Raw genomic sequence first — 71,807 nt, forward strand, 5'->3', positions numbered from 1 at the left:
CTGTGGCTACCGTAAGGTCACTACAAAAAGTTCTTGCGAAAAGCAATACGCGCCAGGAGGGCGTCACTACGGGTCCCTGACGTGGGCACGACAGCATAGCTGTGGGCTCTACAGCACAGCAGCAGGATTTCTATCGTGATAAAACGGGTCATGGACGCGGGACAACGCCTGCAGCGGCGTCCGAAGCATCAGACATCGGCCGCGCCTCGCGTGACACGGCGGTGTTCACCGTGTGCCGCTGGGCTCCACTTTGTGCGCGAAATGGGATCGTCGGGTCAAACAAAACGCCCGTGATTTTCAGCGGCCATGTTAGCCACGCATCGCTCGAAGCTCGGAGTTTCCGTGCAGAGAATGACAGGCGATAGCTTAGCTCAGACCTGAAGAGGTCTGATTGAGGCTGAAGTTGGCTGAGGAGGAAAGCAGGCTGACCTGCTGCAAAGTGCGCTTGAACAGTGTCCGGAACAGACGCAAAGGCTGAGGGTACGGAAGGGAGGAGCGCAGCCCCCAGTCTGTCGGGTGTTCAAGCGAGGCGCCGTCACCACGAGAGCTGTGGCTGGGTGCTCTGGGAGCTGGTGGTCTGGGAATCGAATGAATCCATCTGTGAAAAAGGCTTCATGAAGAAAAGCAACATTGACTGGCAAAAATTAAAACAAACGGGCACGGGAAGACGCGAAGGGTCAGAAAAAGAAGAGAGGGAGAAAAGGGAGAGAAAATATAGACCCGTCTCTTTGTCTTTATTCATCGTCTGTCGCTGTCCGTGTCGGTGTTTTCGTCTCTGTCCCCGTCCTTTATCAAGAGCATCACAAGCTGAAACACGAGCATATAACGGTATCTGGGTCCAGCAAACACGCGTCAGCAAACAACCCACCTCTCGGCAAGTTGAAGTACAAGTGAGCTTGCCCGTCCGCTACAGTGGTAATTTTGACACGACCGGTCTTATAGCGTCACTGACGTCATAAAGACGTTTCATGACGTTTTGACAAAAGTCGCTAAGTGCATTTACAAAGAGCATCATACATATAGCTAAGGTTACCGTTAGCCTTTTTTCTCGCAGAATAAGCAGGAAAAAGGAAATATGGGTGTATTGATATACGAGCTACATGCCTTTGTCGTCAATCATCTTTATCGAAGGAAGTTTCGATAAAAGCATGTAGCTAAAACATCAAGGCATTAGTCCCTGTTTTTCCTCGGTTATTCTACAAGGAATAACGCTAGCAATGTTCCTTTATCTAGATGACAGATTGAAGAAAATTTGCATAATATAGCGGAATGTTTTTTGCCCAGAGCAGTCTTCTACGCTTAAAAGGAAACCAATAGTTACAAGAAAGCTGATTGTCATGTATATATATATATATATATATATATATATATATATATATTTGTGTGTGTGTGTGTGTGTGTGTGTGTGTGTGTGTGTGTGTGTGTGTGTGTGTGTGTGTGTGTGTGTGTGTGTGTGTGTGTGTGTGTGTGTGTGTGTGTGTGTGTGTGTGTGTGTGTGTGTGTGTGTGTGTGTGTGTGTGTGTGTGTGTGTGTGTGTGTGTGTGTGTGTGTGTGTGTGTGTGTGTGTGTGTGTGTGTGTGTGTGTGTGTGTGTGTGTGTGTGTGTGTGTGTGTGTGTGTGTGTGTGTGTGTGTGTGTGTGTGTGGTGTGTCTCATCTAAGACTTCAAACCTTCTTGTTTCTGAGCTCGACGCTCGTGAGTTTGTGTAGACACAAAGGCGTGTCCACGCACGACACGACCGACACGCCCGACACGCAACACACGCCGCCCGTGTGAAAGCCGGGAACTAGAAGAAAGACGGACTTGTTCTGAGCCGTCTTGTTCTGAGTGCGCGCTCCTGCGTGTCAGATCGCCTTTCTGCCCATGTGCATTGAGAGGCTCAGGGGTTCGTTGAATGACCCGAGTGAGCGTGGAAATGGGGCTCAACTCTTCCACCTCCACCCCTCACCATCTTCGAAGAATAAAAGATGACACCTCTGGCTGTCTGTGGTTTCTATAATCCAGTGTTTTTTAAAGCTCTGGAAACTTTTATAGATGTCTCCTCGGACGAAACCGTACGTGTTCCCCGGCAACGCCGCCACTGAGTCTTGCCTTGCGGAAATCTATTCCAGAAACACGCTGGCGGATTAAGGGATCAGGGAGTCATGGCGTCCGTCTGTCCGGCTGCAGCGCGGGGTCAACGGTCGGTCACGTCCGCGTGGGAGGAGTGGGGGGGGGGGGAGGGCTCTGTGCCGGACCGGTCCCCCTGATCCATGACCCTGCAGGATAGAGCGCTTCCTCACTTTCACAATCGAATGAAAGATGGCTGGGATCAGAGATTCTGGGAATATGGGCAGACAGTGTCTTGAAATGTATGCTCAACGACGCATACTCCAGAACTCATATACGAGAACTCCAGCCCCAACGCCACTGAATCAAATCGTTCGAACCGCCGGCAAACCGATTACCGGTTTATAAATCGCAAGTACCCAGCTTCATTTTTTCGTGTTAATTTTGTCCAGCACAGAGTGGCTGGTGAATATGGCGTGCAGCAGCGTCCGCTCGGCGGCGATCGTCCGATCGGAGAGGGGGCAGCACCTCACCGCGGGCGGCTCGCAGTGCCCTAAGAAACTCGGCGGGATACAGATCCACGCGCACCGGCCTTTCACATGGAAATCAGCTGCGCTCGCCTTCCAGCATCCGGACCGGCCCGGGTCGACTTGAAGCGGGCCGTGGGACGTGGCGTCGGCACCGGGCTCGCTCGGAGAGGCTCTCCCCACGCCGGGCTCGCCCCGGGGCACTCCCACCGAGCGGTCGCGAGAGGCCTCATTGCGAAGAGCGGGGCGGGCGGACTAGTCTCGGGCGGGGGTGCCGTTTGTTACGGGGCCCGACAGCTCAATAGCGGTTCGGCCGGCCGCTAAACGGGATTAATGTTTGGCGTCCGAGGGGCAAGCACGGGCGCCGTGGGACGTTCTGTGAACGCACAAAACACCAGTGTCCCGATGAGCGACCTGCGAGCGGCGCGTGGGTCTGCCGTATGTACGAGCATTCAACGTGCTTCACCGACTTGGAGCCGCTGCTTCCAGGGTGCGCCAGTGGTAGCCCATCCGGCGTGTCCGCTGTGTGGTTTCGGTGTCGGCGCAGGTGTATACAACGCCCTGAGTTGTGAGCTTCCCACCGGACGCCGCACAAAAACGCTGGCAAATCTCCGGATGGGCCGGCCACGCACGCAACCGTGAGGACAGCCAGTGCCGGGGAATCGGCGCCTGGACCAGGAGCTCCTCGCCTCGCTCCTCGATGTCTACCTCTTCGTTCCCCAGCAGTGAGAGCAGCCAGCGCCGGGGGGTCGCCGCCTGGACCAGGAGCGATGTCTGGCTCTTCGCGCCCCAGCAGTGAGAGCAGCCAGCGCCGGGGGGTCGGCGTCTGGACCAGGAGCTCCTCGCCTCGCTCCTCGATGTCTGACTCCTCGCGCCCCAGCAGTGAGAGCAGCCAGCGCCAGGTGGTCGGCGCCTGGACCAGGAGCTCCTCGCCTCGCTCCTCGATGTCTGGCTCCTTGCGCCCCAGCAATGAGAGCAGCCAGCGCCCGGGGGTCGCCGTCTGGAGCAGGAGCGATGTCTGGCTCTTCGCGCCCCAGCAGTGAGAGCAGCCAGCGCCAGGGGATCGGCGTCTGGACCAGGTGCTCCTCGCCTCGCTCCTCGATGTCTGGCTCCTCGCGCCCCAGCAGTGGCCGGCTGCAGGCGGCAAGACTGTATCTCCGTAATCCACCACCAACCATCCAGCCGGGCCAGCTCAAGTTGGCGCGACCACCAGACGGCTGCGACCAGTCATTCTCAGATCCCAGTCACCCGCACCGTGGACACGGCATTGGTAAACTGCTTGGCACCGAAGCGTCGTTTGCTCTGACACATCTGATTTCGTGCAGCCGCGTGAGGGTCAGAGGGGGGAGGTCAGCTGGAAGGTCAGAGCTGGGGCTGTCATGCACTACGTACCGGGCTCGGCGCCGGTACCAGGGCGTCCGCCTCTCGCGGGCACCAGCTGAGCTCTCTGCCAGCGAAGGCCCCGGCGACAGCAAACTACGACAGGGCACCGTCCGTGTCCCTCCTGTTTACGCAGCTTTTTCGTCACGGTTTTGGCACGGGAAGACGAGCGGCCCGCCTCCGACAGCGGCGTGTCTGGCAACAAACATCCGCCGCCAGGGGCGGCCGGCGGGCGGCCGCGGGCCACCGCGAGCCTTACCTCGCCGACGCCGCCCGCTAGCTCACCAGCCGCGGCGTTCAGGTACACCGAGCGAGCGCGTGTGGGTTCACACGAGCCGGCGCGGCGGCGGGGGTGAGTCCGCCGCCCGCGGACCGGGGGGGGGGGGAGCGACGCACGGCTAGTGCGGCTCTGGCCCTGTACGTGTCACGAGACGCCGCTCGCGGCACAGCCACGGACAACACGCGAACAAAGACTGGGCTGCTCTTCGAACCTGGGACCGCTGCCTGGCGTGAAGGACAGGACGGAACTGGAGACAAAGGGGATTCAATCAACAGTGTGCATCATTGAATACATGAATAGTGGCCATGCCATGAGTTAACACAGCGGTGTTTTTTCTCAAATGTATGCAAACATTATAACTGAGCTTGGTCATGAGCACCTGGCTGGTGAAGAATGTGATGCAGGAGAGGGCTATGCATCTACGGCCAATCTCCACAGCTCAACCAGATCTCTGGGTGAAACCTATTGCAGGTGTCTTTCCGTGAGTCCGGTCCTCTTCTAACGTCTTGCGCAGTGAAATGCAACGCGGGGCATGTGGGAAAGGTGTTATAGGAATATATCCAAAGTTCTAAAGCTTCAAAGGCTTCCAAAGGAGCTTTGCAATAATAACACATTTTTTCTAAAAAACTGGTCATTGCCAACCTCGCTTTAAAGTGGGTGCGCCAGCAATGCTAACTGCTCACCGTGCCACATGTTTTTTTTAAGAATTGACCCATGTTTAGCTTACTTTTGTATTCCCTATAGTATCCTAACCGATTCACTCAGTCCATCAGCCATCTCCCTTAGTGCTCACCGGACAGCATTGATTCATATTGTAAATGTCAGCTTCATTTGCTACCAAGCAGGGCGAATAGGCCAATTCTCACCTACAAAGTCCAGCACACTCCAGCACACATAATCCGAATCCGCGTTCTCTCTGTTTATAGCCGTGGCTCTTCTGCCAGCCCGTTTGCGTTGCCTTCAGGAAAAGGTCCTGATGTTCATGATAGATGTGTCATAAGCGTTTTTCGTAGTCTGGAATTTCGGAAGGCAAGACATCTCATGTAATGGTCGGTGTCTCAGGCAACATTCGTAAATTACGAAAAATATACCACATACAAATATACGCATTAATACGCTGGTTCAAAAAATTTCCACGAAGTTGCAAACGTTTTTCGTGCGTGCTATCATCTCACCATTTGCTTGACGGATGTAAATCAATTTTAGATGGATATGTCGTAATCGTTTAGAGTCGTCCAGCATTTAAGGCCAAACAAACCTTGGTGTGTCATAAAACGCATGCACTTCATGATCATAATCATATGTATGATTTGTAGGCATTTTATGGATCTCCAGACGAGCATTGGACGACGTTTCAGGACAACCCTGACCAAACCGAGTATATCTTCTGTTGTGTAGCCATTTATGATTATTGTCGATTGAAGAACAATCATTATATATTGCTCATTGTGTTTTCAGCTTACAGGACCGCGTAAGCTGCACTAACTCGTCGTGCGTCGGCCACAAGATTCTCAGCCGTTCTAAACGCACGCTGCATTCAGAATATGTCCTCAGGAAAGTGCCAGCACGACCGAACAGTTACCGACAACGATCGCAGCCAACAAAGACGACCAGAAAGCCATGAGTCTGCTGGGGGTATGCCGTGAAAAAGTCATCGCTTCAGGGACGCGTGTTTTCATTAGGCGTGCGTTTGGAGCAGAGCAGGACAGTGCAGCACCATGCGCTGCAATTGCCACGCAGCGTGTGCAGTCTGCTTATCTAAGCGTCACGATTCAGCACCCTGTGTCAGCAAGCAGACTGAGACAAACGGTAGAGTCCGTTGGTCACACACTCACCAGCATTTTGAAGAATATTGTTGTCCTTCCAGTATTATATTTGAGTGACACCTGTATCTAGCTACAGAATACATATGAGTGCTTTTCGAAATGAATGCTTGTAATCCTCGTTTTCAAACTTTATTCATAATTTTGTCCTATATTTTTCGTTTCATCCGAGCAGTTTACAACTGTTTGAGACTACATTTCCTCCCAGTTGGACGCATAGTTCTGTCTGCACCTGTCTGAGGAACCTTCTGAGTCATCCAAAGCTTTGACACGGTCTCACGGTATATCCGTGGAGACCCGCTCGCCTCCCGCAAACTGGCATCGGCCGGGGTATGCGATTCGCCGCCTCCGGCACTCAAACCCAGATACCTGTCATGTGCTGGGGTCGGCCGTCTGGACTGGCCGAGCATGACTGTGTCTATACATTTATGTCGTCATATGTTTAGGCTTCCGTTGGTTTCCAACGGAGACATAAATACATGGGCTAATTTACACTCCAATGATGAAGTACTGAATCTCGAACTTGAAACGACTGAGAACCACACGATCGACGCATGACGAGATTCAGTTATAGTCGAACAATTGCATCCTAACAATCGAAAGCTTAACGCAGGACGTGGATCATTTAATTCAAATGAACATGAAACACGGAACAGCAAGATCAAGCGGTCGATGCGCGGTTTAGTTAGCTGGTATTTGAAACGTGTATGCTCTTGTTGCGTTTCATGCCTAAAAATGATTTGTAGCTGATGGGTTAAAGAGCGCAATAATGGCGACAACAGAAATGCCGACAGCCTCGACGATATTTAAAATAACGACATAAATGTTCAGCGGAATTGCAGTATGGAAATCTTAGGAAGGTTACACGTAACATGAAAACATTACATGAAACGCCCACCTCTATTCTAAAATGCCGTGTCTTGCCAAAAACTTACAACAGATGTACGTAAATTCAAGAAAGGTACGTCCTGCATTCAAAATCGGATCAATCCGGTCACATTGGAAAAGAGGAAGTGAATGTCTGGTGAACAGGTGAGACAGGCGAAGTATACGTTCGGACTACCTTCTAAGCGCGCAAGTTGATGTAAAGCATTGATAAGTGCTCCTTCCAGATGCACTATCATTTTCGTCTGCCCGTTGGAAATCACTCAGTGTTGTTAGCCCCGGCGCCAACTTCGCGCTGTCTGAGGAGACTGCAATGCCGGGACACGATGCTTTTGCTTTTAGCATTTGCGAGCGTGCAAGTTTAGAGCTTTGTTGCTTTTTTATTAATCGATTTTGACTGAATAATGAACATTTGTAGACAAACTTACAACCAAACCCTTACGGCTGCCAGCAACCGGGCTAGGGCGGGGGCCGCCGATGGCCGGCAGCAACCGGCGGGGGCTACCGATGGCCGGCAGCAACAGGGTAAGGGCCGCCGATGGTCGGCAGCAACAGGGTAAGGGCCGCCGATGGCCGGCAGCAACAGGGTAAGGGCCGCCGATGGTCGGCAGCAACAGGGTAAGGGTCGCCGCTGGCCGGCAGCAACAGGGTAAGGGTCGCCGATGGCCGGCAGCAACAGGGTAAGGGCCGCCGCTGGCCGGCAGCAACAGGGTAAGGGTCGTCGCTGGCCGGCAGCAACAGGGTAAGGGTCGCCGATGGCCGGCAGCAACAGGGTAAGGGCCGCCGATGGTCGGCGGCAACAGGGTAAGGGTCGCCGCTGGCCGGCAGCAACAGGGTAAGGGCCGCCGATGGCCGGCAGCAACAGGGTAAGGGCCGCCGATGGCCGGCAGCAGCAGGGTAAGGGTCGCCGCTGGCCGGCAACAACAGGATGGGGGGCCGCCGACGACGGCCGGGAGTAAGGCTCTGGAACGAAAGATCCGAAAGAGCTTTCATTCTGTGATTACTTTCCTTCGTGGTAAAAACCGTCTTTCGTGGATTTTTAGGACATGCCTGGAAACGTGAGCAATGAATTTGATCTTGAAATATTTGCCAACCTGAGCCCGGGCCAGACTTCTGCACGTTTACTGTGGAAGCGGGTGCTTCCACAAAGACGCAAAAGTCTTCCCCACCCGTGGAATATTGCATCGCCGGTGAAAATATGGCAAGGCGCATAATTAATTTAAGAAACTGGGTGGCATGTTTGCAGAATAGTATGACCGAGTCGAAAACACAGAATTGTGCATTAGTATGGTTGAGTCGAGAACACAGCTTGTGCACTGGCATGGGTGAGTCGAGAGCACAGTTTCGTACACTGGTATGACTGAGTCCAGACCACAAACTTGTGTCCTAGAAGGAAACAGCAGCGGGTATATAATGTAGCATAGCAATTAAGGCCGAAGACATTTATTTACATCCAATTCTTGCATCGATTGGTTATGGATTTAGAGCGGACAAAGTCATCATCCCCCCCCCCCGCCCACCCCCCACCCACCACTGCACTGGGTTTCCGGCCTTGACTCCCGAGTAAAAGCTACCTGAATGCATCCTGAGCCTGCACCTACCTTCCCACCCACCCTTTGAAATCGTCCTGCGCATACATGGTCTGTATGTCGGGGAAATGAGCAAGCATCCATTGTATGTGGATAACAACATCAACATCTACACTTCTAACCGCAGAGTTTCCCAGTTCCTGTTCAATCAGCCATGTTCCTGCGCGCTAAATCTCCATTGGCGTCAATCAGTTGATTCTATTTGCTGCCCATGTTTGGAATTAGGTTTGTTGTGCAGTGCATATCCGTGGCGCCACAGGCTGCTATCTCAGTGGGCAGCGGTTGGACCGTAAGCCATTGAAGTCCCGGGCGCAGGTCTGAGCGGCGATGTGACGTCACGTCAGTATCAGACACACAGGACGACTGCGGCGCAGCAGACATCACGGGACCGGGCTACGCGCGCGCTTTAGTGGCAGCCGGGCACGACGACTGTTTCAGGCTGGACACCATCCATTTATTGCAAAAATCATTTGCTCAACTTAAAACGCGACGCCAAAAAATGTTGTGATGCTTCAATGTAAAAGCTAAGACATACCCAAGAACTGCACGGAAAGAGCAGCTGTGCTGGATTTGCAATTTACCAGCATGGTGACAATGTCGAAACAGAAAATGGCAAGCCCTGTTTTGGCGACGTAAGATGATTGAAGACGCAAATATACCAAACAATTATCTTGGATGATGATTAAGATGCTGAAAGTGAAGTAATGCTTAAAGGATACATTATCTCAGTATAAAGGGTGATGTCTTCACACTCTTGCGTCACAAACACTCACCATTTGGAGTCAGATGTCTGAAGATTTGATGCGATGGAAAAGCTCAGGTAACAAAATCCTGACAGCAAACAAGCATGTCATGTTTCCGCGCATCCAGTGTTAAAATTGTTGTGGGTCACAAGTCTTCTAAGATAAAACGGGGCTGAGAACCATCGCGATTGCAGTCATTCTCACCTGATCCAATGCGCATGCGCGACCGGCATACGGGATTCATAGCCTTTTCTGATGGAGATCACGAGTTGGTAACGTGACACGAATCATAAGGTACGTGTGCTACTTCTAGTCAATTTGGGAGGTCACTATGTCCTAGCCATCGTGCACGAGGTGGGCTGCGTATCAACGCTGCCACTGGAACTAGTGGGAAAACAGTGTCACGGCACGGCTAGACTGGCAGCCCGACCTGTTCCTCGCGCCGAGCGTTGCTGCCAGTGAAAAGGCATTAGACACCCCACCCCACTTCACCCCCTTAATGATCGTGACGCTGAGTCACAGGCCTTCAGGAGGCGCATTGTTCGTCGTCGGCCGTAAAAACAAAGCGGCGTAGCCAACCGGTCGGCGCCCCTGCCGACCACAGCATGACTAGCGGGAGGGCACCGCTGCCGACCACAGCATGACTAGCGGGACGGTACCGCTGCCGACCACAGCATGACTAGCGGGACGGCACCGCTGCCTTCCACGGCATGACTAGCGGGACGGTGCCGCTGCCGTCTACGGCATGACTAGCGGGACGGTACCGCTGCCTTCCACGGCATGACTAGCGGGACGGTGCCACTGCCTTCCACGGCATGACTAGTGGGACGGCACCGCTGCCGTCCACAGCATGACCAGCGGGACGGCACCGCTGCCGTCCACGGCATGACTAGCGGGACGGTACCGCTGCCGACCACAGCATGACTAGCGGGACGGCACCGCTGCCTTCCACGGCATGACTAGCGGGACGGTACCGCTGCCTTCCACGGCATGACTAGCGGGAGGGTGCCGCTGCCGACCACAGCATGACTAGCGGGAGGATACCGCTGCCGACTACAGCATGACTAGCGGGACGGTACCGCTGCCTTCCACGGCATGACTAGCGGGACGGTACCGCTGCCTTCCACGGCATGACTAGCGGGAGGGTGCCGCTGCCGACCACAGCATGACTAGCGGGAGGATACCGCTGCCGACTACAGCATGACTAGCGGGACGGTACCGCTGCCTTCCACGGCATGACTAGCGGGACGGTACCGCTGCCGTCCACGCGTGTAGGAACAGGGGGAGGGGACAGGGGGCCTTGCCCCCCTGCTCTGCTCTGCTCTGCTCCACTGCTCCGGACTGCTCCGCCCCATCTTTCGGATTTAGGCTGCGTTTAGCTTATTTTTGCATCACATTAAACATACATGCCGATTTACCTAGTTCACGAGCCATCTTCTTCAACATGCGCCATCTTTTTCGTTTTTTTTGTATTGGCCATCGCTCGGTGTCACAGCCACAGGCCGACGCCGCGCGGCCCATGGAGACTACAACGCCGGACGTCGAGGCCGTTATTGCTATGGCTTGCGAGCACGCATGTTCAAAACCATATTGCATAGTCTTTATCAGTAATCAATTCTGACTGAATCTTGAACACTTTAAGACGAACATGGATTAGCCTTGTTAATACAAATGAAAACTGCATCCCATGTTAACAGGCAAGCTATATCAGGAGATTTTTTGGGGGGGGGTCACCATAAGGGGGGCTTTTGTCAACCCCGTTCTTCCCCGTAGCAAGACTCTGGCTGCGCCCCTGCCTACACACAAAAGCAGATCAGGTCGTCCACGTTGTATGATGGGCAATTAAATGTTCGTTGGGCCGATTCATACCTACGGCAGGCAGTTTCTCGGAGTTTTTTTTCTCTAGTGTGAGGGAAAATGATTTGGAAAACGATACCGTTGCAGGTGTTCAACACGTTTTTTTCGCACCAGTTAGTAGCAATGCTGATCCTGAAATATGCGACAAAGCAGCCATACGATCAGTTGGCAGTCATGCGGGAGACAGACGGGAGACAGCCGGTGACCGGCAGTGACCTTGTGTGGCAGTGACAGTGACGGCAGCTTGGCATTGACAGCCGACGGCGGACGGGAGCGGGGCTCAAATAAGGAAAACATGACAAAAGGGCCTTCATTCTGTGGCTCGGCTGTTTAAGGGGAACCTTCAGTTTTAGTTTCAAGCTTCCGAATTTGTGTCCGCATAAAATGGTGCGACAAGCCTTAACTCCTGTAAAGTAGCCAGCGCAATGAAGGCGCATGAAAAATCTGTCGCACTGTGAGCCATCTATTCACGTTCAAAATTCCTACCAGCCTACGTCCAGGCCGTATTTTGTCATCTACCCTCTGAAGGCAGATGCCTCCTCAATGACCCAAAATACCTATCCGCTCGTGGAATTTCGCGACCCCAGGAAAGACATTGTTGAAATGGAAGAATAATCTTGGGAAGTTGGATAGCCTTATTTGCCGAATGGCATAGATGAGTCGAATGGGCCAGATTGCGCACCAGTGATAAATAGCTCTAGGGGCAAATCTAGCATATCAGCCATGCCCTTTAAACAAAGAGCGATAACGACCTTCATCTCCATCCCCCCCCCCCCCCCCCGTCGTCCACGGCATGACTAGCGGGACAGTACCGTTGCCGTCCACGGCATGACTAGCGGGGCGGTACCGCTGCCGTCCACGGCATGACTAGCGAGACGGTACCGCTGCCGTCCACGGCATGACTAGCGGGACGGTACCGCTGCCGTCCACGGCATGACTAGCGGGACGGTACCGCTGCCTTCCACGGCATGACTAGCGAGACGGTACCGCTGCCGTCCACGGCATGACGTCTCGAGCCGTCTTGCGGTGGTGTCGAGCGGCAGGCTCTGCCTCCTCTGGCTCTGGTAGACACCGCCCGGGTATGTGCTGATGATAATGCGGATAATTATTTGATTTGCTGGACTCGCAATCTACCGCAGCGTGAGGAATAGTACAATCACCCCATCGCGTTCCCACCTGGCGCGCAAGAGCACAGGTTCATTACATTAGCAATGGCATGCACGACAGTTGAATGCGGATGTCATGCCATGTACCGCCACCACTGGCTGGATCGTTTTTCGTCGTTTCTTATGCTTAATCTATCAAGTCGGGTCAAATGAGGACAGATCACGCCCTCACCATAGCTCTACACGCAGCTCTGTCAGTTGAGTCGCCATCATTATACTTCCTATGTGTGATCGATCGCCATGAACTTTTCACGGAAGTATGCTCTATGGAACTAGGAGATCCAGATTAGCTAATTTGCAACTTGTGCCACTTTGAGCGTTTCTCAGTGCCCAAGACGGCGGTCGGCGCGATCTTGAAGCTTGGTCCATTTTCAAGTGATTCTTTCTCGACGACCTGGAGGGTCGTGTGATACTGTTTAAAAGGCGTTTTGGATGGCACAGAACCCATTTTGGTAGTTATTTTTCATGTAAAGAGTCAAATTCAAGGTGAAATCTCCGGTAGACGACAAAAATTAATCACGAAGAACGAAAATCACCTCTATTGATCGATATATGCCATTCGTTGTCTTCTGCTTGGTGTAAGGATGCCACTCACAGAAGCGGTATACATAAACATGTGCTACATACACGACGCATGTAGTATAGAAAATACTTTTCACTTGGTTGTGTACGTAGGTATGGCCGAGTTGCCATCCTTATACCAGAAGTCAAAACACCTGCTGGAATGAATCCTTTTCGGGCTTAAAGCCTGTCTCTTCACCCCATTTGAGAAAACAAGCTCTAAGGATTTAGTTTTTAGAGTTAAGCTATCTTCTATATGCCAAAACATAAGCAGAAAACCTCATATAGGCATTGTTGAATTACATTATAAACAACAGGAATATGAAGACATTGTTGCTGTGAGCCAATCCTATCTTTCCGACAACGGGTTTTTCGCTAGTCCATAAGAGCCATGTCTGTCACCATCTTCCCGCACCAAAACTGCAATTGTCAAACAAAACACGACTGGTGCCATGATTGCTGACGGTGTGCCTACTGAGCTATTTTCGTATATCCCAGAACAGATACCTATCATACCCACACTTTTATCCATACATCCACTTTTTGACGTGATGGATCAGGCATCCTGGGCTCACACGCGAGCGCAACGTGCGCAGACCTCCATGAGGCACAATACGAGGTTAAGAAAACCTGAGCCTGTCGACGCACAAACAAGTTCGGGTGGACAAGGACGTCTATCTCCCAATTTGCCGCCCGCCGCCAAACGCTCCGACTTCCTGGCAGTGCCCGCTGCGTAACGGCACGCACACCTCACCCGCGCACGCACGTCTGGTTCCAAGATCCAGCGCATTTTGAACAAGAGCTTAAGGTCGTAGGAGCTACTATTCTGATGTCAACTGCCATATTTTACGCGTATTAACCCAGCCGTGTGTAGAGTCGCGACACAAATCATTGGGTTTTTCTTATTCCCACACTTACGGCTTGCTTAAAACTTCAATAGGCCTTTATTCTTCGAAAGAGCATTTGTTTTAAATTGACGTCATAAGACGTGATATCGTGGCATTACTGCCTCCGAAAAAAATGATACCGGACGCAAAATTCGTACGGTTGAAAATTCCGTGCGACATCATGGAAGGTCGACCGCTCCACATCTAAGCCCCTTGCAACGCCTGCTCCTGCTCCGCCCGAGTGTCTCCGGCCCTGTCTCCTGCAAGCCTCTGCCCCTATACAGCCTCAGCACCACCAAGAGGAGGAGGGGGCAAGGCCGATAGAATGCGCGCGGGGACCGGGCCGTCGGACTGTTTCCGCACGGAAGAAGGGAAGGCACGCGGGGAAGGCACGGACGGTGGAATGCGCTGGGCGGTCGGGCTGGCGTAGCGTTTCGTCCCCTCGGTAGCCAAGGAGTTGAGGGCTCGGCCATGGCTGCGGGGAGGAGAAAGAGCCTTTTCAACACGCTCCTGCGTCTCTTTGGACTGCTTGCAGTGGCCCAGAATAGCTCCAGTTGGTGTAGTCAAGTAACGAAGTTTTTCGACCTCTGCCTTCGACCTAGCTAGGAAAGTAAAATGAACTTGGTTGCTACTCGCGCAACTTTGCGCATTTCTCTCAAGTTGAGATGGCGGCCGCCGCCATATTGAATGATGCTTAAGTTTCGAAGTTTTATCTCGAGGACCTGGGGGAGTCACGTGACACCGTTTTAAGGAGTTTTCAATGGGAGTGGCCTTAGTTCTGCACTTACCTTTGAAGGAAATGTTTCACGTCTAAATATATTTAAGCACGCATCACATATGAAGAAGCAAGCTCACTTATAACCATTGGTGTACTTTTTAAGTGGAAAAGACTGCTCTAAACCACACAATTCTCTGTTTAGTAAATATGCTCCTCAATTGCAATACCAAATCCTGCGTCATGATCGGATTACGTCATAGGACCTTTCACAACATTGATTAGGAACAAATTGACGGCCGTTGTATCTGGAAATCGCACCCAAGAACGCTAGATATGAGCGCCTCGACAATTGTATTTTTCTTGGCCTTGGTCATCGCATGGCTTATGGCATGGCAAGATTTGAATGACGTTATTATCACGTCATGAATGACAACGTGACTTTGAAATACTCTCCTCGATATACCTTTCCCATCTTCGCGGGCGTATAGCCCAGAATTTAGAGGGGCTTAGGTCTTAGGAAGGGTAGGATTGTGAATGGCATCTAAAGGTCTTCAAGATGGCTATCTCAGCTCAAAACCCCATAAAATGTGGGACACATCCTTAAATGTATAAGGTCGAAGTTAGGGTAAAATCGAAATTCAAGGTTTAAGCTTGATCACAAATCACCAAAATTGTCTCTGTTGGACGATGTATGCCGTGTGTTGTTTTCCCGTACTCATTGCAAAGGCAGAACACGCGGTAGCTGCATGTGTTAACACATAACAGCCATCATAATACGAACAAGCGTTATTTGCAGGGCACATGAATTATAGACGGTAATGCGTGCACAGACATACACTATCGGATGTACTACAGTGTCGTTTAGAAACTCGCCGCCACAAAGTGACACGCTATGAGGCACAACTCGGCCAGAACGCGATGTCTTAGGCCACAAATTCTGCTCATGTAGCTATGCGTCGAGGACCAGAAATAATGAAACAAGAATGTCTTCGCGGATTCATATTGCGATTCACCAAAAATTGCTGAATTCCCATCGTAGTGAGCGATTTGAAGCGACCTGTCTGCTGCCTAAAAAATAGCGTGAGCCGAAAAACTATCTGAACCCAGCTGCGTGAGTCTAGCTGCGTTTCGACTTACACTGTTTTCCAGTGTAAAAACAGTGTAAAGCCGTTAATAAGCACCGTGAAATGACGTTTAAGTAACTGTTGGAGAACACCTGGGGAAAGAGTGATAGCGCTTACGCTCAGTGGAGGATTGATCTGATCCTGCTGACGCTCAATACCATGTCCCTGGTTTCCACCGTTTCTCTGTTATTTCCTTGCACCACCCCTCCACCAAAGAGCCTGCTCATACCTTCCGAGTCGAGAACTCTCGGGCTGACTCCAGCAGGTAGTCGCTCAGCTCCTGGTATCACGGGTTGGCGTTAAAGGGAGTACACCAACCTTTTCATACTTTGCATTTGTTAGATCAGATGTGTAAGGTTTCGTTGGCAAAACCGGTGTTTTCGGAAGCCTGAAAAGCTCAGCTTTGATTTAAAGTAGCCGCTCCCGCGGGAGAAATCTCTCTGTACTCGCCGCTCACCACTATGAAAGTAATGCATTGCATTTGGTTTGCCTTTCCCATCCTGTGTATTTTGTAATGTGTGCAGCATACTAATTTGCCAAAATGCTGGTGTAATAAATGCTGTGAAACCTTGAAACACTGTTTTAACAAGCGCTAGGACGGGGGTCAATTTGACCCCCCCCCCCCACGAAGATTTTTTCCAGAATGGGTTCCGAACGGCGCGGCATAGCCGGACCAAATTTTGCATAGCTATAGACAATGGAATAACGGACCGTTTGGTATCAGCAATTAAAATGTACCTTGTAACGTCGCTGACCTACGGCACGTCAGTCAGGCAGTGGATTCAGTGAAGTCAGTTTCTAGGGAATCATGCAATCTGTTGCAACAAGGGAGTGTTAGACAGAGCTATATATCTCTCATATACTTTCTTAAGCAACACAGCAATTGAATAAACGAAGTCCATTGACCCAGGGTCAGGCATGAAGGCCAGACCAGGGTCAAAACCAATCTTTTGTATTATTCTAGGGTTTTCTGAAAGGGTAGTTTTTGGTTCTCATTTGGAGTTCATTGATGACAGGAACCGTATTATACATCTTCCATGGGCTTCATAAATGTCAGAATAGGTCACTGGCCTAAAATGACCCAGGAGGAGCATTTTATCTTTAGGAACACAGGAATTTGGTGTCTCCAGCTCTCTTAGTTTCTGAGATCTCAGGGGGTAAAATTGACCCTTCTTCCCCCCCCCCCCAAGCAAGGGCTATCCAGCCGGCCACCTGGGCGCGTGTTAAAGAACAAAATATTCAAACATGAGGCTGTTATCCTGCGAATCCAACAGAACAAAGTTAAAGGTTAAAAAGGTTAGGTAAAATGCTCGAAAAATGAAACGAAGACCATCATGCCCTTTCAAAATCAACCGGTACAAAGACGGTGATTTTTGTGGAGGCCTTTAATCATTACGGGGACAATTGTCAACGCTTTATCCCCCCCCCCCCCCTACACACACACACTGCCAAATAACCGGTTGTGCCCCTGCGCCCAGCCTGTCTTGTGAGCCGCGCGCCTGATGATGACAAGTTTCAGGCACATCTTACTTACCTCGTGCCGTTCCTGTCTGACAGCAGCAGTCGCCGCACGCCTCCCGCGATGTGTTCGGTCACGTCACGGACACCACGCACAGTGTTCGGAGGGACGTGGCTCGGGGCGCGGAGACACCCGTGCGCTGCCGCCCGAGCCCGGCGCGGGCAGCCCGCTGTCCACCGGCCGAGCCGTGTCGTGCTTCTCCTCAGCGAACCGTCTTTGCGGCTCCGACTCCCCTAACCAGCCGTCTATTGATTCATGCTCGCTCACCCTTCTCCTCCCGCGCGGCAAATCAGATGAGCGGGCGGCGAGGAGGCTCGTCGGGGTGGCAGGCGCTCCCGGACCCCACCCTGCTCTGGAGAGAACCGCTTCCGTCGGTAGCGGCGGGGAGATGTGCCGACTGCCGGGGGTGATGTCTGACTACGGATGCAGCGGTGGGGCGTCTCTCCCAGCCGCGCCGCCCGTTTGTTTGGAGTTTCCGTGGTTGGGACCAGGATGGATGCCAGTTGGGTTTGAATGGCATTGTCTTGACAGCTGCCGACATTAACCAAACGCGGCTGTTGTTATTGACAGAGCGTTCGAGAGGAAGAGAGCAGGAAAGAAGCAGGGAAGCAGAGATGGGGAGTCAGTGAGGAGAGAAAGAGGCAGGGAGCCGGCAATCCCTGAAGGTGAAAGGCAACTAAACCTGGCCTGATATGTCTGTACACAACTCAATTCAGCTGAATGCGACACCGCATGTGGGCCATTACACAGCTGAATGGGACCGGATGCAGAATGGAGATGGCGCGCAGCGTTCACCGCTGGCGGCGACACCGACTCGCGGCTGACCGGCACGGGTTTGAGCGATCGCACTGCACACTGGCCGGCAGCCCCGGCACGGCTGCGTCATGCTATGGCAGAGCTCCGGCACGGCTGCGTCATGCTATGGCAGCCCCGGCACGGATGCGTCATGCTATGGCGGAGCTCCGGCACGGCCGTGTCATGCTATGGCACAGCTCCGGCACGGCTGCGTCATGCTATGGCAGCCTCGGCACGGCTGCGTCATGCTATGGCAGAGCTCCGGCACGGCTGCGCCATGCTATGGCAGAGCTCCGGCACGGCCGCGTCATGCTATGGCACAGCTCCGGCACGGCTGCGTCATGCTATGGCAGCCCCGGCACGGCCGCGTCATGCTATGGCAGAGCTCCGGCACGGCTGCGCCATGCTACGGCAGCCCCGGCGCGGCCGCGTCATGCTATGGCAGAGCTCCGGCACGGCTGCGTCATGTTATGGCAGAGCCCCGGCACGGCTGTGTCATGCTATGGCAGCCCCGGCACGGCCGCGTCATGCTATGGCAGAGCTCCGGCACGGCTGCGTCATGCTATGGCAGCCCTGGCACGGCCGCGTCATGCTATGGCAGAGCTCTGGCACGGCTGCGTCATGCTATGGCAGCCCCGGCACGGCCGCGTCATGCTATGGCAGAGCTCCGGCACGGCTGCGTCATGCTATGGCAGCCCCGGCACGGCTGCGTCATGCTGTGACAGCCCCGGCACAGCTGCGTCATGTCGTCTTCTCACACACTCACGAGGACCACGAACCAAGAGTGGGCATGAGTGTGTGTGTGTGTGGGGGGGGGGGGGTCACGGGCCAGGAGCGTCAATGCGTTGCCCATCACATTTGTTGTGGGCGGGAGGTGAAGACAACATATTGAAAAATGGATATTTTTGACGGTTGTAATGTCGTTGGAGACGTTCCGGAAATTGGGGCCTAGGACAGGACAGGGACAGGGAAGGGGAAGTGTCATAACAATTATTGGATGGGAGCGAAGTATTCGAAAGAGGCATAAAGCGCTATCCATGTCGGTGGCTTTGCCAAGGACTGAACCCAGCAAAAGATTCTCTTAAGGAAAGTTCTCCTGCAATTATTATAAGGTTTTCATCCTATATGACGTCGTGATCTCCGGCAACAGGGATATGGGCTAAAATACTACCGCAATGTAAGTATCGCTGACCTTGTCTCAACCCCAGTCAGGTCCGTCCTACAACCTAGACAGCATCAAAATCATCGCAGGGTGAGGGGAGAACGCCTGGGGGCACACACACGCACACACACGCACACACACACACACACACACACACACATATATATATATATATATATATATATATATATATATATATATATATATAATAATCACATACCAGTGGCGGATCCAGAGGGGAAGAAAGCACAGGGCTGAGGCTCCCTTAATATATATATATATATATATATATATATATATATATATATATATATATATATATCTATCTATCTATCTATCTATCTATCTATCTATCTATCTATCTATCTATCTATCTATATCTATATCTATATCTATATCTATATCTATATCTATATCTATCTATCTATCTATATCTATATCTATATCTATATCTATATATATATATATATATATATATATATCACGCTAGAAGCGGATCCAGAATGGGAAGGAGCACAGGGCTGAGGCCTCCTTGTGCTCCGACGAGACCCATAGGTTCCGAAAAGGCCAGCCGGCAGAACAAACACATTTTTGTTCATACAAAACGCGGTAAAATTGGCCGTCTTTGGGTCTTAATGCAGCCAAAAACAAAAGCAAGCGAAAGCGAAGGATCCACGGACACATGGGCGTAGGAACAGGGGAGGCCAGGGGGGCCTTGCCCCCCCCCCACACTTTTTAAGGCGGGGGGCCAGCAATGTTGGCTGCCCCTCACACTTTTCAGATTAAGGTTGCATTTGGCTTACTTTTGCACTGCATTAAATATGCGCGCCGATTTAACTAGTTCACCAGCGATCTCCTTTACGTTGCGTCATCTTTTTCATTTGGTCACTGGCCATCACTTAGCGCTACGGCCGCAAGGCCGGCGCCGCACGGGCTGCGGCCTGCAACGCCGGGCGTCGAGGCTGTTATTGCTATGACTTGCGAGAACGCATGTTCAACACCATATTACGTAGTTTTCTTATCAGTGATCAGCTCTGACAGGATCTTGAGCATTGTAAGATAAACATGGGCTAGCCATGTTAATACAAATTATGAACCCCATTTCTTCTGCAATCTACAGTCAGAGAGAACTCAATATTTCTGAAGAACACAGAAAAAAACATGGAACTGGAGTCTATGTGAAAACTATCGGACTGCCTGCGGCGATCAGGGATGTTGTTGCGTCAATGAGGGTCCCTGTGCTGATCCGGGGCTAACTGCGCGGATCAGAAGGCCTCCCGTGTCAGGGATGGGAACAATGTGATATAATATATCCTTCTAATGATCTCCGGATCGACCAGGAGATCCCGACCCGTGCCACCAGAATGATAGCCAGAAGACACTTCGCGATGGCACAGAATAACCCTTTAGCCCTTAACTGGAAACGGAAATGTACCCCTAGTGTTCTACTCAAGAGGCCCCTTGTCCGGAAGGGAATAAGGGGTCTCATTATTGTTGAGTAGATTGGGGCTCTCATTATTGTTGAAAAGCACGGGTCGAAACGAATTTTAAAAACGAGCAAGGTTATGCCACGCTTGCCTGAGAACGTTCATTTCTTTCAGAACGCATAATTGAAACAAATTACATCAAAAGGCTTGAACATGCCCGCCCGCAGCCTCGAGAGCAAGGACAAGGGTGGTCTGGGTTGCAACTTCCGTAAAGCTGATAAGTTTCGGCCATCGCAAGAGCCACCAGACGGCGGGCGCCGCGTTAATTTGTCTTCTAGACGCATAGATAGCTGCGGAAACACGAAAAATAGGGATTTTACCCTCACTCTTCCAGTTCAACCACCAAATTCCGGCCTCACTTCGCGGTGGTTTAGGGGCTAATCCGTTCTTTTCATCAACCTAAAAATTGCACGCGTGAAATATGCCCTCAGAGTGCCTTCCAAACACAAAATCTGATGTCATGAAGCGTCCAAGGATACTTTCTCAGAAGCGTCGTCATTTTCGTCTACCCGTTGGCCACAACATAATATTAGCAGCTAGACCGACGCCGCGCGTCCTACGGAGACTGCAACGTCTGGGGGCAAGGTTTGTGTTTCTAAAATTTTCGAGTGCGCATGCTCCAAATTACACCACATAACTTGTATAACTAGTTGATTAAAGTCTTTAAAGGTAATCATTTCAGAAGCGTCATCATTTTCGTCCATCGGTGGGCCACGGCTAACTGTTGGCTACTGGGCTGACGCTCCGCGGAGACTACTACTACTAACTACTACTAACTACTAACTACTAACTATAGGGACTATGAGACTATGGAGACTACTACCAACTATGGAGACTGCAACGCCTGGTGCCGAGGTTTTTGTTGCTAAGATTTGCGAGCGAGCATGTTAAGAAACACGTTATATAAATTGCATCACTAATCGATTCTGACTGAATGGTGAACATTTTCAGGCAACACATGGCTTGGCCATGTTAATACGCATTGTTGACCATTTGATTTGCAATCAAATTTTCGTCTTCAAATTTGGATCAAACATATCGATCTACAACATACATTCGCAATGTCTTCAATATCTGTAGAACCCAGATAAAAAGTTGACAAAGCTTCTGAATTTTATCGGTTTAGAAAGAGTCAGCTAACCATTGTAAATTAAGAGCGCCGGTGATTTCTTCCATGCAGTCGTTCAACGCCTGATTTCTGCAGCTTATTGACTTCAAAACGCAAACAGAATTGAACTCAAGGTAGCTCCCGGTTTCTGTTCTGGTTACAAGGTAAAAATAACAATAAAAGGAAGAAAGCCGTGTCACTTGTTAACAATCCAGCCATATCCGGGGATTTGGGGGATCGCCATAATATGGGCTTTTATCAACCCATTGCTCCCTCTTGGCAAGGCTCTGGCTACGTCCCTGCCTACACACAAAAGCAGATCAAGTTGCGTACGTTGCATGATGGGCAATGAAGTGTCCGTTGGGCCAATCCATACCTAAGGCAGACAGCTTCCCGGAGGCTATTTTTCTGCGATGGTGTGGTATAAGGGAAGATAATTCGAGAAAAATACTGCTGCAGGTGCCCAACACATGTTTGATACACCATGTAGAAATAACGCTGATCCATAAGCATGCAACAAAGTAGACACACGATTAGCTCGCAGTCAGTCACGCGGGAGACACCCAGGCCAGGACAGTGACCAACGACGGCGGACAGGAGCAGGGCCCAGATAAGGAACATATGACAGATGGGCCTTATTATGTGACTTGATTCTTAAAAGAGAATCTCCAGTTTTATGGATTTTATTGTTTCTCGCAGTTTCAAGCTCCCGAATTATTTCCGCCTAAAATGCTGCGACAACTTATTTCTTGAAAAGCAGCCAGCGAAATGAAGGCGCATGAAAAACCTAGCGCACTGTGAGCCATCGATCCACTTCCAAAATTCTCACCAGCCTATATCCATGCCGTATTTTGGCATCTACAGTGTGGAGGGAAATGCTTCATTAATGACCCAAAATACCTACCCGCTCGTGGAATTTCGTCTCCCCAGTAAATACAATGTTAAACTGGAGGAATAATCTAGGGAAGGTGAGTAGCCTTATTTGCCAAATGACGGATGGGTCGAATAGGCAAGATTGTGTATCAGTGATAAACAGCTCTAGATGGATAACTAGCATAGCAGCCATGCCATTTGAATAAATGGCGATGACGATCTCCTCCCCCCCCCCCCCCCCCTCCGCCTGGTCATCTGGCTCGCTTTCCAGAAAAAGGTCCTGAAGTACACCCTGAGCTTGCCGCCCCCCCCCCCCCCTCCACCTTTGAAATGTTCCTACGCCTATGCACGGGAAGACATTAATTATTCTTTGCTGATCGAGAGGGTGGTAATTGGAAGACTGTAAGGCTCATTACGGTGTGCAGAGGCCCCACCCCACTGCCACAGGACCTGTATTTCCACTTGCAGCGGCGATCCGATCGTCAGGGAGCCTTCCACGTTTCCCTTGATTTCTTTGCATTTGTTCGGAGGGCCATACACTCCTGTCGGGGCCCTATCTGCTGTCGATCAGAGGCCCTCCACGAATTCTTCTCATTCGCCCGACAGGCTCTGTACGCTTTAGCAGAGACCCACATGTTTAGCTACCGGGGTACCCTCGTATGCCCAGGGGCCATTCACATTGGTCTCGGTTAACCTAACGGCACACTCACGATGTGCTAATGGACCCTCTTCATTGGTCTAGTGCCTTTCCAATTTCCTGGCACTTGCGGAGGGCTCTTCGGCCATGTCGCGGACCCCGTCTGTTAACCTGCTTGGGCACACTCGATCGTTCGGGAGCCCTCCAAATCGGGTCCTGGTTACCTGGTTATTATTAGGTCCTGGTTATTCGAACGTACCCTAGCGGACACACGTGGAACTATTTCGCGGGCATTATCAACTGTGGACATGATATGATATGATATGATACGGACGCTTTTGAGATCGAGGGGCAGAACCACGGGTGGGTTGGACTCAGCATTGGCTAGATTCGACCAGACGCCGCAATGCAGTCATGAAGAGCCCAGAAGGCTGGACACGACGGCATCGCGCAACCGAATCCGGGATAATCTCGATATGTCACGGACGAGCATCCGCCCAGGATAATCTCGATATGTGACGGATGAGCATCCGGGACAATCTCGATATTTGACCTATGATCATCCGCACGAATGCCTTCGCGTCGTGCCACTTTATCAGGAGCTTGCGCACGAATGAAACCGAGGCGCTGAACACGCCACAAACATGATCGAGTGGATCGAGTGTTAAGACCTACTCACCTCCCATCGGGCTCGTGCTACAGATAAATTTGGCAGTTTCATTACGCTAAAGGAAAATACTATCGAAAGGAAGCATGCAAAACTGATCAGACTGTACCGTTACTGTATGCGTCTGTCATCTAGATACGCTTCTTCGGTAAACCCAACCCAACCAATGTCCACTAGCCGCAAACTACGTAGCTCCAGCGGCTTCGCACAGCTGGGCACTTTTCACAAAACCATGCGTTTGCAGCCACTGGTGATGTCCCCACGCACTTTGCAAGATCCATTCGTGTGGGTGCCCAGGACACTTGCCCCATTCAGACTGGTTTACAATTTTTTATCACCCGCACTAACACGTCTGTTGTTTCGCTGGCCTCGCCCCGCGAAAGGGACCTTACTGATTGTTCGTCAGGATGACTCGACTGAAACATGCAGGTGATCCGACGTATGTAAATCGCCTGCATGCAGTGAGTTGGGACCATGTTTTAGTTAGGAAAAGTTGTCTTGCTTAACACTTCCATGAATGATGACATGTATCTGAAGTTAAGCAATTTCAAGCCCATGGAACAATTTTGAATGAAATATTTTCCAACGGCCGTTTCAGCCAACCAGTTGTAGGTTCCCTTACGTGCAGCTGATCACAAAATGTGAGCACGAGTGGTTTGTGCTAAAAAAAAAACAACGCACAATCAACTGTGAACGTTTGTATTACAGACAGTTTGGAGCAGAGCTCCAGCCAATGGTTACTCAGCACCTGAGATCATACATACGATTACAACGTGCAGAAATGGCAAACTAGCGCAGGGTACACGAAGGCATAGAACTGACGAACATCGTAAAAGTTTCGAGGAAACAACCAAGACGCCATACTTACCCGGGCGCCCTCTGAGCCCGAGGGCGCACCAACGTTTATTCTCGACTAATCAAGCGCGGTGTACAGCCACACCGGGGTTGTTCCCAGAGGCCAGGTGAGCGCCGCCGCGTGACATCGCCGGCCGCAGTATGGACGACAGTGTCCTCCCGAGCGAGCCGTGCCGGGGTGGACCGCCCTCGACAGACAGACGCACAGACCAGACCCGCTCCCGCTGCCGCCGTCCGCTCCTGACACGCGTCCGTGAGCGGGGCACTACAGCAGGCGGCCGCGACATTCCTGACTTTCATCATCCTAGATCAGCGTGCCGCAGTGGCAGTACATCGCTCCGGGATGTATTGTAGCAGGGCACTATAGCCGGCGGCCGCTGCACGCGCCCGTGAGCAGGGCGCTACAGCAGGCGGCCGCGACATTCCTGACCGCCGCAGCGACAGTACATCACCGGTCGGTCGGCAGCCGCCGCCCGCTCCCGACACGCGCCCATGAGCAGGGTGCTACAGCAGACGGCCGCGACACTCCTGACTGCCGCAGTGGCAGAACATCACCAGTCGGTCGGCGGCCGCTGCACGTGCCCGTGAGCAGGACACTACAGCAGACGGCCGCGACATTCCTGACTGCGCAGTGGCGGTGCAGCACCGGTCGGTCGGCAGTCGCTGCACGCGCCCGTGAGGAGGGCGCTACAGCAGACGGCCGCGACATTCCTGACTGCCGCAGCGGCAGTATATCACCGGTCGGTCGGCGGCCGCTGCACGCGCCCGTGAGCAGGGCGCTACAGCAGGCGGCCGCGACACTCCTGACTGCCGCAGTGGCAGTACATCACCTTGCCGGGCACCGAGCCAACCTCGTAGTTGTAGTCCCAGGTGAGCTCTGTGCCGGCGCGGATGTAGGACAGCGCGAAGAACGCCACCCACGGGAAGCGCAGGTCGTGCGTGTCCACGAACACGTTCTGCACGAACACGTTCGGCGAGCAGCTGTGCTGTGAAAGACATGGTACACGGTCGGACGGGAGCCGGGGACAGACGGACTAGGGGCGACACCACCTGAAGCCAAGTCACGCGAGCATACAAGTCCATCAGAACGGTCCACTGTCCGTCCGTCCCGTTGTTCGTCGCAGGCCTGGCAAAGCTGCGCACTGATACCGGGTACGAGCAGACAGAGCACGGTAGGTGTATGCTGCCTTACATGCGAAGGTGCTTAACCTTACACTGGGCGTCTCTGTAACCGCAGATTTTGAAAGGCGCGCGGGCATATGGCTATACAAATGTTGTTTGACCTGGAAATGACCAGCCCATTTACACAAGTATTGGGTAAAATTCTTGTCAGGGAAGATACATAAACACATTTGGCCCAGGGTCGAACCATGGGCGGAGCCACCACTAGGATTAGTGGGGTCAGGACCTCGTGGTTTTAGGCCAAAACAGAAATTAAACTCCAGGAAGATTTAAGGCGAGGTTGCGTGTACGGTTCTAACTTCCCAAATTTCACCTCATGTAACTTTCCTATTACACCTTTAACAGCAACGACCATTTCCATTGCGCATCAGATTCAGAAAAAATGTCTTGAAGAGCCCGCTGCTGCCCAGAACTTACACTTCCGTGAACTATTTTGTTTGCAAACCTGTTGCATACAACAATTGCTACGGCACACCTTCAATACGAATAAAATCCATTCCCGATTGCATGCAATGATGACTGGTTCATGTGACGAACCCGAAAAAGTACCAACCATTTAGGTAACACCAACCTACATAAACTCATCATTTGCATAAGAATATTTTCCAATCCAACGCCTATCGTTGCGAGCCACTTCGCTCACGAACATTTAAGAACCTGTTTACAGCACGTACCTTTGATAGCACGAACTTCTGTGCAAGTCTTTGTCTAAGAAACGTAGTGGCTTAACAGGAATGTTTCACATTTGAAGATTTTGAATCAAACATCAAATATGATGAAACACGTTCACTTATGACTTTTGGTATAATTTCAAGTAGAAAGGACTGCTCCAGACAACACAATTTCTTTGTTTAGTAAATATGTTCTTCGATGAGCCACCGTTTGATTACGTCATCGCACATTGCACAACACTGATTGAGAGCCAACTGACGACCATTACATATAAAATTCGAGCTCACGGACGCCAAATATGAAAGACTCCAACATCCAATTTTTTTCGACCTTGATCGACGCATGGCTTGGTCAAGGTCAAGTTCCAGGCTGGTCTCCAAAGTGTCCCCAGAACCCAGATAACCGTTTTTAAGCAAAACGTCACATGCTCATTCAAGGTGAGTGACCTCGTTTGACCTTTTGAAGGCCAAGGTGACCAAAACAATGCAAGATTGCCTTGAGTTTTGCATTTGATTAAGCGACAAAGATTACGCTAGGCAGCTTGTTCCTAAAACAAAATGTTGACGTCGGTCATTTTAGGTCAGACCTATTCTGACCTCCAAGAAGTCCATGGAAGATGTATAATGCGGTTCCTGCTATCCATAAATTCGAAATGAGCACCAGAAACTACCCCATACAGCAAGCCCTAGAGTAACAAAAGAAGTTGGTTTTGACCTTGGCGTGACCTTTATACCTGACCTTAGATCAATGTAATTTGCCCATTCAACTGCTGTGTTGCCTAAGTCCTTCAGAGATGCATGACCTTGTCTAACACTCCGTTGTTAGATCAGACTGCAGGATTCCCTAGAAATTGCCTTCGCTGAAACCATGGCGTGACTTTGACCACCTGCCATAGGTAAGTGACCTTAGAAAGTACACCTAAATGTTTGATGTCAAACGATCCGCTGTGCACCGAAAGGTCTTCAACATGATTTTTTCATTCCAAAACCCCATATAACAGGGGGACACCCCCTATAATGAGTCCAACATTACGAACTATGGTTCTGGAAGCTAACCCTATGATGTTTCACATCACCAAGCGTGACCCGGCACAATCACAGCACAGCGCGCCCCCACCGAGCGCGGCCCCATCACGCGACGGAGCGCGGCGCCGTCACGCGGTGTGGCTCACGTTTAGGTAACGGCCCAGGTTGCCAATGGTCTTGGCGTCCATGATGTAGCAGTACTCGTCGGCGCCGAACTGCTCCCGTACTGACTTGTAGTCATCGTCGGGCAGTGAGAGACGGCCGGCGCCCGGTCCGCCCGCCCGGTCCGCCTCTGGGGTCACACGGGCACACAGCGGGTCAGGGAGGGTGGGGACAGCCTGCGGTAAGACCTCTGGGGTCACACGGGCGCACAGCGGGTCAGGGAGGGTGGGGACAGCCTGCGGTAAGACCTCTGGAGTCACAGGGGCACACAGTGGGTCAGGGAGGGTGGGGATAGCCTGCGGTAAGACCTCTGGGGTCACACGGGCACACCGCGGGTCAGGACGGGTGGGGACAGCCTGCGGTAAGACCTCTGGGGTCACACGGGCACACAGCGGGTCAGGGAGGGTGGGGACAGCCTACGGTAAGACCTCTGGGGTCACACGGGCACACAGCGGGTCAGGACGGGTCTGGGCAACATGAAAAACAAAGGCATGTGGTGCAGATCGCACAGCTTTGTTTCCAAACAACACTGGCTGCAAACACTTGCAAACAAAAGCAAATAGGAACACGCTCCCAATTGAGACCAGCCTCTTTGCAGCACCGCATACACAAATGAATGAACGCCCATTTCACGCATGACATGCCGATTACTAAAAGGCAGCCAACCAAGTTTGGGCCATAAGCGATAGCCCATCGCCCGACTTAAAGGGTGTTTGATACCTGTCTGTGCTTTCTTATTGTCGGACTTTGCTGTAGCATCTGGTGGCGCAGTTTTCTTTGCTTCCACGCTCTTGGAGACGGTAGTTTTCTTTTTCTTCGTTTCTTGCTCTTCCACTTCCTTTGATTTGGCTTGCCGTGACCTGATTTGAGACAGATCAGTTGCCGATTATGACAATAAACTATATCCGCACCTGCACCAACCGTGAAAAGAGGCTTTGGCATCACTCATGAAATCGTCGAATGTCATTTTTCGCCAAATGATGGCATTTGTGCGATTGGGAAGAAGAGAAACGCTGTGCACGTGCTAATACAAAACCTGACAAGAACAAAAGCTCGAGCACTTATTACAGCTGTAATACAAAGGAATATTAATTGACAAGTACAGCTAATCACTGATAAAGTACATTCCCAACAACTTCAAATCAGGACCATACATTAAGAAGTACAAATGAGTCCGCTGTCATTGTGTACGTAATGGTTTATACAGACGTCGGCTACAGCTTCATGTTACAGCTGCCAGACAGGCAGTGGGCCAATCAACCGAATCTTGATCAATCTTGAAGCATTATCAGTGTGTACGGTAAGCGCACGCAGTATAGCACATATACTCTACGGGCAAAGAAATCAAAGTTCGACACTTTCACAGCCCCCTCCCCTCCCCCATACGAAAGCGTACTAATGGCTTACACACGTTCATCTGCGTAGCTGATTTGTCAGCGCAGTGCAACAATTACCGACAGGAAGATACAATTCAAACCTAATACACTGGAGTCGAACACATGTGGGAACCATTCGTGGTGTCTAAAAGACGCACGGAGGCAGGGGGTCGGTTCGTGAGTTTGCTAACAAAGTCCACTGGTGTGGCTTTCAGACCTTAACATCCCCCGCTTAAAAAATGGGAGGCTGCGGGTAAGGCCACCGGCTCGGCCCAATGGCCGCTTCACACAATGGTGATGAGCTTGTGATATCTGCGTCGAGTGATCTGCACAACACGGTGTACGCCTACGCTGACACCGGTCCAACGTCGGTAACTGCTACACCCAGCCAGCTATGACATTTAATCTTAAACACGTCCCAGAGGACATGGCCCGCGCCAGCGACCGAGCGCCGGCCGCACACACCGCCTCACGCTGTGCTGGTAATACGGCTGTGCGTCGCCCCTCCCCACAACCGTGTTCGTCTAACGCCGCCGCGACATCGGGCGTCGGGAGCTGCGACCAGTTTCAACAGGAACTGCGGTGTAGTTTTTCCGCGTCAAAGGAGTTTCACGCTGCCTTCGTTAATAGAGTGGGGAGCACTAGATTCTGCTGAACTTGACATGCTGCCAAAAAATCCCTTTCATCAAACAGCGTGCGCCCAAATGCATTGAAAAAAGCAACGGGGTCGTTTATGGAATTGCGCTTAGTATTGTTTAACGTCACATGCAGCTGCAATCGGCGGCAACGACATCAGTTTCTAAAAAGCGTGACGGTCCAGACGAGCCAAGACAGGTCACTGTCCTCCATTATCATAAAACTTTGTCTGCACGCCTTTATCTTTTAGTGACTTTCATCCAGAAGCAGAGCGAAGACAGTTGCACTGATCATGGTTAGATGCGCACGCCCGATGGACTCCAGCAGTGCGGCGCTCCACAGCATCATTTCGTCCGCGCGCGTGACACCGGTGTCATTCACAGCGCGTGCCAAAAAGCAAACGTACATATTAAGAAGGGAGACTTTTCATCTATGCAGAAAACACAAAATGTGTTCAGGTCAATCCTGGCCGGGGTTCGACCCCGTCGCCACTACTTCAATTTACTTAGCATCAATCGACAGTGGGATGGGTGACAACCGTGAAATTCAACGGCTTTGATCTACATCGGGGTCAACACACTTTCCTTGCATCAAATTACAAGTATAACCTGCTTAAACTGTTCGTCCCCATAGCTTGTGTTGTCCGTTACGACATCTCAATAGGTTAGAGCGCCCGCATGTCGAGCCAACCCGTGGCGAGGTAGGTTCAAGTCGCTTTAAGCTCTCACTATTCGTTGTTGACGTGTATGGCCTGCGACCGGTGGCCGCGCTTAAGGTCAGGTGACGTCAGAGGGCGGGACGGACCGCGTCGAGCATTGCAGCATGTCAAATTGTTGGCCCCAAATTCTGCCGATGACCTGGTATTGCCCGACCGGATGACAGGGGCCAAGCCTCACAAAACAAACATTGCTTAGCACCAGTTCTGACCTCAGAAATCCATCCATTCAAAAGGTTCGGATTGCGTCTTGTGCAATCCAAATTTTTTAATACATGAACCTCAACATGTGCCATATTGCAATTGTTAAAAAAGCCCTTTGTCGCAGACTCAATGTGTGTCATCCGCTGTTGGAGGAGGGCTACCAATGTTCCTAGCTAGCCTTCGCCGCCGGGCAGCGACAAGATGACTACCCAAAGTAGCTGATTCCATGTCCGCCGCAATGGCATGATCTGATGATGATGATGATGATTGAGGCTTTCGGGCGCGCCCACTGCCCTCGCCATGATGGCATGACCTGAAGGCCTGGTATCCAACAGCGTGTCGTCCGCTCAGGCGGCAGCCTGTTCCACCTCGTCACACGGCCCTGGTCATCAGGCAGCTGGCGCTCGCCCCTGCGCCGGTGCCGGCTGGCGCGGCTCACCTGTTGGAGCGGCGCAGGTCCTGGTCGCCGCTGCCACCGATCTCCTTGCGCGGCACAAAGTCGTCGTCGCGCGCGGCGCCGCGCCGACGCGTCGACTCGGACGACTGCGGCCCGGAGGAGGAGTCGTCGTCCTCGGCCTCCGGCGAGCCGTCGTCTGGCGTCAGACACGGCAGACGTCAGGGGACGACGGCAGCGCCTGTACCTCAGGCCGCTCCGAACACGGCGTCAAACGCTTACCAGTCACATACATGCACGGTCATAAACTGACGCGACAGGTGGTTTAGAATATCATGACAACTTACGATCGATATGACAACGATATGACAACTACGAATACGATATGACAACTGCGAACTATGGTACGAATTGAGTTTACCAAAATCAGTCCGTGATCCGTGCAATTTTTCATAACTTTTCATTTTGAAGTCAAATCCGTGAAAAATGTCGGCACACCCGCCCGCTTCATTCTGTATCCTCACTATCGCTACGTGCTTTCTATCTTGCTGTAACAATTCATCATATTTTTGACGTTAGCATGGACCCTAGGATACACTATTCCGTGCGTTCTACGTAAACAAGTTAGGGAGCTTCTTTTGCGTGCCCAATTAATTTAGGCTACTTGTATGACAATATTACGAATCCAAACTGAAGGCACCGAGTTGCTTTCGGGAGAGTTCGAGCTGGATCGGGCGGCTAGACCGTGCATTGATTGTTTGAATTAGAGCCCTTTCGACCGAAAATGGTCATTTCAGGGCTATGGGATGAAGGAAAGTGGTTATCAGTGGGGCAGGCGTGCATGCGCCTGGAAGGCCAACCGCCGAGCTTCGATCCTTTAACCTGCGCATGCCCGCTGTGTACCCGGTCGGGATCCCCATTCCCACGGCACTCCCGGCCCACTCGTGGCCAACACATGTAGCCTGCCCCGGACAGCGGGGTGTCGCGAGGATGCAGCAAGATGGAGGATAAGACGGTCGGATCGGCTAGACCGTGTAAGCTGGACCAGGCGGCCATCGACCGGCTGGCTCCCCCCCCCCCCCCCCCGCTGCCCGATCGAACAGTGTCGCTTCGCAGCCCACCTGGTCTCGTTCCGTACGGGTACGGTGTCGGTGCGTCGAATAGTAGTCACGGAAATTGCACCGGATATCCGTACTTCGTGCAAGCTCACAAAAGCTCCTTAGAATGGCGGTCCTCCGCGAACGGCACCGGTGCTTCCGCCAACCCACAAATATCACGACGCGCGAGGATGAAGTCGCTTGGGTGCAGTGAAGGTGGGACACAGCGGCCGCTGTGCACTCACAGCGACAGCGACCGTTGTGCACTCGCAGCGAGCAGCGACAGTGACCGCTGTGCACTCGCAGCGACGGCAATGCTACTGACGACCGACCAGCTCTAGGGTCGCGATGCATACGCACGTCGAACAGCGGGCTGCTGTGTGCCGTTTCTGGTGTGCTTTTTGGGCACACGTCCATCCAATCATTAACACACGCATGCCCAGAAGGGAAGATCCGCCGCGTTCCTGCTCAGTACGCCTCGTGATGAAGTCAAACCTTTGTTGAGCTATCGCAGAGGACATGCGTGGGGCGGGGCGGCAGCCACTGACCGTCTGATTTGTCGTCGTCCTGTTTCTCGTCGCTACTGCTCTGCTCGTCGTCGACCACGTCCGACTCGTAGCCCTCCTTGAGCCGCTCTAGCACCTCGATGTAGTCCAGCTCGGCCAGGTACTCGTCGCCATAGTTCTTGCCGTCCTGCGGCGTGGCGGCGAGCCCGGGTGAGCACGCGCCAGGCTCCAGCGCGGGCCGGGACAGGACAGACAAATGGGGGCAGCACCATAGGACAGGCCCCAGAGCGGGCCGGCGGCCACAGGGCAGACAACAGGGGGCAGGACGGCCCCGGCGCCTCACGACTGGCGCTAGGCCCTGACGTCTCCCCACCAACGTCAGGCCCCGACGCCCCCCCCCCCCCCCCCCCAACTAGCGCTAGGCTCCGACGCCTTCCAACCAGCGCTAGGCCCCGACGCCTCCCAACTGGCGCCAGGCCCCCGCACCGCACGCACCTCGTTAGCACCGGACTCTGTGAGCAGCTGCCCGGCGTACACGCAGATGAAGCCGCCCTTGGGGATGTCGTCCAAGCAGCGTATGCCCCAGCCGCGGCGCAGTGTCTTGAACACCTGCAGGCGCAGCCGCAGCGGATGCTGGCACACCCGGTTCAGGCAGCTGGAGCGGCACTTACACCTGCCGAGCACGCACACGGCCGTCCAACAACACGGCGCGTACACACAAGGCAGGCACAACCACGCCAGCTGCACCAAAAGGCATGAAACAGATGCAAAAGATAGGCGAACACTGGTACGCATTACACGTCATCACCTGGGAAAACGTTCACCAAACCCAAGGCACACCAACAAATGTGATCTGACGCCGCGAACAGACCAGAATTAGCACATGGTACGGCACGCATGCCTGGGCCACAGACAAACATAACAAATACAACCAAGCATGACGTTCACGACGTAGCATCTAAAAGCTTTTGTCGCAATTTTATGAATCAGTCTTTTCTACACATCAGGTACAAGTTAACTTCACCATTGCCCATCACAACGCTTCCTCGCGTCGTCCCCGTCCACTCCCCGGCGTCCACCGCTACGGAGACAGACTAGCGCACCTGTCGTTGCACTCGTAGATGCCGGTGATGACGTTGCCGTTGATGAGGCGGCGGTAGTGGTAGCCGGCCGTCTCGTCCACCTGGCCGGTGGGCCCAAACGCTGTACCCTGGATGGTGGACTGCCAGCAGGAGCACTTCTGCTTGTCCTGACGGCGAGGCGGGCCGGCCGGTCGGCGGCGGTCAGGGGCGGCGCGCGCGCGGGGCCGGCGCCGGCGGCGCTCGCCGGTGTCAGGGGGCAGTGTCATCCTGCGCTGGCGGTGCCGGGTCCGCCGCCCGCCGGGCCGCGTCAGAGTCGCAGCGGAGGGCCTGTCCGGCTGTCCGGGCGCCGCCGCCAGAGCCTCGAGACGGCGGCGGCCGGGAACGGCCGCTCGGTGTCGGCCCCTGCCGACCTGGCCGGCCTCAGACCGCGGCCCGGCCCGGTCAGGCGGGGTCGTGACCCGACCCGGCGCGCCGCGGACCCGGACGGCCGCCGCTCAAACCTTTTACTGTTCATCATGGCGTCGTCGAGACAAAGAGCGCGGTCTCTTCAGGTGCACACTACGCGTACGAATTCGCAGCGCACCCGACGAACACCGCCTCGTCGGCGGGACGGGCGGGCAGCGGGGCCGGCCGCGTACCTGGCAGTCGTCGGTGCAGTCGCAGCAGGTCAGGAAGTTGGAGTCCAGGTTGAGCTGCACGCCACTGGTAGGCAGCCGCCGCGTGCTGTACTCCACGTAGTCGGGGTAGTCGCGGTTCAGCGAGTTCACGCACGATACAGCCACGTTCTCCTTCCCGTACGATATGTCCTGCCAACGGCCTGGCGTTACTCAAACCAGCGACAAACACTTGCGCCCATCCGCCTTAAGTCCCGAATCCGCACCAGCTGGCCACAGAGCCGCTTCGCTGGGCCTGGCAGGTGGGTGGGGGTAGGGGAGGAGTATGACGTTCCTGGCACCTCAACATGCGGGGTTAACACGAAGGTAAGGCGTAACGCGAGCCGACGCGCTGCCTCCAGCATCTTGCGTCCAACCGCACTGAGCGGACTGTGCTACCAGTCACAGAAGAACGCACAACGCCAGCCACCGACTGCTGTCTTGAAGTGAGACCGGCCACACCAACTCGGCTAACCTTAATGCTGCAGAACTTCCTGGCCGGCTCGAACTCGGTGAAGCAGTGGACCCAGAAGTCGAAGCAGAAGCAGTCGATCTCCAGCTTGCAGTCGGTGCGGCGCAGATAGGTGAACACCTCGTCGAGCGAGCGGAGGCGGCGGCCGCACGGCGCCCGGTACAGCACGGTCCGCTTGCTGGTCCGGTGGCGCACGATCTCGCTGCCGAACACGGCCGGCCGTCAGCCCGCGCGGCGACGGCGCGACACGCCCCGACACCCAGCGGCGGCAGCTCCCAGCACACTCCAGCGCGGCGGCACCAGCGTCCTACCCTGATGCTATGCTCGCTAACTTTCAGCTCAGCGTGTCTTCAGCATTGTCCGTCCGAGAGAGAGCAGGTACTTGCCCCAAGGTCCCGACGCCGTCCTCCCATCACAACCGCGAGTGTCTGGACAACGAAACCCAACAAATCTAACGAAAAAACGCGAGAGTCGATATGGTGGTTCTTTTCAGCTCTCTGACACAGAGCGGCATCAAGTCACACGGACCTAGAACTGTACCTGCACGTTAATCAATGGGTTCGACAAGCACCTTATCACGGTACAAACAGAATAGCGCGTGCGTCGCTCGGCGGTGACGCCGCAGCACCGCGGTCAGCCAGGCCGCGTCCGGCGGCCGCCTTACCGTATCCAGCCGCTCATCATGGGCATCAGCAGCGGGTTGACGCCCTTGAGCCGGGCCATGTCGACGCTGAAGTTGCGGATGCAGGCTCGGCCGCAGGCGTGCGGCTGCAGGCGCCGCGGCGTGACGCGAGGTTTGCTGCTGATCTGGCGACAGGCGGACAGCTGAGCGGTGACGCCGGCCACCCACTGACGCCCAGCGAAGGCTCGACCGGCGGCGCTCAGTCCCACCCGGCCGCATGTCAGCAGCGAGGCCTCACCGGGGCCGGCCACCCACTGACGTCCAGTGAAGGCTCGCCCGGCGGCGCTCAGTCCCACCCGGCCGCATATCAGCAGCGAGGCCTCACAGGGGCCGGCCATGAGTCACACCGACAGCCGTCACATCGCCACGGGACGTTCGAAAGCCACACGGAAGGCACACCCGCATGATTCCATTTATCCGATCACTCATGTGCACAATGACTAGAATTAACTAGCTTCGTTATTCCAACATGCTTGCTCCCTGATCTCGACACCAATGAGACCAGGTTCGAACTTAGCGCACCTGACCGACAGGAGCGCGGTGGTCGGCACCCCGCGCCGGCCGGGCCCAGCCCTGCCATGACTTGACGCGCCTCACCTCTGTGATCTGGCCGTCGCCCTCCATGGGTGAAATGGGCGAGATAAATCGGTCGGTGGGCGGCGGCGGCGGCGTCACCTCCTGCGCCGCCGGCGTCGTGCTCTTGCGGGCGACGGCGCGCGGCGGGCGGCGAAGCGCCGCCGCCGCCGCCGTCTCCTCGGCCGACTCTTCCTCTTGCTCAGAGTGTCGAGTGTACTCGACGTATACGCGATTTTTCTGAAGACAAGCCGGCCCGGTGAGCGGCGGAGCGGGTGGCGGAGGCTTGGACGGACCGGCCGCCGGGACACAGAACGCGGTCTCACACACCGGTCAGACCGTCAGGCGCCATGGCGTGGCAGCGGCAATGTTGGGCTGCTGGCAGCTTGTTCGTGCCAAACGGTCAATCCGTTACTGCAGCTGCACAACATGATGAGTGGGCGTCTTGTGATTAGCAGTGACAAAAGCATGGCCAACATTAAGCCACTCGAAAGATTGCCTTCACTGACAAGCCCCCGATTACACTCGTGCACAGCAACAAGATCAGCGACGTTATAGCGACCAGCATTTCCCAAACTTGTTGCACAAGTGAACGACATCAAAATCAGCTGGCCAACGCTGCTTCCCCGGAGCTCGGCGCGCCGGCCTGTCATGGCCGGTCACGCGGTGCCGCCGCTGACCTTGCCGACGTTGACGGCGTTCAGGATGTTCCTGCGCGCACCGGTGCCGAGCTTGCGCGGCTGGTGCGACACCAGCTCGGCGTACATGGGCGCTAGACGCGTCGAGCCGCGGTAGATCCACTCGGAGCGGCGCTCCGACTCGAACGCCATCTTGACCAGCGAGGCGTCCACCTCGGCCACGCGCGCCGGCAACCACTTGCCTGCCGGCCAGGCGCAGTCGGGCGTTACACACCGGAATGGTTCGCGACGCACGCCGGCGCGCATCACGTCCGCGAAGGCGGCTCTGGTACAGAGGGCTGCAGCCTGCGCAGACGCAGCACGGTCCGACGTCGGCAGCTATCGACAGGGCACCAACAGAGACGCTGCCTTCTCTCGGCAGCTATCGACAGGGCACCAACAGAGACGCTGCCTCCTCTCGGCAGCTATCGACAGGGCACCAACAGAGACGCTGCCTTCTCTCGGCAGCTATCGACAAGGCACCAACAGAGACGCTGCCTTCTCTCGGCAGCTATCGAAAGGGCACCAACAGAGACGCTGCCTTCCCTTGGCAGCTATCGACAGGGCACCAACAGAGACGCTGCCTTCTTTCGGCAGCTATCGACAGGGCACCAACAGAGACGGTGTTGTTTCGCGATTGCAGCCAACGCCGCGGGAGCAGCCAACCCGTCCACCGAGCCGGCCCCGGGGTACGCGCGGCCTGCGCAGCCGCCAGCTCTCACCGCCCCACTCGGTCTTCACCACCTGGCCCTTCTGCAGCTTGACCATGGGCCGCTCGGGGAACTGGGCCAGGTACTTGGCGACGAACTCGCGACAGTCCGGGTGCACGTCGTCGGCCACCACCTTGGAGGGCTGGCAGATGAGCTTCAGCTCCCGGTGCTGCACGTACGCCGCGTACCCGTCGTCGAAGAAGATCAGGTACCTGCGTTGTGGGACCACACGCACGTCATGTAAGCGCGTTCCATGACCGAAGGTAATGATCGGCTATGTGCGGATAACGAATACTGCGATGACTACTGACACATTTGATAAGATGTTGCGGGCATTGTACGTGCGCCATTATGCGACTGGTAACACCGCTACTTTGACGCTAGCTTCTCCAGCACATAGGGTTTAGGCAGCGATCACTTTGATGACATATTACAAGGGACATCAACGAAAATGAGCTAGGCACCTTAGGCTCCAAATGTATGCATGCTAGGTGAACATTACACCAACTGTAAGTGGCCACGTCACCATTGGGCCTCCGGTACGCTCATAACGGCACATCAGGACGGCCGACGACAGCGGAGCGGCGCACCTGTAGCCGTTCATGGTCTTGGGCGCCTCGGCGATCGTGCCCGAGTAGAATGTGGGCGTCTGTTGCTGATGGTCGCGGAAGGCGGCCACCACCCGCACGCCCACGTGCAGCCGCACTGTCGACTGGCTGACGTACGCTACCTCTGAGCCCTCCACCACGCGGTTCTTGTTGGAGGTCACGCGCGGCGAGTCGAACTTGACGCGGAGCTGCATTCCCTGCACGGACCACAGCGGAGCTACCGTCACCGCCCGTCACGGCGGCGACAGTCAGGCGACGCCGTCCGCCACGGCGCCGACAGTCAGGAGACACGGCCCGTCACGGCGGCGACAGTCAGGCGACACGGCCCGTCACGGCGGTGACAGTCAGGCGATACCGCCCGTCACGGCGGCGACAGTCAGGCGACACGGCCCGTCACGGCGGCGACAGTCAGACGACACGACCCGTCACGGCGGCGACAGTCAGACAGCACGACCCGTCACGGCGGCGACGGTCGGGCGACACGACCCGTCACGGCGGCGAAGGTCAGGCGCCACGACCCGTCACGGCAGCGACAGTCAGACGACACGACCCGTCACGGTGGCGACAGTCAGACGAAACGACCCGTCACGGCGACGAGTCAGACGGCACGACCCGTCACGGCGGCGACGGTCAGGCGATACGACCCGTCACGGCGGCGACAGTAAGGCAAGACGACCCGTCACGGCGCCCACGCCAGACACCGACGCAAGAGACGTAGGCAGAACCCATTCCCCACGACTGGCAGTCAGATCTCAACGCTCAGGTTGTCCACTGATCGTTCAAACACACCTGGTTGTCGTGCACTAGCGCCGGACCCAGTGTGCGATGTTACGATCGTCCTACCAACAACACATTTTGGCTCCCTGGGGCCGGACAGGCACTTGACTTACGCTCTGCTTGACCATGACGTCCTTGACCTTCGCCTTGAACCATGGCGACAGTGTGTCACTATGCATGGCGAACACGTGCTGTCCGGGCTTGACGAGGGGCCGCTGTATAGTGCCCAGCGGCGGCAGGTCAACAGGCAGACTGGTGCGCCCCACCTGCACCACGTCACTGATCATGATCTGCCGGCACCGGAAGCCAGCGTCATGCTCGTCCGGAGGCCAGGCTGCTGCCCCGCATGGACCAAGTCGCCGCGGTACATCAGCTAGGGATGGAGGGCCGAATACAACACATCACCATAACGCATCCTAGTAACTCTTCACTTGTCTTAACGCCTACGTATGTTTATCTTTCAAAGCTAAAAGCTGTGGGGAAAAGGCAGCGATCCCGCCTTTATGACCAAGCAACGCAAATCGCGGGACCCCGCCGTCGAACTCTACGAGGCAAGTGCCGGCGCCAGCTGAGGCCTGGTCACAGAGCCGCCGTGGCCGCACGGACCGGCAGACCCACTCACGTCTCCGACGGCCTTGTCGCCGGGCGAGCCGCCGCCACCGCGGCCGCGGCCCAGGCCCGGCTTCGGCGTCAGCGGTGGCGGAGGTGGCGGCGGCGCGGCCGCCGCCGGCGGCGGCATGGCCGGCGACGCGGCCGGCAGCTGGCGAGCCGTGTAGGCCGGGTCCAGGTCGTACACGCGCCCGTCCGGATAGTGGATGGTGCGCTGCACCTCCGTGTGGAATATGTCGACCGGCGGCAGCTTCTGTCGACGCCAGCAGCCGTGTCAGCCAGCGAGCGACACCAGCGTCCTCGAGATCAGGCGATGACAGTCGCGTCCGACGGCAGCGACAGTCGCGCCCGGTAGGGGTGACAGTAGTGCCCAGCAGCGGTGACAATCACGCCCGGAAGGGGTGACAGTCGCGCCCAGCAGCAGTGACAGTCCCACCCGGTAGGGGACAGTCGTGACCAGTAACAGTGACAGTCGCGCCCGGCAGAGATTACAGTCGTGCTCAGCAGCGGTGACAACCGCGCCCGGCAGCGGTGACAGTCGCGCCCGGCAGCGGGGCAATCACATGATGAGACGGGCACGCGGCAGCTTCTAGGCGACACGTTCGTACCTGCTGCATCTCGTAACCGTTACTACACATGTCACAGAGACTCGAAAGGCACCATAACACTAGGCATGCAAGGATTGCCTATACTGGCGTTTGGCATACGTGGGCACTGCGTGAAATAGACCATCCAACGCGCAAGCCAGCGCCAACCCAGTTTGCCGGCCGGCCAGCTAGCTGGCGCTAAGCAGCGGATACTCCTCTCGACAACTACTCCCACAGACAGGTACACCATACGCCGTAATTTTATGCCTGCGAGATATATTCTTTGATTTTGGCGTAGCAAACATTGGCCAGCGGGTGGCAGTTGTTTGGTGTATACCCTAACGTCTTGGATACTCCATCACGTGAATGAATAAGAGTGTTAAAGCATATATATATATATATATATATATATATATATATATATATATATATATATATATATGGGTGTAAGAACATTTATCCCAAAACATGCCTTTTCTTAGCGTAACTCACTAACAAAGCTGCTGCTAGCATACTGAGCATATCTAAAGTTCACCACCTCCAGTCTGAAACTCAGGACGAGCTTTCACGACCTGAGAAGCCTAGCCCCAGCTACGCACCGGCACAGGCAAAACAAGACCGCACGCTCGGCTGCTGGCGGGCGGCCGAGGGCCCAGCTGCGGCCGACGGCGCCGCCTGCTGGCCAAGGCTGCCGACGGCGCACCGTCAGGACCGCGCGACGGCGGGGGTGGCGGCGGCGGCAGTGACCTGGCGCTCGGCGAGCGGTGGCGGCACGCTGGCCGTGAAGGAGGCGCGCGGTCGACGGCCGGCAGCGCCGCCCAGCAGCGCGCCGGTCGGAGAGTACATCGTGGAGGCGGCCATCTCGACCGGCCGCCTCTGCGGCGGGGAGCCCCTCGTCGGCCGCGGAGGGTGCACGCCGCCGGCCAGGCAGGCCGGTCCCTCCTGCCGCTGCGGCTGGCTGGCTGGCGCGGCCGGCGGCCGAGCGGCGTCTTCAGCCGATGCCGCGCTCGTCACTCTCTCGAGGGCCGCTGGCGGCGCCGCAGGACAGGAGTCTTGCCCTCCGACGCCAGGATCGCCAACGGCGCCGCCGAGAGCCGGCGCCCTCCAGCTCCGCTGCCCGGCCAAACGGTCACCGGACGGCGCCGGCGCCGGTCGAGACGGCCACCCGTCACTGCTAGCCGTGGTCGGCACCGGCCTGCCCGGCGCCGCCGCGCCCTCAGCTGACGGCGCCGGGGCCGGTCGAGACGGCCACCCGTCACTGCTAGCTGCGGTCGCTACCGGCCTGCCCGGCGCCGCCGCGCCCTCAGTTGACCGCGACACTGGGCCGGCACGCCAGCGGCCTCTCAGCCGGCAGGCGAGGGCTGTCTCGGTATTTGACCCCATCCCACTGTGGCCGGGATTCCGGGCGGCTGAGCCGAGCAGGCCTGAGTCCAGGTTCACGGAGGCCCCGTGAGGCCCCGGTCCGTCAGCCGCACGCTCCCCCAGCGGCTCGACGGCCGCCGCCGGCGGCGAGAGCCACGGACCAGGCGGCGGCACTGCCAGGGCCAGGCGCGCCCCGCAAGGAACAGGTGGCCGCGGCACCGACCACGACCGATGTGTCGGCCGAGCCGACGGGGCTCGGGGCGACAGCAGGGCTGGTGCCTGCCACTGGGGCGACACTGTCTGGTCAGGCGATGGCCGCGGCACTACCGGAACGCGCAGCCTCGGCTCGGCCGGCGCCCGGGGCATCGACGAAACGCCGCCAGCCGCGGGCGGCGGCGAGCCCAGACCGTCCGGCGGGTAACCGCTGGCGGGCGGCGCCGCAGTCGTGCCGGCGCTTTTGACCGGCGGTGGGCGTGGCCGCGGCGGCTCGGCCGGCTGCGGCGGTGGGGGCGGCGCGGGACCGTCCGCAGCGGCTGGCTGAGATGGCCGCTGATGGAAGAGCGCCCAGGAGGCCACCCAGACAACACCCGGCCGGCAGTCAGGATCGTGGTCACCTGGAGCGGGGTCCGCCTCGCCGCCAGCACCGGCCCACTGCAGGCCTGCCACTGGACTCGTGTGTCCCTGTCGAGCTGGTGATGCCGTAGCACTTTTGCCTGACATATGAGCAGCGCACGTTTGCTGGCTTATCCTCGGGGCGATGTGTTGGTAAGACACCGGAGGACAGAGCTCCTGTTGCCCGGACCCTGAGACGGCATGTTGACCTGACACTGGAGCGGTGTATCCCTCCTCGTTCGGCTCTGGAACCGCACGCTGGCTACACACTGAACTGGCGTGGACTTGCCCGCTACACCCTGGAACGGCATTTCCCCCTTCGGCAAAGCTGAGGTTCAGTTCGTCGCAGCCCGAGACAGTGTGTCCCAGCTTGACATAACCCTGCGTAGCGGACCCATGCTCGACAGCAGAGCTTCGGAGAACCGTCTCTTGTTTGCCAGAGCTTGGGACAGGGCAACACTGCCTGTCGAAGCTTCGGACGTCTGTCTGCTTGTCCAAACCTGGCGCATGTCCTGCCGTGACAGAGCTTATGACATTGCGCCACAGTTCCACAAACTCTCTTCCTGTGCACCTCTGTTTCGCACACCGTAGAATAACAGGCGCCTGCTGCGCAGACTGTGCCATCGGGCTGACTAGGGTTCCTTGACTGACATACTCTGGGGCCACGTGTTCCTGTTTGGCAGACTCGGGTGGCGTACGTTCCTGATTGTCGGAGCCTCGGGCGCCTCTCTGTCCGACGGCCCCAGGGAAGTCTCCCTGTCCGACAACCCCTAGAACCGCGTCTCCCTGTCCGACGGCCCCCCGGACTGCGCCTCCCTGTCCAACAACCCCTAGAACCGCGTCTCCCTGTCCGACGGCCCATGGGACTGCGCCCCCCTGTCTGACGTCCCCTGAGACTGGGCCTCCCTGTCCGACAGCCACCCGGACTGCGCCTCCCTGTCCAACAACCCCTAGAACCGCGTCTCCCTGTCTGACGTCCCCTGAGACTGCGCCTCCCTGTCCGACGTCCCCTGGGACTGCGCCTCCCTGTCCGACGTCCCCTGGGACTGCGCCTCCCTGTCCGACGGCCCCTCGGACTGCGCCTCCCTGTCCGACGTCCCCTGGGACTGCGCCTCCCTGTCCGACGTCCCCTGGGACTGCGCCTCCCTGTCCGACGTCCCCTGGGACTGCGCCTCCCTGTCCGACGGCCCCTGGGACTGCGCCTCCCTGTCCGACGGCCCCTCGGACCGCGTCTCCCTGTCCGACGGCCCCTCGGACTGCGCCTCCCTGTCCGACGTCCCCTGGGACTGCGCCTCCCTGTCCGACGGCCCCTGGGACTGCGCCTCCCTGTCCGACGGCCCCTGGGACTGCGCCTCCCTGTCCGACGGCCCCTCGGACTGCGCCTCCCTGTCCGACGGCCCCTCGGACTGCGCCTCCCTGTCCGACGGCCCCTGGGACTGCGCCTCCCTGTCCGACGGCCCCTGGGACTGCGCCTCCCTGTCCGACGTCCCCTGGGACTGCGCCTCCCTGTCCGACGGCCCCTGGGACTGTGCCTCTCTGGTCAGGTTTTGAAAGAATGTAACATTTTCCACCCCATAATGCGCCCCGTCTCATTCGGACAGGCACGCGGATGACCTCACCACCCTTGGACTTCCCTAGCAGAAACAACTTACCCTTCGACCACATGCCTCGTCCCTCATACACGGGCTCCGTGAGGGAGTGGCTCTGCTCGACGGGCGCCGAGGCCGTGGGGTACTGTTCGTCACGCTCTGCCACAGGACGTCCCTGTTTGGTACACTCAGCAACCTGCAGCCGGTTAGACCCATGGATAGCGTGTCTCTGCCTTAGCATAATGCGACCCTCCTTTAAGGTTACTACCGCGAGGCTCTGCCGGAGCCGCGCCCCGGCCGTGTCGCTCTGTCTGAGCTTCCGCATATAGCAGAACTTCGCGGTGAGTCTTTTGGTGCGACTCAACGGAACTGGACCCGGAGCAGCGCGGTCGCGCTGACAAGAATCTGGCTCTGTGTGACCCTGCGGACTAGTCACTGGGCTACGCTGTTTCTGCCGGCGGGACTCTGGGTCACCGTGTCCCTGCTGGCCGGGCGGTGGCTCACTGCAACCCAGCTGGATGGAGCCAGCCGAGCCGTCTGCCTGCTGACCAGAGCCAAGGGTGATGCGCTGCCCAGGCTTGACGCCCCTCCAAAGCCGGCTGGCCAACGTCAGCGCAGCCGCCGGCGGGCCGCCGCCAGCCGCCGTCGGGCCGCCGCCAGCCACCACCGGACCGCCGCCAGTCGCCGCCGGACCGCCGCCAGCCGCCGGCGGGCCGCCGCCAGCCGCTGCCGGACCGCCGCCAGCCGCCGCCGGGCCTCCGCCAGCCACCACCGGACCGCCGCCAGCCGCCGGCGGGCCGCCGCCAGCCGCCGTCGGACCGCCGCCAGCCACCACCGGACCGCCGCCAGCCGCCGGCGGGCCGCCGCCAGCCGCCGCCGGGCCGCCGCCAGCCGCCGCCGGGCAGCCGCCAGCCACCACCGGACCGCCGCCAGCCGCCGGCGGGCCGCCGCCAGCCGCCGGCGGACCGCCGCCAGCCGCCGCGCCGACCGACTGTCGGGCGCCAGGCGCGGCGTGCCCCTGGCCTGGACTGGCGCCACCCCCGGCACTGCAGTCAGCCAGGCGCCGCCGCTTCCCGGCGGTGGCGCCCGGCTGATCGGGAACGGCAGCTGCAGTCGGGACGGCATGGATGCTGCGCACGCCGAAGGCTGGCCGTCCATCCTCGCAAGTGACGACGTGGTCCGTGCCAGGGCCGACCACGTGCTGCGACGGTCTCTCTGCCCTGCCTGCATACTGTTCGCGTGACGGCGGACACACGTCTTTCTTTCGGAAAATATGCAGCGCTCTTGAGGTGGAGCCGACGGATTCAAGGGATCGTGGAGAGCTTGCGTCATCAGGAATCTTCGATGACCGACAATTGGCCGCCTCCGTAATATTCTCCCCTGCGATCCCTGACCCTGACATTACATCCATGTCACTCGATACCGCTTCGCCTGAGTACCGTCGCCCCGGACCCAAGGGCTCGTGTCCCCCTTTGCGGACCCCTGAACCCTGCTCCTTACAGGCCATTATCTCATTTGACCTTTGGAGAGCCCCTCGTCGGCCGGGACGCCCGCGGCCTGGCTCGCCGGCTCTGGCCGTCTCGTCCACGCTTGCGGCCGGTGTTTGAGCACCGGCCGGTGCGCCGTCGGCGCCGCCAGCGGCCCGCTCCGCCCGCGCTTCGGCGTTAGTGCCAGGAGCGTCGTCCACAGTCGCTTGGACTTCGCCGGCACTGCGCGGCACGGTCTCGCACATGACGCAGGTGCAGTTGTGGCGGCCGGAGCGCGGCTGAGAGAGCTCTCGTTTGGCCCGAGCGCGCCGCCGCCGCTCGGGCTCGGGAAGCGGCGGCGGCGGCAGGAGCCGGCTGTGCGTGCGGCTCTGCCGGCCCACCGCCGTCGCCGTCGCCGGCTCGTCGGGCTCAGACGGCGGTGGGGACGAGACGGGCGGCGCCGCGGTCGCGTCCGCGACCTCGGAGCAAGGTAAGGGGGTGTCGGCAGGCGGGCGGGGCGCGAGGGCCTCGGCCGCCCGACTGGCCACCGCCGCCTGACGGTCCCGGCCGGCGGCCGCGCCCGACGGCCAGACGCCGCCGCCGCCGCCGCCGACGCTCTGAAAGCAGGACAGGGACCGCCTTCAGGAGGACGAGCGCGTCAGCGGCAGGCGCAGCCGGCCGCCGGCCGTGTCGACAGGCTGCAGCGTGCAGGACGGGGCCATCCACTGGGGCAGGGCAGCAGGAGGTGCGAGGAGTCTAACCTCAGCGTCTAACTTGCACCACACTGTCTTCGACGGACTCGGCAGCCCTACATGCACAGTCCCCAGAAGCGCATGCCATGCACAGGACCGACATCAGCATCGCATACAAGTGGACCGTCCCCAGTCATATCAGATGGTGGGATTTCATGCATAAGCTGTTAAACCATTGAATACCATAATGCCCCGTGCAAGCACCCCTGGCTCAAAAGCAAAAATACCAATACAGAACACGAGACTGTTCCAGACAACCACCTCTTACAAAGCATGGACAACTGACCAACACGTGAATCAAACCCGGAAGGTAGCAGTGAGACCCAGCCTTTTAGCCGATCTAGACACGGTTCCACACTACGCGCGTTCACACTCCGCCCCATGCAATGGCCACGCGAGCCGGCGGAGCGGTCCGCAGAGGCGCCGCCGCGCCGGACCCGGACCCGGACCCAGCGCTCCGTCCTGCTCGTGCCGGCTCACTCTGGTCGGCGGCCGCTCCTTGTACAGGTCCTCGTACAGGTAGTGCACGTCCTTGTCCAGCTTGGCCAGCTCGCGCTCCGTCTTGCTGAACGAGTCTGCCGGCACCGTCGCGGCCACGTCACACCCGGGCCAATGAACCGACCGCTGGCGATCACGTGCATCACGCAGCTGAAAGCTAGGTTGGCGCCCGCGCGCCCGCCACACCTCGCCTCGCCTCGCCACGCCACGCCACGCCACGCCACGCCACGCCACGTCACGCCATGCCACGCCACGCCACGCCACGCCACGCCACGCCACGCCACGCCACGCCACGCCATGCCGCGCCACGCCACGCCACGCCATGCCATGCCATGCCATGCCATGCCATGCCACGCCACGCCGAGCCTCGCCCCGTCACTGCCACGCCACGCCACGCCACGCCACGCCACGCCACGCCCAGCCTCGCCCCGCCCCATCGCGCCAAACCATGCCACGCCACGCCACGCCACGCCCCGTCACATCACGCCACGCCTAGCCATGCCACGCCACGCCCCATCACGCCACGCCATGCCATGCCATGCCATGCCACGCCGCGCCACGCCACGCCACGCCACGCCACGCCACGCCACGCCCCGCCCCGCCCCGCCCCGCCCCGCCCCGCCCCGCCCCGCCCCGCCCCGCCCCGCCACGCCACGCCACGCCCCCCTCCCCCAATAAACGCGCGCATCACACACAGCGGCATCCATATAATCCCAGGCAAACGCGAAGACACACTGGCGCCGACACACTTGGACACGACTAAGAGTGCTACTTGTTTAAACAATTTGAAGAATACCTGTGCAGTGGAGTTGTTTGGTGACATTTGGGATCACAATAAATATTTCCGAAGTGCCAGGTTAAGAACTTTGAACTACTTTAACCACAGGTACTATGCACTTATCCGAGAAAATAAGATTTGGAGCTGAAGTTTCCCCGCTCATCTAATGTTGAAAACATTCCCAAAAGTTACAAAATTGTTTCACGAGACGTTGGGAGCTACTCCAAGCGACGCAAACATGATCCCGGTGCCAGAATTGCTTGCGACTGCACAGATGGAAGTCTTTCGACTCGGTGTACCATTGGGCGCTGGTCCCCAACACGACTATCGGTTATTGAAGTCACTACACTTTCCTGTGACAGCGTAGCGGCAGCCTGTACCGTTCATCTCCGCACAATGTGCCATTCTTGAGTGTGTTCGTGCTTTTTTCGCTTTCGTCATCACCAAAGCGACAAGTTGAACAGAATCGCATAACGCAATATATACGAGCATTGATAGCCGCACACACGCTCGAGCTGAGACTGTCACACCGACTTGGCAGGCAGCACCTCGTAAGCTCATAGGGGAAGAGTGAGAAGGGTTGGCCCGGGACAGCACATGCACGTTTTGTGTGCAGGTGGGGTGTGCTGCTCACTCGCGTTATCTGGAGAAGCGAGATTAACAAGATTACCCGCCCATAGCGAGATTACCCGCCCCACGGTGGACGATAGATGGCCCATGACCGATCGTCACCGACTCGACCGCGTTTAAAACTTCACAAGCCGTTGGCGTTACGCTGAACTGAACAGAGTTAGGGATCGGAGTTAGAACAGAGTTAGGCCTCAGGGCTCCGGGTGACTGCCATCCCGAGTCCCCAAAACCCTCGGGCCTCAGGGGCGAGCACGGCTCAAACGCCGAAAAACTGTGGCCATACTCCTGACAGAGTATGGCCACAGTCATTTCTAATGAACTAAAAACACAAATACTACTTAATCCTTACTCGTACATTGCCTTCAGACCGACAGAGAGCTTTAACCCAGCTAACCCCCGGATCGGCATCCAGCCATCTCTCGCAGAGGTATAAAAAGCCAGGCTTGTCGTCTAGAAACCACAAATTCACCAATAACGTCATTACTTACCGCTTTTTTTTTTATTCCAATTCGGCTTGACTTCGGCACGCTTCGTAAAACACACAACACCCAAAGTCAAGCGTCGCCTGAATGAAACACCAGGGGGCAGGGGAAAAGGACCGTGTCAGAAAGTGGGAGCGCCAAACCCATTTTTAAAGTACATCCTACATGCGCACCACCATTTGGTTTGAGTGAAACCTCACGAGATGTGGAGCGGTCGTGGCGCTCTGCTTCCTGTCTCTCCCTACGCATGTGCTCAAAAGTTTAAGCGTGACTAGGGACTTGGATGTGGTCTTGCTTCATTCTATCCAACACGAGATCCAAAGCCACGATTTCAGGTGCGATGCTTTCGTCGTTGACAGTTTGTCAATTCCCTGATATGGTATGTTGTTAAGTGAATTCATTTTGAATTTGCCACTCATAATTGTTCTGATAAAGCTTTGTAACCAAAACAGTAGCCGATCTATCTCTCCTTTTTCCTGGTTATTTGACAGTGGATAAGGCTAAAAGTTCTGGCTTTTGATCCTTGGTATCACCCACATAAGTTACGCTAGGTAAGCGTTGCCTATGCTCAACAGCGGGGGTCATGGCCCTTTCCCGCCTCGTTGAAGTCGTTAACTCTGAAATGATTAATGAACAAAATGAAATCCTTAACTCTCACACCTATTCGCCGTTTTTCACAGCGCGGACTAGTAGGGAGAGGGGCGGGGGGGATGATGCCCCCAACAGTGTTGATAAACTAATGAAGATAGCATTTAGTGGGAAACCAGTGGAATGGTCTTAACGAGATATCGTGATCAGTACTACTTTTTAAGCGTTGAAGTCAACAACTGCAAACAACTGCATTCAACAATGCTATGTCAAAGGTCAAACTTTCCGAAAAATTGCACTCCTTCAGTTTTACACCATACAGATGAGATCATGCCTCGTGGCCCCAAAAGCCTAAACAGGCGTGGTCCTTGTTCCCTGAGTACAGAGATGTGTATTCCTGTGTGTGTCGAGTACATACTCATAAAAGGTTTCGCTAATGTGGCAATGTTGGTCCGTCGCGCACGCGTGGCATCGTTGTTTCCCGCCCGCCGCCCGCTCATGCCGTAGATCGCCGTACAGTATTCCTCAAAAAACCTTCGCTGCCACAACAGAAAAGCTTGGAACACGTTTTGTACCAACACGCAATGGATGCCGCATAGGCTACTGAAAATTTTGGCATCGCATGCTGCGCGATTTCCCAACATGCCGGAGATGCATCCTCAAAAACCTTACGATGTTTGCACCACCCCCTCCCTCCGCCCCTAGGGCAAGATTAAAAGACGATTTTGGTCTCACTTTTTTAAATCGCCCGTGTAGCTTTGTTTCGAACACAAGCTGTTTGCAATGTTTTCGTGCCAAGGGTTGACACATGCGAGTAGTGTCCGATTACGTGTGTCTTCCTGTGGCTCAGTATTGACCGTTATGACGGTCTGATGTGTGAGCCGTCGAGTGGATGTCGGCGAGTAGACCAGGCGTCGACCTGGCCATGGTTTGTTGACGCCCTACAGGCGGCAGCATGCTGAACGGTACGGTTAATATTAAGTCTTCTGTCCATGGCAGCGCGACCAATTTCCTACAGGCGGCGGCTGGGTTTACTTTGTGGTTGTGGGATCAAACCACACGCGTGTTAGTGAAGCAATAAACGAAGCTCAGCGAGCGCCTCATGACGTTATGAATGGGGCACATTAAGGCCAACAGAAAAAAACACGGTTGATATTCGTCACACGAGTAACGCAGATACATAGGATTCGTGACCGGGATTATAATTAGACCTGCATACTGCACAAAAGAAAATGGTATGGCAGCACATCATTATGACAAAGTTTGAGATTGGGGGCCAAATCAAGATAGGGGCGGCCAAACTGGAATTTCAGAGACAGCCTGAACTGAAAATGACATTCTCAATGAACAAGTTAAACACATGCATTGAATTGCGAATTGGAGACAAATGTTATTTTTGAAAACTGGGGGCTCATGTCCTAACTGCCCTCCTCCAGAGGTTGCACCAATGAGGCAATGTACCTCAAATTAGGTAAAAAGGTGCATGCCAAGTGACAATGGCACAATGACCAAATCGCCCACGGAATGCAAATTCAGGTGCGTCTTTTCGAAAACACTGAGACCAAGCGCAGTGTACACGTACCGTCTATGGTCGACTGCTTGTCCCGCACCCACTGGATGCACTTGTCCAGCTGATCGTCGAACTTGATGGCCGCCATGGCCGCCTGTATCCTCTCCTCGATGTCACAGTCGACCTCGATCATGGAGTCGTCCGAACACAAGCTGCCAGAGCCATCTGCCGACGAGAGGTCACTGCTGCTGACCAGGACTGAGACGGCCCTGCACGCCAACCACCCTCAGCACGACAGCCTGACAGTAGACCAGCGCGAACGTGTGCGGTCAGCATCCTTACGACTGAGACGGCTCAGCAGGCTCACCACACTCCCCCAGCACGACAGCCCCACAGCAGACCAGCGCGAGCGCGTGCGGTCAGCATCCTTACGACTGAGACGGCTCAGCAGGCTCACCACACTCCCTCAGCACGACAGCCCCACAGCAGACCAGCGCGAGCGCGCGCGATGGGCGTCCTCACGACTGAGACGGCCCAGCAGGCTGACCACCCTAAGCACGACAGCCTGACAGCAGACCAGCGAGCAAGCGCGCGCGGTGGGCGTTCTCACTGGCCCAGGTGCCGTGTTGGGCCCGGCCGACTTCTAAAATAATGTTATAGTACTTCCAGTAGTTAACGGTATTTTAGACATATTCAAACACATTCAAATACGATCCGAAAGCACCACGTAAACGCTCAGATAAATGCACAGGTCAGTTTCCACCGAAAACAGAAAACAGTGCCAGTCATTTTCGCAGGTGATCTAAATCAATGTTTATGGTAAGGTTCACCTGACACCAAAGATCTGGAGCAGTGAATGAATAAAATATACAGGATGAACTCCTCCTGACTTCTGAAGACCATGCCACTATGTATGTTATTCAGGCTTCAGCAGCTTGATCCGTAATTGGAGTATCCACGCTGCGTATCGCGCCTTTAATGCCAATCAACAGTAGAGCACACGGACAACGGTGTCTCCCCGTGAGTAGCAGTCCTCACCGTCGTCGGCCTGGTCGTCCTCCTTCTCGTCCTCGCCGTCCGAGTCGAGGCACACCTCGTCCTCCTTGCGGCGGACAGCCCCTTCCAGCAGCGGCCGGCCGTCGCGCACCAGTTCGGCCATCATCTGTCGCCAGTCACCGGTCACAGTTCAGCACCGTCACCGGTCGCAGGTCAGCACAGTTACAGGCCAGAGGCCAGCGCAGCCACAGGCCAGCCAGTCAGAGCCACACGGTCACAGGTCCACAAGGTCACAGGTACGCACGGTCACAGGCCAGTCGGTCAGAAGTCCACACGGTCACATGTTCAAGGGGTGAAAGGTCCGCACCGTCACCGATCCGCACGGCCACAGTTTTAGCTGGTCACAGATGCGCACGGTCACAGTTTTAGCTGGTCACAGGTGCGCACGGTCACAGTTTTAGCTGGTCACAGGTGCGCACGGTCACAGTTTTAGCTGGTCACAGGTGCGCACGGTCACAGTTTCAGCTGGTCACAGGTGCGCACGGTCACAGTTTTAGCTGGTCACAGGTGCGCACGGTCACAGTTTTAGCTGGTCACAGGTGCGCACGGTCACAGTTTTAGCTGGTCACAGATGCGCACGGTCACAGCTTCAGCTGGTCACAGGTGCGCACGGTCACAGTTTTAGCTGGTCACAGATGCGCACGGTCACAGTTTCAGCTGGTCACAGGTGCGCACGGTCACAGTTTCAGTTGGCCACAGATCGGGACCGTTCACGGCACGCAACAATGTCGCCAGCGGGCGCGACACGCCAGGCATCCCACGGGCGTGGCGTCAACCGACACAACCCACCCGGCGGCGCGGAAGCGTCAGGTCACATATTGAAGCGCACAGCTGACGCCGCATTTTGACATCACGGATGCCGTATTTAGTTCTTGAGTTTTTAGCATACGTTAATTGTCATGGTTATTCGCGCTATATCGCGTGTGCCGAGACACGTTCCGACATAACGATATAGCACAATACAGGCGTCACATCACACCAACGTCACAAGTGGTCAGGCGCATTTCAGTATTATCTAAGCATTTCGCTTCACTTTCTTATTTCGAAATGCCTCAGTGAAGAGGCCTGCCGCTGCGCCACTAGCTGGTACACAGCACTGCCAGGATCCTCAGCAATCCTTGAGGTGCCGACCAGTCAGCAAAAAAAAAACAGTGAAACCGGGTGGAGGGCGGCTGAGGCTGAGTGGCGGTCCAACTCACCTGGTTATACTTCTCCACTAGCTGGCGGCAGACAGAGCAGACCTTGGCGCGCCTGCCGTCCGTGCGCACGAGGCTGGGGATCCGGTCGCCGTCGCCGTGCACCATGGTGAAGTACACCAGGTCGGAGGACACGGCCGGCACCAGAGCCTCGCGGCTCTTGCAGTCGGGGTTCAAGCAGCAGCGCGGGATGCGGGCCGCCAGGGGCGCGGCCACGTCACGCGTCGTGCCGCGCGGCGCGGCCGCTGCCAGCCTCCTGGACGTCACGGCCGACTCGTCCGAATCGGACGAGTCCAGCGTTACCAGCGCGATGCCTTGGCCGCCCTTGACGTCCTTGCCGTCGGCCGCAATCTCACCATCCGTTACCGGCGTGGCGTCTCCGTTCGACGGCGGCGCGGCGGCCATGTCCGACCCCGGCTCGCCGGCGTCGGCCACGTCCGGCGCCGGGCACTGGCCGTCGGCCTCCGCCCCGCCGCCATCCGACGGACTGCGGGGCGGCTCGACAGGCGACGCCTGGTCTGGGGCATTCCCTTCGGCCTCCCCGCCGTCCACCTCCATCTCCACGGCGGCATCGGTGAGCTCCGCCGGCCGCTGGCGGGCGGGCTCCGGCGACTCGCGCCGGGAAGGGCTGCTGGGGGCCGGCGGCGGGTCGGACGCCGCGGGAGGCGTGTCTCTACCTCCAGATGCTGCCTCGCCAGCTGCCGGCCCGTCCATTCCGTGAACAGCTTGGATGGCCGGGCCCGAACCGAGCGCGTCCAGCCGAGCGCGTCAGTCTCGGCCTTACTCTTGAAGAGATCCTGGAACAGCAACATATGGCAGCATGTCAGTACGCATCTTACCGGCACACCAGGCACACAGACGAAGCTAAGGTTCTGGCTTCAAAACCGATTCAGAAGCAGAAAATGTTGTGAAGCCAAAGTCGAAGTCAAAGCTGATGGCCTTCAAGTTTGAAACTCTGAGGCGAGCAGCTTTTTAAAACAATCAAACCTGAATCAGAATAAAGTGGCTTTGACCTTCATACTCGCGAAGCCTTAGAGAAACCAGGGCAGTGTGATTGGACGGCAAAACTAAAGCCAAACTGCGCACTTGGACCGCGAGACTAAAGCCAGTCTCAAACCACAATTAGCTGAAAATCACCATGCTGAAGCCGAATCTAGTGTACAATAAAGATGTGTGTTACCATAACAATTTTTGCTTTTCTGGGCTGTATGGAACCAGCAGCCATCACAAAAGTTTGTGGAATGGTTAAGGCGATGTATTAGCATAATGGATGGCAGATTTTTCAGCCTATCTTCCTCATCTTTTATGCTATACCTTCTACACAACATTTCAGAAAGTTGGTCCCCAGCTCTTGTCAGCAGGGACTCAGCCAGAGCTTTGGTAAGGGGTCCAAAGGACCCCTCAGAAAATAAGGGGGGGGGGCCATGCCTCCTGTGCCTCCCCCTGCCCACACTACTGCTTGTCACATCTTATTTGGCATTAACAATGATGGGCTGGTTGCAGTTTTTAGTCACCCATGCTAAAAGCTAAAACAACCTTTTAAAAATGCAACAAAACCAAAACAAAACTGAACTGTTTACAATGGTATCAAGCCAGTATTGAAACCAGTGCAGTCATGGAAAATGGTTCAAAAACAAATGCAAATGTAGCTTTGCCCCTCTGACTCTGAGAGCTGGAATATGCAGTGTTGTTCTGCAGTCTATACCCACGCAATAATCTAAAATATCCTGTGACTGACAATTTAAAACATGGTGAGCCAAAAAAGGCCATTTGCAAAGTGGTCTTCATGTCTCCATAGCATGTGTGGCCCCCTAATGATGCTAAAAACCTATTTCTAGTAACTTTGTTGACCAGACAGATGTTGATTTGACAGGTCTGTCTCTGAGATTGTCAACCTTTCTGGGTCACTTCATGCTACACAACCTGCAAATTTCAGTTCAAGCAAAGGCAACATCAGGTTTCCAGAAATTTTTGGAAGTTCAGGAAGCTGTCCAGTTTTAGAGGATGGCAAATTGCTTTTTACCAACATACAATCTGAAAATTCACTGCCAATTGCTTGCCCTGAGTTTGACACATGCACACTTCAGCTTTAGAGCACAAATTTTACAGAAGCCACAGGGCAGTGGAAATTGGTCACAAAAAAGGTCAGGTACAGCTTGCTGCCCAGTGTGGTAGTATCCAGCCACTTAGGCAGTGCTGATGCCACGTCTTCATGCTATTGCACGCCTGACTTGGGGTTCACCATCTATTGCTCCTCCATTTGTTCAGGACTGGCCAATTAACATCAACACAGATTAAGCCAATCAGCATAGCACTAAGGTGCTTCTGGCATGGTGAAGTGTTCCGGCAGATCAGAGTGCCTGTGTTGGATTAAAAAAAAACAATGAATTAGTAGCTGACAAGAAATAGGATGATGCAGACATAGCAGTTAGAATACTGGCTGGATGAATGTATGCCCACATCTTAGACACTAAAGTGGACAAATTTTGAACCCTTCTTGTTACCCAATAGCCCATTTTGGGCAGGACATAGATGTCTCACATATCTAGTCAACATTGTTCCCCTGGTTTCCAGACTGACTTGACATAAGTTATCTAATATATAGATTTTCCAGAAGCATGTAAAATGCACACAAACAAAACAAAAACAATATTTTGCAAGCAACACGCAACACCACATTAAATCATGGCACCAGTTCCAGCATGCATGCACCTGATAAATTTTATACTAAACACTATACATTATGCCCACTCAAAAACTTAGCTTGCATTATTGTCCCCATGTTTAAGCTTGTTCCATGCACCATGAACAGTCACTGCCAATTTCAGTGCAAAGAGACAATGTTTCAGCAAGAGATGATGTTGTTAAGGAAATATCAGGCAAACAAGCCTGAAAAATTGCACAAAAAAATCATCTGAAAATTCAGCAGCTTGGCCTGGCCTGAGTTCAGCTAAAACAAGCATAATTTTCAACCCAGCCTGGTTCAATGCACTGATGCCCAATATGTAATGGGCATCCAGCCAATGAATGGATTTTTTGTAGACCGGAGCCAAACCCATACATCTAAATTTCCCATTTAATGAAAGGTTTCGACCAGGTCCGCCTAGAGGATTGATCTGGAGGTTGTCCGTTTAAGACATCTACTATTACCATCCATTATTACGAAACACCATTCACACTAAGACCTTATCTTTCCCGGCTGTCCGAGGGCTAGTTCCGCAACTTCATAACCTACCCCACAACATCCAACGACCTTAACACACGCATATTCAAACGCACGCATGCGATACCGCCCCATTACCGCAACTCCGCCGAAACACGGTATTAGTCTTCCGAGGGCCGCGCCACAAGAACCCAAGCCGCAAAGGGCGCGTATATTGAAACATCAGTGTAGTTCAACATAACCACCTGAAAATACACCACGGGCTCGGTGCACACTATGTGAACCTACTGCCTTCCACACTACGGGTGGACTACGGATTACGCGCAGCCCTGAAGTCGGCAGCAGGTCCAGCAGGTACGATCGGTCCATAAAATATCCGTTCAGGGATGCAGTCAGAGCCTTGACGAGCGGATGCAGAGTTGACAAAGCCCTTTTCCCAAAAAGTCACCGGATATGCCCCATTTGTTCATGACGACACATTTTCTTAGATATCACATGTATATACATATATAGATAATATATACATATATACATATATAGATAATATATACATATATATATATATATATATATATATATATATATATATATATATATATGTATATATACATATACATATATACATATATACATAATATATATGCATATATCTATATATCTATACATATATATATATATATATATATATATATATATATATATACGTATATAGATATATAGATAATTATACCCGGAATGACTATTGAATTGAATTTGTGTAAGAATGTTTTGAATCGCCAGCGCTGCTTATTTTACAATGGTTCAGTGGACTCTTTTTAAACCGATGATGATGATGGAGTCAGAAACTTGGTAAGAATTTTTATCTGCGCTGTAAAGAGAAATTGCAAGGATTCCACGAATGTGGATTGACGACCAAAATGAATCAACAAGTTATATAAACATGATCGAGCCATGTTTGCTTGGATAAGTTCAGCATTCAGTAAGGATTGATTCGTGGTGCAAAGTATGTAACTTAGTTTTGAGCAAGCGCGCTCGCATATCTTAGTAACTAAAACCTAAAACCCTAAAACCTGTAACTAAAACGCACAGTGATTAACACAGGTGCGTTAAGCACAACACTTTCGGTACCCGGCGGGCAGGCTCAATATTTTGATGTTATTTGTTTCAATCGTCGACTCTGCAAAATAATGAACGTCCTCAGGGGAATATGGAATGGCCTTGTGTGTTTTGAACTCATTTCGACCTCCTCCATGCAACACTAACCAAACCCATTATTTCTTTCCGGTAAAGGGGCCCCGTTGCAAACAAACATCACCGCGCAATATGTTGTTCACCGTCAAGAACTGAACGGCCACTCAGTCAGTCCCATCACACCTCGCATGGGCACCGGTTGTGGCCAGTGGAAGGGACTAGCGCCCCCTCGGGTCCCAGCTCCGGTGACGGGTGGACAGCGCAAGCTGTTCCTGTCAGGGCGTAGCGACCCTGCCGGTGCGTGCGCTCCTGCTCCTTGTCCCGCCCGCTCCCTTCCCATTTCCCGCATCCGGCCCACTCAACACCCCTAATGCTCGTTTTATTGGGGTCGCCGTGCCCCCTCGCCCGGGTCCCCGGGTTGATCGGATCCTGGTGGCTGAGGGGCGCGTCGGGCGGGTCAGTCACGGCGCGTCCCAACACTCAACTTTGGTCAGGATAACCGGGGGCGCGGGAGGCCCGTGGGGCCCCACATGGGTCTAGCGGATTGTCGCTCGCGCTGCGGTTGGGTGTTCCTTGCGGAATTCCGCTTGGGGCGCCTGACCGCGCGCAGTGGCTTAAGGGGTCAAGGGGCGGCGGCGCTGAACCGCGGTCAGGAAAGAGAGGGTTACGTTACGTACTCCCCGGTTACACCTGGCCGTGCGGGAGGCGTCGTTCGCCCCGTATAGCACCGGGGTAGCCCTGACGGTGACCACCTCCCGAGGGAGTGTTGGACCGTTCCCCAGTTGGGCTCCGAGGTGGGTGGGGAGCCCCGGTGCCGAATGCTTGCTAGAAATCGCATGGCTTATCAAAACTCAACAGGCACCTGGCCCCCGAAAGGGGGTCGGACAGCGCTGAGGCCCGGGTGCGAGGGGATTCAACCCCCCCCCCCCCCCCCTTGCCCTCGGATTCTGATCTTCTCCAGCGGAGATGTAAAGCTTTCCGCGCTGTCACCGTTCCAACGACGCAACGGCTGTGACAAGTTTGGAGACATCACGAGATGTGACGAGCTGAGGGATGGCAACATCGAGGTAAGGTTCGCCAGTAGTCTGGAGGCCAAGCGTGCATTAGAAGCGAAGGAGTTTATTTATTGTATTTGTGATGAGAACGGGAAACATGACAAAACCGTAGCTTTGACGTAACACCACACAACACAAAAAAATCATCTAGAGGTGTCGTAAATTGTTTTGACCTTCGCGCTGTAAGAGAGGGCGAAATCGTCGATGATGTTTCGGAGTTCGGTGTAACCGTTGCGCGCAGAACCCTGGTTAGGAGAGGAGGAGAACTGAATGCTACCAACAGCATCATTCTCACTTTCAATGGTCCAAATCTACCATCAGATATCTGTGTGGGCTATGCCCGCGTGAAAGTCTGTCCTTTGTTCCCAACCCAATGCGCTGTTTCCAATGTCAACGGTTCGGCCATACGAAACCCCATTGTCGCAATAACCCAGTGCGGGGCAAGTGTTCGTCCACGACCGAACTGAGTGACAAATGCACCGTTGACCAGCCTTATTGCGTCAACTGTGGTAAGGACCAAATACCACACACTGTGTTTGGCCGTACATGTCCAGCGTTCGTCAGAGAAAAGGAAGTACTTTGGCTAAAAACGTCAAAAAACATATCTTTCCGAGGGGCCAGAGGCCTGTATGATGCGAGTCATCCTAAGCTCTCGTATGCATCGAAATTAAAATTGCTTTGTCGCACAACATCATCATCGAGCAGATGACGGCAATTCAGTTCGTGGGACTTACGAAATCGTTTGGTCTGACTGTCGTACCTTCAGCACGTACACTGGACTCCCAGCCGGCAGTCCGAACCTCTTCCTCGCCGACCGACCAGTCTGTAGCTGACGTTTGCGTCCGGGCATAGCCCCCTGTTCCATCCCCGACGCCTGGCCGGTCGGCACCGACCATGTTGGTCCCCGGCGCCGCTGTCTCTTGCCGGAGAGGAGGGTTGGACGGTGGCCTGGCGCGGCCGTGGCCCGCGGGCTCCACCGGCCTCCGCGTCGGTTTTCTTCGCCACCCTCGTCCGCCTCCGCTTCGTGTGCTCCACTGCCTTCGTCACCTAAGACACCACTAGCGAACGCATGCGGGCTGGCGATAGAAACGTTGGAGCGGCACGAGGCGGACATGCGCGCCCGCGATGCCAAGCGGGCGCGCTTGGCCGAACAACAACGGGCAAAGACGGCGAACTGTATGTCCGGAGCGGGCAAGCCGTCCGTCCCCCGCAGCAGTACTCCATCGCCCAGAAGAGCAGTTGAGCCTCCTGCTGGTCCACAGATGTCTGGCAGGGCCCCATCCACGGGTCCTCCCCCTCCGCTACCCAGGATTGGGCACGCTCGCACAAAGCGGCCCCCAGCAGGTCCTCCGTCTCCATCTGACGGAGGAAGCCCAAGGATTCGGCCCAGAGTGGAGCACCGCTCTACGGAATGGAGCCGTAACTCCCAGACCAATGTGTATGGTCCTGCAACAAGCGCAGCCCAGTTCTTTTGAACCGTGTCGCGTCTTAAAGTCTGACTTTGACCCTTTTTTAGCACGCCCTCTTGCGGGCGTCTCGACTGTGATATTCTGCGTGTTGTGCTGGTTAGCTAGGTGTGTAGTGGCTACCCTCACTTCTTAGCTCTATGACAGGTATCTAATAGTGGAACTGCAGGGGCGTAAGAACAATTCTACAAGATCTCAGAGTCATTCTGAATCAGGCTGTTCGGCCATCGCCTGCCTGCAGGAGACCAAACTGGCACCTGGCTCTCAGTTTAGTATCCGGAGCTACACCGTAATGCGTCGGGATATACCAGCTGCTTCAATTGCACACAGCGGAGTCCTTTTGACTGTGCACCACAGTGCCTCCGTCCAACGCGTCGTGATACACTCTGACCTGCAAGCTGTTGCAGCTAAGGTACTTTTCGGGCGTCGTGCGATAACCGTCTGCTCGCTTTATTTACCTCCTGGTACTCCGTTTCCGACGACAGAAATGATACTTCTGGTGGCCGAGCTTCCCTCGCCCCTTCTTTTGCTGGGTGATTTCAACGTTCACCACACATCTTGGGATTGCGCCCAGACCAAAACTCGCGGCAGGTACTGCGAAACCTTTTTACATGATGAATTTCTCTGTCTTTTAAACACCAGGACCCGAACTGACATGACGCTGCCGTCAGGTCAGACATCGGCGCTGGACTTGAGTTTTGCAAGCCCCCAACTGGTGGTACACCTGACATGGTCGGTTGAAAACGACTCCTTTAGTGGCGATCACTACCCCATCCGGTTGTGTTACCAGAACGGAGCAGCTCTCGGTTCCAGGCTGCAATGGAGGAACCTTAGAAAGGCTGACTGGGATGAATTTCAGGCACTGGTGGAAACCAGGTTGGCCCCCGTTTCAGTGGATGTGCCTGCATCTGTTGAGGAATTTACCTCCACAATCTTACGATCAGCAGAAGAAAGCATACCAGGTACATCCGGTACCCCGTGTCGTCCCCCTGTTCCGTGGTGGACGGGCCAATGCCGCGACGCTAAACGTGCACGTAAAAAAAGCCCTGCGAGACTTTGATCGACACAGCACTATGGACAACTTAATAACTTTTCAACGAGCTCGGGCGGCAGCCCGACGAACTATCTTGGAGGCCAAGCGCACGTCTTGGCATTCATATGTGGGCCAGCTTAATTGCCAAACGCCGGCTTCGGTGGTTTGGGCGCGGGTGAAGCGTATAGCAGGCCAACACTCCTCAATGCCGCACCCCGTGCTCCGTATGAATGACCAGTGCATGCTGGACCCATCTAAGGTGGCAAATGAAATGGCTTGCGTGTTCGCGGAACGTTGTGGGCAAACAACTGCCGCTCCCGATTTCATACGCCATCGTGCTAGTTGCGAAGCAGCTCAGATAAACTTTCATACAGCCGAAGAGTTTTCATATAACAAACCTTTCTCAATGCTTGAACTGATGTCTGCCATTAACTGTCTGGCGCAAAGTGGCGGAAGGCCCGGATTTCATTCATAATGATGCGCTCCGGCGACTTCCATCAACAGCAGCACAAGCTATGTCGGTGGCATTCAACCAGCTGTGGGAGACAAGAGAGTACCCACGTCTTGGCGGGAGTCGCTAATAGTTCCGCTGCTGAAGCCTAGTAAGAATAGGAAGGATCCATCGGACTACCGTCCAATTGCGCTGACCTCCTCTATATGCAAACTTCTGGAGCGGATGGTTCACACCCGATTGTCTTGGTTTTTAGAAAGCAACAATATCTTCTCGAACGCGCAGTGGGGCTTCAGGAAAAAACCGTAGCACCATTGATCGTCTTTTAGCCTTGGACTCAACTGTGCGCATTTTTGTAGGGAAAGGCGACACGTTGGAGACGTGTTCTTCGATAGCGAAACGGCTTACGGCAACACCTGTCGATATGACATCTTATGGAAGCTGTTCCAGTATGGCATACGCGGAGCCATGAGTACCTTTCTTGCGAGCTTTCTTGCTGACCGTTTCTTCCGCGTCCGTGTTGGTTCCATATGCTCGAAAAGATACACACAAGAGAAAGGCATACCCCAGGGCAGTGTTCTAAGTGTTGCGTTATTTGCCGTCATGATAAATGATGTCGGGGACATTCTTCCCCAGGCGATTGGTCGCTCGCTTTTTGTTGATGATCTCGCCATCTGGTGCAGCTCTGCCACGGCAGCGTCCATGTCGCGCCAGTTGCAGTTGGCTGTGGCTCGCTCAGAAAGATGGAGCATACTCAACGGGTTACGGTTTTCGACCTCGAAGACAGTCTCCGTCCACCTTTGTCGACCCCGGCGTCAGTGTTCTGACATGGTGCTTATGCTTTATGGACAGCCGATCCCCTGCAATACGACGGCACGGTTTTTGGGGTTACATTTTGATAAGCGTTTGAACTGCAAGGAACATCTTATTATTCCGCGTGACAAGTGTTTTAAAACCCTGAACATATTGAAATGCGTGGCACCAACATCCTAAGGAGCAGATCGGAAAACACTTCTATTGTTATACCGTTCACTGATACGCTCCAAGCTGGACTATGCGGGTTTTGTAATGTGATGGCGCCTCTGAGTCCGTAAAACGTACGTTGAATGCGGTCCATCATGCCGCGTTGAGGATCATTAATGGTGCATTTCGTACGTCTCCGACAGCCAGCTTGCTTGTGGAAGCTAACGAACCTTCCCTGGCTACTCGAAGGAAGTTGTTGGGGATGCGGTACGCTTGCAAGCTCGCGCAATTCCCGAACCACCCAACACATGACGCTGTGTTCTCACGCCACACATCTGATGTTTTTTTTTCAGCGCGAACAAACAACACGTGTGACGCCGTTCTGTGTGCGTGGTCGTAATGTTCTTCATGAGAGTGGCTTAAGTTTTCAGGGTGTGGCACGCCCACGTAGCCTGCCGACTGCTCCGTGGGTGATGGTATCGCCAACTGTCGACGTCTCGTTGTCGGAGGTTCGGAAACAAAATATGATTCCGTGTGCTGCCAGATCAACAGCTGTAAAACATATCGAAACATTTTAGGGGTCCACAATTACGTATACAGACGGCTCGAAAGCGGATACGGGTGTTGTTTCCGCCTTTGTGTGTGGCCCCTACACGCGATCATTTACACTGCCAGCCCATGCGTCCGTGTATACTGCAGAGCTTGTGGCCATCACTAAGACGCTTTGCTTTATAGAGGTGGTCGAAGACGGTCTGCACGCGATTTTGTCGGATTCCCTAAGTGCTCTTTCGGCATTAAGGCGTTTTAATCCGGTAAATCCCCTTATACAGGATATTTTACTGCGTCTCGACACTCTGTGCTGGGCTGGCAAGAACTTAGTACTTTGATGGATTCCGAGCCACGTTGGCATTGCGGGAAATGAGCTGTCTGACGCTGCCGCAAAGCGTGCTGCTCGTCGTCCCTGTCGCAGAGCGTTCCCAATACCCGCTACAGACCTATACTCGGCCATTCTGCCCTTTTGCACGGGCAATGACAGGACACATGGGATGCGATGGGCACTAGTAAACTGGAAAGCATTAAGCCGATTGTTCAGGAATAGCAGCCATCCTATCGAAAGTCTAGACGGGCGGAAGTAATCCTGTGTCGCTTGCGGACTGGCCATACTTATGCTACACATCGATACTTGCTATGTCACGACGAACTACCACGGTGTCGCCACTGCAACACCACGCCCACAGTGAAACATGTGTTCGTGTGCTGTCCCCACACTACGCGTCGAGCGTCTGAGGTACTTTGGCCCGGCGGCGCCGTCCCTGACGCTCCCCAATTTACTATGTGACAGCTCGCCATACATCGAACATACCCTCGGGTTCGTATCATATGTTAAGTTCTGCACTTTATATACACCTGCCTGAATAGTTCATACCGCGTGTAGGAAGTTTTTAGGTTGTCGAAAATTTCGTATCAGTATGTTGTTGTGGGTTCACGTATTCGGACATCATTGATGACGCGTTCCCGTCACCCCTCAGCCGTTTTCATTTCTGACTAATATATGTTTAGCTATTTACCGTCGTAGGTAGCCATTTAGCCGTTATGGGCGCAAAATGACCACAGTAGTCGGCGCGCCCTAAGACTTCAATCAACAACAGTCCCATAACGGTCTGTTTTCCGGTCGCTATCCTGGTGACACGGGGCGGCATACCCTGGCCGATCCGGAGGCCCTTAAGGGGATAAATCGCATCCTGTTGGTCCGTTCCCTGACGCGGGGGGCCTTCTGTCCCGTGCAGTTGACCCCGGATTGATGAATGAACCGTCATTAACGAAACAACATCGGTGCTCGCCGTAGGTGTTCAAATGATTGACATATTGAATCCAGACGAGGTTAATGAGCCCATGCCGGAATAGGGGTCGAGGATCCGTCGCTCTGTTCTGGTGGCCCTGATGGCTCAGGACTCTTCTGTTGTCTCAATGTGAGCACTTATCACAAGCTCTTGTGTTTCTTTCAGTTTCTGTCTTCGGGCTCCCGCCCCCGTCCCTGTTGAACAAATTTCCCCTGACCGATTCGAGGCCCTTTATTGACACAGAATCCCTTGTCAAGCACTGTGGGGCCCTGAGCGAATTGGCGTGGAGGGCCCGCCGTTCGGTTCCGGCGGGGAAGGGAGTGCGCCTGACTGGCACAGCTAGACCATTGTAAATCGCGGGCCCGGCCTTGTCCCTGCCTGGGAAATGTTCTCCCCAGAGCTCATACCAACACAGAGCCGACTGTTCATTCTTCGTGATATCTGGCCGAAATAGAGGAACGCCCTGTCTTAGAGGTCCCTATCGGGACGAGAGATTATCTTACTGACATCTGAGATCACGGCGGGGCTCCTTCATGAGACCTACAGTCATCCTTTTGGACCCTTTAGCTTTTCCATTAAACGTTTGATCTTTGGTCTCTAGAGACCATTCGGACTCTCTTTCCCCCTCTATTCCCCCTCAAACACCATTCCGACTCGGGGCCACTTACCGCCACAGGACCTCTGTTAGGCACTGTGGCCTCTAACCGACCTAGGAGCCCCTCATTGTATCAGGGACTCCGAACATTGTAAATCGCGGACCCCGGCCTCGTCTCTCCTGGGAAATGGGTCTCAAGGACTCAGACGGACATGGGGCTGACTGTTCCGTATTCGTGATCTCTGACCGACTTAGACACCTCATTGTCTCAGGGGTTGCTCAAACGGTGAAAGGAGGGGAACTCCGACTGATCTTTCGGGTCACTGCCCTACGGGCCAAGATCTTTTATGTGACCTACAGCCATTTCCCCGGGCCCTTATGCCCTCCAACTGGGCCTTTGATCGTTGGTTCCGGTGTGCCGCCCGGGCCTCATCAAATACTTTCCTTGGTCGGCTCGGGGCCTGCGCGAGCACAGGACCCTCCGTTAGGCGCGTTGGACCCCTAACAGGTACAACACTCCCTACAGGGGTGTCGGGTGGGCCCCTACACCTAACAGGGGACCCATGCGGGTAGTGGTCCCAAGTCGGCCGTGGTTCCGTTTTCTGAATAGGGACAGGAACGTGACCTCGAGCATTAGGAAACCGCCTCAGTTGACCGAGCATGCTGATAATGAAAATAGATAGGACAGATTGCAATGAAAGGGTTCATAATGAGACAGTGAAAGAACCCTGTGTCAGCCGCGGGCCCAAGAACAAACGTGGCCCCGGACCTCCATACCATTCCGATCAGCGGCCTGATAAGCCGAACTGGAGTCATCAGTCAACAATTGGACCCCCTTATTGGTAAGAGATCCTTTGGCGTTAATGAGCCCCCCCCCCCCCCCCCTCCTCCGCCTCGATCCGGGCTCAACTGTTCCGGTCTGAGAGCCTTTCGCGTCGGTAAGCGGGCCGGTGTATGATGCATCCCTCTGCAGCCCTCCTGATCGACCAACGGGCCCCGGCCACCGTGCCTCCAGAATAGAAGCCGGTCCTAAGCAAGTGAGAAAAAAATGGAAGGGCCCTAGGCCAATGTAGATGGCCCATGAGCATGTGTGAGTGTGCCGGTATTTTAACCGTGACCAACGTGAAGGGCCCCTGAGCAACCGAGAATGCCCAGCATGTCAACATATGCCCCCCTCGGCTCTCGCGAATGTAGCGTTTCGGGTGAATGAAAAGAATCCGTGGAAGGTCCCTGATTGACAAAGATTCCGGCATGTTAGCAAGGAGGACCCTAGCAATAGTTCAGGGCTGTCCGAACAAATGCAAAGAAATCAAGGGTAACATAGAGGGCTCCTTAACGTTTAGGTTGACCCCACAAGTGGACATGTAGGGCGCCCGGAAACAGCGTAGGGCTCCTAGACAGTGTAAGCTGTCTTAATACCTCCTCTTCACCACCCTCTCAATCAGTGGATGATAATTTTTAACTACCTGTGGGCATAGGTGTAGAAACAGGGGGATGGCAGGGGACCATCCTCCCACTTTTCAACGTGTGGGGGGGGGGGGGGGGGGCAGCAGTGTTAACTGCCACCCGCTTTCAGATAAAGATTGTGTTCAGCTTACTTTTGCATTACATTAACATGCCGATTTACCGAGTCCAGTAGCCATGTTTCTTAAGATGCGTCATCTTTTCGTTTGCTCATTCGCCATCTCTTAGTGTTACAACCGCAGTGCCGCCGCCGCGCGGCCTATGGAGATTGCAACGCCGGTCGCCGAGGTTGTCATTACTTGCGAGCGCGCATGCTCAAAACAATGTTACATACCTCTTTATGAAAAACATTTCGGATTGAATCTTGAATATTTTAACACAAACATCGATCAGTCATGTCGGCACAAATTTTGGACCCCATTTCATCTACAATCTACGCTCAGGGAGTCCTCAATATCTCAAAAGGACACAGAAAAACATGGAATTAGAGTCTGTGTGACAATTATTGGACCACCTGCGGCGGTCAGAGATGTTGTTGCGTCAGTGAGGGTTCCTGTGCTGATCCGGGGCCAACTGCACGGGTCAGGACTCCCGTGTCAGGGATGGGGGGGCAATGTGATATGGTGTATCCTTCTAATGGCCTCTGATCGACCAGCAGATCCCGTCCCATGTCAACAGAATGACAGCCAGAAGACATTTCGCGAAGGGACGGAATGTCCCTTTGGCCCTTGACCGAAAATGGTAATGTGCCTCTGGTAATCTACTCAAGGAAATAGGGGGTTTAATTATCGTTAAGTAGAGTGGGGTCCCATTGCTGTTAACAGAGCGGGTCGAAATGAGTTTTAAGAAAACGAACAAGGCCCATCCCATGTTTGCCTGAGAACGTTTACTTTTTCGGAACGGATTACTGAAAAAACTACATCAAAAGGTTTGAACAAACCCGCCCACAACTTCCAGGGCAAGGACGGCGATGGCCTGGGCTGCAGCTTCCGTAAAACCGAACGGCGTCGGCTACTGCAAGTGCCACCAGATCTGTTAATCTGTCTTCTGAACAGATTGACAGCTACAGAACACGAAAAATAAAGAATCTACCTTTACTTTTCAAAGTTTCCCCAACAGTTTCCTGCACCACCACGCGGTGCTTTAAGGGTCAATTCGTTCTTATCATCAGCATAAAATCGCAAACGTGAAATATTCGCCCCAAACGGCCTTCTAAATGTAAGATTTGATGTTCTGAAGCGCTCAAAGGTACTTTTTCAGAGACGTCATCATTTTCGTCCACCGTTGGCCACAGCTCAGTACTAGCTACTGGACCGACATCGCGCGACCTATGGAGACTGCAACGCCTGGCATCGAGGTTTTTGTTACAAAGATTTGCGGGTGCACGTGCTCAAGACTACGTCACATAACATGTATCAATTGCTGTAAGTGTCTAAAAGGTCATTAGTTTAGAACGTCATCATTTTCGTCCATCGATGGGCCTCGGCCAAAAGTGAGCCACTGATCTAACGATCCGCGGACTATGGGGACTGCAACGCCTAGTTTCGAGATTTTTGCTGCTAAAATTTGTGAACACGGATGTTGAAAAAGCACTTTACATAGATTGTATCAATAATTGATTCCGACTGAGTGTTGAACATTTCAAGACAAACATGGCTTGGCTATGTTAATACGCATTTTTGACCATTCGAACTTCAACCAATTTTTCATTTTCCAGTTTCGATCAAACTTATCGACAGGCAATCTTCCTTCACGACCTCCTTGATGTCTGTAGAATCCAGGAGCAAATTTTGACAAAGGTTCTGAATTGCATCAGCTTAGAAAAAGTCTACTAAACCATTGTGAATTAAGAGCGCTGGTGATTTATCCCATGCGGTAGTTCAACGCCTGCTATCTGCAGTTTGGTGACTTCAAAATGCAAACAGAATTGATTTCACGGTAGCCTCTGGTTTCTGTTCTTGTTAAAAGGTAAAAATAGCGATAACACTAAGAAAACCGTGTCCCTTGTTGACAAGCAAGCTATGTCGGGGGATTCTTTTTTTTTTGGGGGGGGGACGGGGCGCCGTGAAGGGGCTTTTGTCAACCCTGTGCTCCCCCTTAACAAGGCTCTGGCTACGCTCCTGCGTACACAAAAGTAGATCAAGTCATCTATGTTGAATGATGAGCAATTTAATGTCCGCTAGGTCAACTCATACCTAAGTCAGGCAGCATTTCGTAGAATTTTTTCGATGGTGATGAGGTGTAACAAGATAAATCGGAAACATACTGTTGTAGGTGTCCAACATATGTTTTGCATGCCAATTAGTAGAAACCTGACTCAGAAATATGCAACAAAGCACCCATACGATCAGTCCAGTCAGTTATGCGGGAGGCAGCCGGGTCAAGACAGTAGTCACTGACGGCGTGCGGGAGGAGGGCCCAAATAAAGAATAGATGACAAAAGGACCTTCATTCTGTGGCTTGGTATCTAAAGGAGAATCTCCAGTTTTATGGAGTTTGTTATTTTGTTCTTGGCAGTTTCAAGATTCTGACTCTTGAAAAGCAGCCAGCAAAATAAAGGTGCATGAAAAATCTGTCGCACTGTAAGTCATCGATTCCCTTGCAAAATTATAACCAGCCTAAGTTCAGATCGTATTTTGGCATGTACCCTGTGGGAACTGATATCTCCTCAACGGCCCACCTGCTCGTGGAATCTCGGCTCCCCCGGAAGGACAATGTTGAAGTGGAGGAATAATTTTGGGAAGCTAGATAGCTTTATTTGCCGAATGACATTGATGAGTCGAGTAGGCAAGATTGTGAACCAGTGAAAAAACAGCTCTAGATGCATATCTAGCATAGTAGCCATGACATTCGAATGAAGAGCGATGACAACCTCCATCTCTATCCCCTCGGTCACCGGGCTTGTTTTCCCGCAAAGTTCCTGAAGTTCGCCCTGAGTTTGCCACCTCCCCACACTTCTTGAAACGCCCCTACACCTATGCCCGTGGGTCATTCACTTTCGCTTACGGTTGTTATTGGTCGCCTGGAAATCCAGACGTCCAATTTGGCTGTGTTCTGAGTAGAAAAACTGCATTTGTCTCAGCCGGCTGTGGGGGCCCTAGGGGCCCAAGGGGAGTCATGATCCGGACCTCCCCCCCCCCCTGGATTCGTCCCCTGCTAGTGCCTACCGGGAACAATTGACGAGAGTGCTTGAGGGCTGAGGGTGATCCCGTAAACCTTCTGTAGTTTGAATATTTGCCACACAGGGTTGACTGCACGGAAATAAAACAACTCTCTCTTACCCCACTCTTCCTGCCCTCTGCGCTGAGGAACGCAATCATGTTCGAACATCGTTCCGAACTGAAAAACAACCGTTGCATCATTTGTTTTTATTTCCAACACTGCCCCCCTTCGGCGGCATTTTTGCTTTTTCAGAGGTTGAAAAGCGTGCAATGCGCCATTTCTATATCCGGCATACCCTCGGATTTAGTAGCATTATTCGTTTGAGTTGGCAGCATTGCTGGGAATCCCATTCAACTGGAACTTCCAGGGTTTATCCTGAGACATTTCGTCGGAAAAGTCTCTAGCGACTTGGAAACAAATATACACAATTATTTCGTGTACGTATCTTTGGGACAGACTTGGCGCAGCTAATACACAAGTGTTGGCTACCGCAATTTTCGCTTTCAAAACTGTTTCGTCGTGCAGAGCTGTCTTTACTTACTTCACTCCTTAGCCTTGTAGGTTGGTATAATTGATATTTATATTCTGTTGGGGGGGGGGGGGGGTTGATGATCCTGTCTGTCAGAAAACCATGCGAAAGACTGTGACTTCGGGTTTGAGGGAGCAGGAAGAAGTATACCTTTAAGCGACCAACAATTTCTACTCTGGGACACGGGACTGTTAACCATGCCTGCTTTCGTAACACGATTTTTAACCAGATTGGGCAATTTTATGTTTTAATCCGTTAAAATTTGTATACGAGACAAATTGTGAGCTCACAAGACATGTCATTTGCTTGGTTTGTCCCATAATTTTGTTAATCTTTCACAAATTTGTTGCAGTGCCTGGTCTGGTTATGTCTGGTCCAAAAAAGATGCTTTCCATAGTTGACAGGATTGGTGACTGCCAAATGACTACTGTGGATATTGACTATATGTTTTAATGTAGGGAAACTCAGCTGCATAGTAATTGCCATATGATATGGATGGATGTTCAGGAGATAGCTGGACCTGACCATTTTAAAGTGCAGCCAAAATCTCAAACATGAAGTCATTAAGATGATTAATGAAACTTAAATGGAGGTCAGGCTTAGCTGGGTTGCTTTCATGGAATTAAGCATAGGTATTTTGCAAAACAACAGTGGCAAAATATTTGTATTTCCTGCCCCCCTCTTAAAAACCAAAGTAAATCAGTTGTTTGATCTAGTGATGTGTTGATGCATTGATGTGCATGAGTCCAAGACTTCTTTTGTTTGAGAGGCCTTATGCTTGTTGAATTTTGTTGTTTTTGTCACTGAACTCCTTTGCTCTGTTTTGCATTAAAAGGTCCAGGAAAGTAATGGCAAAGGTCAGCAAATCAAAACATGGGTGGTACATAGTTTTGGTGCTTGTCTTACTGTTATGAAAATGGTGTTCTTTGATGTATTCTGTTTTAGTGTAATGACCTTAGATGTGAAAAAACAACAGCATTTGTGTCATGCTTGTGATATTATGTCCATGCCAAACTAGCAATGTAATGTCTGTTTGCCAGAGCATCTCTCACTGACCCCAGCTTTTGTAGCTTGAATTTTTATTTTCTGTTCTGTCTTCGTGGTGGAATTTTTCATTCCCATCCTAGTTCAAAAAGCAATACTAGCTCACTGGTATTAGTGATAATTTAGTGGCATTTTGGCTGCACTAGATATCAAGACTGTGTCCTGTGCTGTTTGAGTTCGTGGTCAGGCCCCACCTTGAATATAGCAGTTGTAGTAGGTAAGAATGCATTGTTGAAGGCAGGATGCAGTAGAAACAGTACTGAGGAGGGAAACAAAGCTGGGCTGCAGTTTGCCACATGTAAAATATGATGAAGGGTCAGGGTGCTCAGGCTACCCCAGCTTATACTATCAATTTTGAGGAGACATGTTCATGGTGTACCTGGTAACCACAGGCAAGCCAGAATCCAGTCTGAGAATTGTTCCAGCATGACACAGGATAGCACAGCACTCGCAGACACCCCCGAAGCATAAGAAGTGTATTGCAAATAACCTACATGGTAACAAAACATTCTTGTGCATGTGGGGCAAATGAATGGAATAATCTGCTCACTAAGTGTTATTACACCTCCTAGTACCAATGCATTAAAACTTTTGGACATGCACTGGATGCATAGAAACTATCACACCAGGCCCAGATAGCTACAACCTAAGTTCTGGGTATCATGATGTTGAAGACACTTGAACTATCAGCAGGGAAACTCCAAGAACAGCACTGATAGGGATTCTTCAGGTCTTTTCAGACATGTACTTCCCAAATGATCTCTTCTTTTCTATTTGTAAGGCTAAGCTGGGATTTAGGCAGGCATCAGACACATTTTGAGTGCTGAATATACATAAATGGAATTTAGAGTTACATTTATGTCTGATATGATGTTTTTTCAGAGTTTATGACTGGAATTTTATGCTTATGCAATACATGGCTGTGGGGGGAGAAGCCTAAATAGCTTTCAGTTTGGTGTGTCAATTTTAGTTGTTGATTGTATCACATGGACAAAAGCGTGCCTTTCTTAAAGCTCCCACGTTTTTTTTGTTTTTTAACACATTACATCAGACTCTCACTATTTCGTCAGTAATGCCAGTTTTCTCGAAATCTGTATGAAAAGCTCAGATTTTTTATTTGAAGTCTGTTCACCAAGGACATTTCACCTCCCAGCACAAAACACCCTGAGGGAGAAATGTCATTTATTCTCCTTTCACTGCTAGGAATTTGATACATGCCACTTGGCTCGTTTTTTCAACCA

At 54.1% G+C, this 71,807-nt stretch overlaps 2 protein-coding genes across 2 annotated transcripts in view; one reads left to right on the forward strand and one right to left on the reverse strand.

The window, feature by feature from the left end:
* Positions 1 to 24,533: 24,533 nt before the first annotated feature.
* Positions 24,534 to 39,540, reverse strand: LOC119104173 (histone-lysine N-methyltransferase eggless). The gene is made up of 16 exons (XM_037227851.1): positions 39,517 to 39,540; positions 39,008 to 39,184; positions 38,100 to 38,314; positions 37,522 to 37,721; positions 36,803 to 37,002; positions 36,147 to 36,362; positions 35,532 to 35,674; positions 34,871 to 35,069; positions 34,381 to 34,548; positions 33,764 to 33,909; positions 33,156 to 33,333; positions 32,703 to 32,847; positions 31,103 to 31,256; positions 28,453 to 28,592; positions 27,717 to 27,862; positions 24,534 to 25,677 (listed from the first exon to the last, which is right to left on the reverse strand). The coding sequence occupies exons 2-16, from the start codon at positions 39,179 to 39,181 to the stop codon at positions 25,471 to 25,473; spliced, it is 2,631 nt and encodes an 876-aa protein (XP_037083746.1). The 5' UTR covers positions 39,182 to 39,184; positions 39,517 to 39,540; the 3' UTR covers positions 24,534 to 25,470.
* A 29,980-nt stretch (positions 39,541 to 69,520) lies between these two features.
* LOC119104170 (UDP-N-acetylglucosamine transporter-like) overlaps positions 69,521 to 71,807 on the forward strand; it is a gene marked incomplete at its 3' end in the record, with an annotated part of 11,842 nt that continues 9,555 nt past the window's right edge. The window contains exon 1 of the mRNA XM_037227849.1: positions 69,521 to 69,550. The remainder of the gene's footprint in view (positions 69,551 to 71,807) is intronic.

Source organism: Pollicipes pollicipes, unplaced genomic scaffold, assembly GCF_011947565.3.
Source record: "Pollicipes pollicipes isolate AB1234 unplaced genomic scaffold, Ppol_2.1 Scaffold_6029;HRSCAF=7151_pilon_pilon_pilon, whole genome shotgun sequence".
In the NCBI taxonomy this organism is placed as follows: domain Eukaryota; kingdom Metazoa; phylum Arthropoda; class Thecostraca; order Pollicipedomorpha; family Pollicipedidae; genus Pollicipes; species Pollicipes pollicipes.

Coding starts and splice junctions, on each gene's coding strand:
- LOC119104173 (XM_037227851.1), bottom strand. CDS start 39,181: ATGATCAGTGACGTGGTGCAGGTGGGGCGCACCAGTCTGCCTGTTGAC. Junction 27,863..28,452: donor CAATAAGAAAGCACAGACAG/GTATCAAACACC, acceptor GTGTGACCCCAG/AGGCGGACCGGGCGGGCGGA. Junction 25,678..27,716: donor ACCTGGGCCGTTACCTAAAC/GTGAGCCACACC, acceptor TGTCTTTCACAG/CACAGCTGCTCGCCGAACGT.